Source organism: Rutidosis leptorrhynchoides, chromosome 7 (genome assembly GCF_046630445.1).
Source record: "Rutidosis leptorrhynchoides isolate AG116_Rl617_1_P2 chromosome 7, CSIRO_AGI_Rlap_v1, whole genome shotgun sequence".
In the NCBI taxonomy this organism is placed as follows: Eukaryota; Viridiplantae; Streptophyta; class Magnoliopsida; order Asterales; family Asteraceae; genus Rutidosis; species Rutidosis leptorrhynchoides.
Window position 1 is genome coordinate 87,324,570 of NC_092339.1, and position 72,089 is coordinate 87,396,658.

Sequence of the window (72,089 nt, forward strand, 5' to 3'; positions counted from 1 at the left end):
TAGAAAAATCGAAGAAAGTTTTTGACAAACACCAAGTTACTATTTAACCCATTCCTATCTAGTTACTATACCTGTAACATATACATTTATTTGTTATATTTATTACTTATTACGTTGCCTAAAAAGTAAATATTTTTTTTCAAAGAATAATATTGTTATCAAAGAATATTGTTAATTTTAAACTGGAAAGTAAATATTCTTTTATTATCAATGAATACTACTAATTTTTGTCAAGAAAGTTAATATTATTTTCAAAGAAAAATATTCTTCGAAAAGAATACTTTAAATTTACACATATGAAAGCAATACATATCTTACATGTAACAAAAGTGTAAGATGCACATATAAATAAGAGAGATATATACCAATCATATATCAGTGCAAACACAATACATACATCTAATATACATATAACAAATACATTCATATGTCATATTTTGCTAAAAATATTATATGTTAAATATTGTTTTGAAAGAATACTATTTTTCAAAAGAATATTAAACATTTTCGATTAATGATGCTATTTTTGCCAAGATAAATTAGCATTTCCAATTAATGTTAACCAATTTTACCCTGGTTGTTAACCAATTTTTGTCTAAAAATTAATATTCATTCCAAGAATACTATTGTTATTGAAGAATATTATTAATATTTATCCAAAAAGGTTGATATTCTTTTGAAGATAATATTGTTTCTGAACAATAATATTTTTACTGATAAATATTAACAAACTCGAACTCCAAATCATTCATATTCATACATCAAACTATCACTAACTCGGAACACAACTCTTACGATAACATTGACATGATGAGTGTTAACCATAATATTCAACCTAAAATAATTTATCGTAAAATAAAATAAAAAAACTCAAACTAAAATATATGTTTTCTAAAAAAATTCTAACTAAAACCAAATTTCTTCTTTTGTTTTATTGCCACTTCTCCAATAGTAACAAGCACAACCATCTCAGGTATATCTTCACCATCATTAACATTATTTTCATTCAATATAAGATACAATAGAAGTAGTAGATTTACTAGTTGTATTTCATTTAGATATTTCATCAAACACATAGTGTGCAAGAACCAAACATAAAAGGAAACTAACATTTGGTAAAAATATGCATTTCATATTTGCAAATGAATCATTCATAGAGACGTTGGTATTAACAAATCAATAAAATTTCAAAAAAATCATGCTAACTTTGCAAATCATTAACTAACGAATTAAATTAAATGATATTAACAATCACTTACCATTTTGTTTTGAGCCTCTTCATTTTGTTTTGAACCTCTTCACAAATAAATTCGTAAGTCATTATCGAGGTTAAATCATAATCGTAACCGTAATCGGAGGTTGGACGGAGGTGGAATCATATCGTAAACGTAATCGAAAGTTAAACGAAGGCTGAATGAGTTTCAACAAAGGTTGAATTGTATAAGTAATTTGAGGTTTGAAGATGTTATGGAGGTTGAATTATAATTAGAGATTTGAAAGATTTTGTAGCTGTAAATAAATTGGAGATCAAATGAGATGAAAAACTGGATGATAGTATGAGATAAGTTTGTAGTATTGGAAAAATATAAATGGAAAAATGATGATACTACCCCTCCGCCCAGATTTGGCTAAGATCTTGAAGTAATTTTGATTTGTGGCTGAGATTGCTTCCCCCCACTTCCCCCCAAAGTGTTACTTCCCCATGGATCCTGCCCCTATATATATATATGTATATATATATATATAGGGGCAGGATCAATGGGGAAGTAACCAATCGGGGGGAAGCGGGGGGAAGCAAAAAAAAAAAATTTCATTTTTTTTGGAAATTTTTTTTTCCGGCATCAAGATCACACGAAAATATGAACATTTAGAAGAGACACTTCGTGATGAATGTCATTATTTAGGCGGGAAAACGATCGACAAAAATAACATTCAAGATAATATTGTTCGTGAAGAATATGAACGTTTTTTCCATGTTTTGTGAAGTAAAATTTAGCCCGATTTGGTGTAACAGACTGAAACCGGGGTTAGAAGTAAGATTACTTAATTACCCTTAGGCATAATTGTGTGGTTAATTATGCTTTTATTTTAATTTAATGTTCAGTGATATTTTATTATTTAGTTAAGACCAGTTTGTGACAAGGGTCACAGAACAGGTTCATTAATTTAATTTGGACTTTGTTAGGGTTGTCAAACTAAGTACGAAAGATATCAAATAACTGATAAATACCCGTGTGTTATGGGGTTTGGGTTTATAACCCACTTAAGTAACTAATATCTGGATACTTCCATTCATTTCCCAATTTGTGCAAGAACAAGACCCGTACCTAACTTTCATCATCTCAAAACCCTAATTGAATCTAAGCTAGAAATTGAATCAAGAGGCTTTAGGAACTGAATCCTATCATTCTTACAAGCATTTATCCAGGTTAGCATGCTTGAATTCGTGCTTTAATTCCTAGAATTGGGTTTTGGGTGTAAAATGGGTTTTTGATAAATATGAGCTTGAATCTTCATGATTTATGTTTGTTATGTTTAATTGATATTAAAAATAGTTGCAAAATAGTTTATATGATCTAATTATACTGTGAATTGAGCAAGAACTTGTTAAAAATGATGAATTATGTGTTAGAACTTGAGTTTATGATAAAGTGAGTATTTTGGGATGAATTAATCCCAAATCTTGATTGTAAATGCTAGATTTTGATGTTTATAGTTGGGAAAAGTGTTTATGTATGATTGGTATGTTTCTTTATGCTTGAATTTGGACTATAAACCTCGAAATCGAGCCTTTTTGGCTTAAAATCACCAAATCAGCGAAGCTGATGGGGAAGAAGAAGGTGCTCGAAAAACTCGCTCGAAAACAGTGCTCGAAACTCGCTCGAAAACAGTGCTCGAGAACCTTCTGCTCGAAAACATGTTATTGCTCAAAAAACTCGAATTGCTCGAAAACATGTTAATGCTCGAAAACTCAAAAAGCTCGAATTGCTCGAAAAACTTTTATTCGCTCGAAAACTCGAACTGCTCGAGAATTTTTTTGTTCGAAAACCTTAGGTGCTCGAGAACCTTATGTTGCTCGAAAACCTTGTCTGTTATGTGAATATTTCCATAGAATGTAAAGTCGTGTATTAATACTTGAATATAATACTAACTTGAGATATTATGTGGTAATTCACAGGTAATAAACAAAAAGGTGAAGGCTCAGAAAGATTAGACCTCTGAGAACCTTCAGTTGCTGGTAATCGGTGAATGGGTCTATCTACAGATAGAGTTTAAGTAGCAGGCTATGCTACTTGTGTTTACTCTGTTATCTTGTAGTGTAATGATTACCATGCTATTGTTATTTGAATTTCCATGCTAGTTCGTTGTATGCATGATGTTATGTGATTTATGTGCACACTGTGTTTGACACCAACCGAGGCTAGGTCAGGTTGGGAACCCGCCGAGGCTAGGTCAGGTAAGGGTTCATATGAGGTCAACTGAGGCTAGGTCAGGTTGGATCCAAGTCCTGTGGTTTGTTCAGTATAACGTGCAAGGATGCATGTGTTGCGTCTGGATGGTTATACAGTTGACTCGATAGGAAGGATTATCGGTAGACTCAAGCCCGATCAGCTAGGAGTCGTGTGCTCGTACAAGCCGCCGATCCTCATACTGTCATTATTGATGTTGTGGCTATTTTTATGCTAGTTGGACGTTAGCAGATTATCATAAGTTATGCATGATGGTACTTATGCTTATTCTGTTAGATAGATTCCATTCACTTAGCGGTGCGCTAATCCCCCACATTCCTCCCCAAAAGGTTTAGGTACGGCTAGTTAGATGGGAGCTGCTGATGAAGACGTGTTTGACTCTGCAAACTCTGATGTGTCTTTTTGTACTAATACACCAGAAGTTTTTAAGTGACGTCGTTTGTAAATAAGTATTATATAGTGTGGATTTTTGTAATACTTTAACTAAGGTTATGTTTTAATATAATATGTCTTCCGCTGTGGTTTTAAAAAAAAATTGCTGGCGTCACAAGTTGGTATCAGAGCATAGGTTTGACAGTAAATACATGCGTGTATCTTGTTCTCAAACCCGGAGTAAAGTCAAACATGTCTGTGGAAGGGATTAAGTGAATGTAGGATACTTGGTTTGTTAAATGTATTAAGCTAACCAATTATCCATTAAGCTTTTGTGTGAGCTGTTTTGTAGCCCAGGTATGGCAGACAGAGATGCAAACGCTACCGGACCGACAAACCTCGGAACGTACAGGGCACCTGACGAGGGTGTTGAGTCCGATGATGATCAGACGAGTTATATTCAGGAATTAGAAAGTTAGCTGAAAGAAGCTCAAGATAGGGTTGCTGAGCTTGAAATAGTAAGAAATTCTGGGAATGATGATACACCACCGGGATTTCCAACCGCCCAATCTCAAACCATACCCAATATGAATCAGACTCAATTTCAATATCTGATGCAAAACCAGATACCCCACCAATATAACATGCCACCGCAAAATGCTTTCCCTTATCAAAACCCTATATTAATAAATCCGTATCAGATACCTATGATCCAACAACCTTATGTTCAACCCCATAAGAAATGTACGTATAAGCAATTCTTGGATTGCAAACCCCCAGAGTATTCAGGAAGTTCAGACCCAACAGAAACCTTGAATTGGTTAATGGAAGTTGAAAGGGCGTTGGAGGCGTGTCAATGTGAGCCGAAGTTAAGAGTTATATATGCCTGTAGACTGCTGAAGGGTAGGGCGATGGTTTGGTGGAATGCATTGGTGTCAAGTATTCTGAAAGAATATGTGAATCAGATTACTTGGGAACAGTTCCAAGGAAAAGTTTGTGAGCAGTATTGTACTTTTTTTTATCTCAACCGATTGAAAACTGAATTTTTAGAAATGAAAATGACGCGCCAGATAACAATTGATGAAGTGATTGGTCAATTTATGGATAAGTTGAGGTTTGTAGCTCAGTGGGTTCCAGATGAAACATCAAAGATCCAACACTTTGTAAATGTGATTCTGCCAGAATATCGAACATCAGTGAGAATGGCAACGAGTTTGTCTCAGGCCTTTGTTATGGCCAAAATGGTGGAAAGTGATTTGAAAGCGGCAAGAGGTGTAATTCAGGAAGTATGATGACTCCAAGTGGTCAAGCGACTAGTCAGTCTAGTAGTAAGTCAAAGAAATCGTTTGGGTTTAGACATAAAGGTAAGACTCAACAGAGTGGTACTGGGTCTGGTTCAGGTAATGGGGACTTGTGTAAGGTATGTAGGTCGTCACATAGGGGTCAGTGTTCAGAAGCCACGAGGAGATGCATGAAGTGTGGTGTTACTGGCCATGAGTCTCAGGCGTGTTCGTTTCCAAGCAATGTTTATTGGAACTGTCATCAGTCAGGGCATCGAGCAGTAAATTGTCCGTCTACAAAGAGTGTGAGTTCCGGGGCAGGGTCAAGGTCAGGTATGCGTTCTGCATCGATCGGAGGCTCTACTGCCTCGAGTGGGCAAAAGAGAAAGAATCCTCCAACAGCTGAAGCTAGGGCTTTCCAGATGACAGTTGAGGCAGCCACTACTACTGATGAAGTGATTACCTGTATGTTTTTAATCAACTCAATACCTGCGCGTGTATTGTTTGATTGTGGTGCAAATAAGTCTTTTATGTCGTTAGACTTTTGTGCTAAGTTGAATTTACCTGCTACTGTGTTGCCTGAACCGATTAGAGTAGAGGTAGGTGATGGAAAGATCACAACCGTCACAACGTTTGTGACTGGGGCTAGTATTGATATTGAAGGAAAGTCATTTCCTATGACTTGTTTAGTGTTACCCATTCCTAGTTTTGACATAGTGTTAGGGATGGATTGGCTGAGCCCACTTAGAGCTAGTATTAAGTGTGATAGGAAAATGATTTCCTTTCGTTTAGCTGATGAAACCCGTGTTATAGCCTGAGGGGAACGGGGTGGGTATAGTTTTCCGTTGATATCAATGATGAAAGCCAGGAAATCTTTATCCAAAGGATGTGAATTGTTCCTAGCTTATGTAGTAGATGGTAAGAAAGAAAAGAAAGTAATAGACGATATTCCAATAGTTTCAGAGTTTCCGGAAGTGTTTCCAGACGAGTTACCAGGGTTACCGTCGATAAGGGAAGTAGAGTATAAGATTGAATTGGTGCCTGGAGCCACTCCAGTTGCCAAAGCCCCGTATCGTTTAGCGCCGTTAGAAATTCGTGAGATGATGTCACAAATTCAGGAGCTATTAGATCGTGGGTTTATTAGACCGAGTTCTTCTCCTTGGGGTGCACCAGTATTATTTGTTAAAAAGAAGGACGGTACCATGCGTATGTGTATAGATTATCTGGAATTGAATAAGAAAACAGTAAAGAATAAGTACCCACAGCCTAGAATAGATGATTTATTTGATCAGTTGCAGGGTGCTTCATACTTCTCCAAGATAGATTTATGATCTGGGTATCATCAGGTTAGAGTTGCAGAATCTGACATCCCGAAGACAGCCTTTAGAACTAGGTATGGTCATTATGAGTTCTTGGTCATGCCGTTTGGGTTAACAAACGTGCCAGCAGTCTTCATGGATCTGATGAATAGAGTGTGTCGTCCATTTCTAGATAAATTTGTGATTGTGTTTATAGATGACATATTAGTGTATTCAAAGACAGAGGCCGAACACGCTGAACATTTAAGACAGGTGTTGAATTTGTTGAAACAAGAACAGTTATTTGCAAAATTTTCTAAGTGTGAATTCTGGTTGAGAGAAATACAATTTTTAGGTCATGTAATTTGTGCCGAGGGTATAAAAGTTGATCAATCAAAGATTCATGCGGTTATGAATTGGAAATCGCCAAGAAATCCGACAGAAATTAAGAGTTTTCTGGGATTAGCTGGTTACTACCGAAGGTTCATAAAAGATTTCTCGAAAATAGCGGGTCCGTTAACCAAGTTGACTCGAAAAGACATAGCCTTTCGATGGGGTGATGATCAAGAAAAAGCTTTCCAGACTTTGAAACAGTTATTGTGTCAGGCTCCAGTGTTAGCATTACCAGAAGGTTTAGATGACTTTGTGGTCTATTGTGATGCGTCCTTCGCCGGGTTAGGCTGTGTTTTGATGCAGAGAGACAAGGTGATTGCTTACGCCTCGCGACAGTTGAAAGTTCATGAAAGAAATTATCCTGTACATGATTTAAAAATGGCTGCCGTAGTGTTTGCCCTGAAACTATGGAGACATTATTTGTATGGGACACATTGTGTAATATGTACATATCACAAGAGCTTACAGTATATTTTCTCTCAGAAAGAATTGAATATGCGTCAAAAAAGGTGGCAAGAGCTGATTAAAGACTACGATTGTGAAATTAAGTACCATCCGGGTAAAGCAAATGTCATAGCAGATGCACTAAGTCGTAAAAAGTCTGATGAGAATGTGAAATTTCTGCGTTTGAGTATAACTTCAGATTTGATCAATCAATTACGAAATGTTCAAGCCTGTGCTTTGGAGGATGAACATATTAAATTTGAACTTATGACTAAAAAAAAATTTGACTTAATTGATGATTCCCGTGGAGTTAAGACCTTAAATAACCGTGTTTGGGTGCCTATGCTTGGAGACTTGAGGGATTTGATCATGACTGAAGCTCACAAATCCAGATTGACAGTACATCCAGGCAGTAATAAGATGTATCATGATTTGAAATCAGTTTATTGGTGGCCGACTATTAAAACAGACATCGCTCGTTTTATTGAAAAGTGTCATATTTGCGCACAAGTGAAGGCAGAACACCAAAAACCGTATGGTTCGTTACGTCAGTTACAGATTCCAGAATGGAAATGGGAGCATATTGTGGTGACCCGAACTTTTCCATGTTTATATATATTAATTGAGATTGATATTTACATGATTAAATGTTTCCAACATGTAAAGCAATCAAACTTGTTAAGACTTGATTAATTGAAATATGTTTCATATAGACAATTGACCACCCAAGTTGACCGGTGATTCACGAACGTTAAAACTTGTAAAAACTATATGATGACATATATATGGATATATATATATATATATAGTTAACATGATACTATGATAAGTAAACATATCATTAAGTATATTAACAATGAACTACATATGTAAAAACAAGACTACTAACTTAATGATTTTTAAACGAGACATATATGTAACGATTATCGTTGTAAAGACATTTAATGTATATATATCATATTAAGAGATATTCATACATGATAATATCATGATAATATAATAATTTAAAATCTCATTTGATATTATAAACATTGGGTTAACAACATTTAACAAGATCGTTAACCTAAAGGTTTCAAAACAACACTTACATGTAACGACTAACGATGACTTAACGACTCAGTTAAAATGTATATCCATGTAGTGTTTTAATATGTATTTATACACTTTTGAAAGACTTCAATACACTTATCAAAATACTTCTACTTAACAAAAATGCTTACAATTACATCCTCGTTCAGTTTCATCAACAATTCTACTCGTATGCACCCGTATTCGTACTCGTACAATACACAGCTTTTAGATGTATGTACTATTGGTATATACACTCCAATGATCAGCTCTTAGCAGCCCATGTGAGTCACCTAACACATGTGGGAACCATTGTAACGACCCGGAAATTTCCGACCAAATTTAAACCCTAATCTCTATATGTTTCCGACACGATAAGCAAAATCTGTAATGTTGAGTCTAGAAAGTTTGAAAACTATATTCGGATATCCGTTACCCTTTGACCTTTGACAATTTCCAACAATTCACAAACCATTGTTTGTATATATATATATATATATATATATATATATATATATATATATATAGGAGTAAAACAAATACAATATAAAAGTAGGTATGAGAATACTAATATATGGTTATACAAATATACATACTACAGTTAATTACATATATAATTCGTATAACAAACATAGAAACACAATTCCATATCATTTATGTCATCGAATCGTACCCCCTAGGGAATAAAACAGATACACAATTCCAAATTTAGTTAAAACTCACTATCAACTTTTTACATTTTCAACCATTCTTCTGTTTATAATTGGTACTTTCTGACCCACTTCTTCTTTAAATTAAAGATTGATGATTCATAATACAAGTAAATCAATTCCCATATTGTTATTAATCGACCACTAGTTCCATGCTTGTTTAATACTCTCACCGTTGAAACAACCATTTTTGTTTATGTGATAACCATCGAGCACTACAACAACTGGACTTTACATGGCCACCATGATGGTCACCTTCTTCGACCATCACTAAAGCTCTCTCATTCTACTTCTATTCGTTTTCGTTTATAACTGAAAGTCATCTCAAACCACCCAAGAATAACCTACAATTGTTCTTGTTTCTCTAGTTTATCAAACCACTTACCAGATAATGATATTATCTGATCACCACACCACCACGATACCCATCAACACTTTGGTTTAAACCACCATACACCATCCCATGAACCACCCTCGCCTCACCGCTTTACATTTTCTACTGTTTCTGTTACTCGCACAAACAACAATCGCTACCACCTTAAAAACCTTGAAAACCTCCACGAACCACCAATTACACCATCCTAGAAACTGTGTTACTCGTAAACATTCCATTTTTCTGTCCAAATTCAGCCGAGAACCATCACTTCAACCAACTTCTACTTCCTATCACCACCTACGGGTTCCACCACCCTGCACCACCTTTCTCCATCCTCTCTATTCTTTTTGTGAATCGTGTCACCACCATTAAATATCATAACCTTGCAACCACCACCAACTGCAGCTCGTATTTCTGTTTCTAATTTCAGTTAACTCCACAACCCAAGTCAACCTCTCTTGCAAACCCATGGCTACCACCATGACCACCGATGGTCACCGTAGCTGTTTATGCTCGCTGCTATTCCTTCTTCTTTTTCTATTTAAAAATGACCCAACGAACCCACTTTGCAGTTGCCATGTTGATTGTTACAGCTGCTATTCGACTTTCAATTAAACAATTTAAAAGTCACATTCAAATTAAATATACTTTAGGATGAGAAGGTGGCAGACAAGATTGGTTTTGAAGATGTGATACTTGATAGTGATTAAAACTAGGAGACAAATTTTTATATTTTTGATTAAAATGAACCAAATGATCCATGGATTGGAACTTCAAAACATTTTGGGCCTGAGTAATCTGTTTGAACTATAAAAATCGGGTTTTAATAGATGGGTTTCAGTTATTTGGCCTGTTGGGCCGAATTAATCTTGGGCCGAAATGAAAGAAATAGGTTTAAGAGAAATGATTTAGGAAACAAATCACTAAAGTAGAAGGTAGAGGAGTGGCAGGGTGTTGGCATGGGGAAGTAAGAGGTCCTAGGTTCGAGTCTCATTCACGGTGTTTCTTTTTAGAAAAAGCTTTTAAGGGTTCGTGAATCGAAGGCCAACCATGCACATGTTAAATGATGTTATATGTATTTTTACTACAAAATACAGTATGGTGAGTATATAGTCCCCTTTTAAACTTTAAATATTTTTGGGCTGAGAATACATGCGCTATTTTTATAAATGATTTACGTTATGGACACAAGTGACTAAAATTACGTTCTACATGGGTTTGAATCAAAAATCCCCTAGCTTGGTAACTTTAACTATTGGTTTATGAACTGGTAGGCGCGAATCCTAAAGATAGATCTATCGGGTTTTACACCCCCACCCAGATGTTGTTCTAGTAAACTAGAAGAACGGGTGTTTAGTACTTCGAGGTTAACGGAACGCACTTGATTCAGTGCACATATTATTATAACTTAGGGGTACACACTCTTGTTAAGGCTAGTTACCGGGTGCCCATTGCTTGGAATGCTTTTCATATACTTGCGAGTGTATTATGTTTATAAATATGAAATCTTGTGGTCCATAGTTATTACGCTGCTAGCATCAAACCTATATATCTCACCAACTTTATGTTGACATTTTAAAGCATGTTATTCTCAGGTACGACTTAAGTCTTCCGCTGTGCATTTGCTCATATTAAGGACCTTACTTGGAGTCGATCATCGCAATGGAACCAACTGTTGAAGACTCCGTCCGGGAGGATTAGTTCGGGTTTTTACAGTTGGTATCAGAGCGTTGGTCTTAGTGAACCAGGTCTTGCATTAGTGTGCCTGACTAGTAGTTGTTAGGATACATTAGTGAGTCTGGACTTTGACCGTATCTGCCTGTCAAAAGTTTTGCTTATCATTTCTAGTCGGAAACCATCTGCTTATCATCCTTAGGGAGCTGCCTGCTTATCATTCTTTAGTCTAGACACGTCTTACTGCATTTAGTGCATCGATAGTGTGTAGACGAAATTCATATCTTAGCGTATTTGATAATTCGTATCTTAGCTCATCTGTAAATTGCCTGACATATGCCGTAGGTTCCTTTGTAGTCTACGAAATCTTTAGTATTACATATGGATATTCTATATAGTTAGAATATCATCCGACATCCGAAAATCATTCCACATTAAAAATCCTTTCCATCTATCCAATTACCTTTTGGCGATGAACCTGAAGCACTTACCGGCGAATCGGTTCGAGAAACCATTTTCTCTCTCATTTCTAGAGTATCTCGTCACGATTATATACTATCCCATATTTCAGATCTTGTTCATTCGCTCACTCCAACCACCAATCATCCCGGTGTACTAGCAGAGGTTAACGAACTTCGCGCTCGCGTGACGGCTTTGGAAAATATGGTGCGAAGGTTACAAACACCAGCAGCAGCACCAGCGGCATAATTCGTACTACCATCGTCAACGTCGACATTACTTTTATCACCCCAATCGCAACCGCGCCTTAAATCTCAACATCACAATCTGTACCTCGAATATCAACATCACACGCCTCAATATTACCACCTGTATTTCGAGTATGATCTTCGTTCTACATAACATTCTACATCGATTAATTTCGTTCTACGTATTATTCCACCTCATTTACTTTCGTTCGACATGGCAATTATGTAATCTCTAATATTTTAGAGATCATGCAATCAAGTGCCAACAATAAATCAAATGAGTATAATATCCTATTGACTCATTAAATTCATAATTATATCCGATGAAAATATATATACAAGTATATTTTCATAAAGATTGTAATTAAAAATTCTTTCCTACCAACTGTTAATGATGAAAATATTTTAACGGGTGGGTAGCACCCGAGGAATATTTAGAATTCACATTAATAAGTTACATTGTACATTCTTCGAATCTGATTCAACGATTATCTATTATCCTACTTACAACCACCGATATTCGTATCCGCTCACCTCAAAATAACCATTTCCATTCAAAATTTCATATTGGGTTTTGACATATCAGAATCCAACAAGTGGCATAATGAAGAAAACATTGTACAGAATAAAATTTGTTAGAAACAAACGAATTAATTAATTGAAATTGGGATAGGATTACACGTTAACTGTTCCTAGTTAACTGTTCCCAGCTAACTGTTAATTCCGTATTACATTTTATCGCAATTTAGTTTATTGTCATTTAAGTTCTGTTATTTATTTTACGTACTTTAAATAACGGGACACATATACAAGGTTTCGACCTATCATATCGGCCCATCTATATATATATTTCGGAACAACCATAGACACTCTATATGTGAATGTTGGAGTTGGCTATACAGGGTTGAGGTTGATTTCAGAATATATATATGGTTTGAGTTGTGATCAATACTGAGACCGGTACACGGGTCACGATACGTATTAATTAATTCGAATATTATATATTAAATTATATATGAATATATTGGACTAGTGGACAACTGGACTATTGGACTGCTAACTTTGGACAATTAAAATGAATTAAAATATTGATTATAACATATGAAACTAAACAATTCTTCAAGTTTGCCACTTGATTTCATCCTAAACCTCATTTGTATCTCGACGTTTACAATCCGCGTACAAACCTATCAGGATTCTTGAAAATACCTCAATCGAGAAGTTGAACCGACCGCACTTCATCTACAGAAGAAAAGATCTATACACATGAAAAACTCTTGAACCCAAAGTCATAGTTTAACACGTACCGCGACGAATTCTTTAGCATTTATTAGCAAAAACAACCTTACGATTCCTTTTCAAAGTAGCCAATTTTGTCACAGCTTCAGCAGAACAACTTCGACCTTTCATTTGAAAAAGTCTTATTATAACTTTGATATATACGATTGGTTTTCCTCATCATTACCTGGGAACCTTTCATACTCCGCCATTTTATCATCAGCATTTAATCATCTAAAAACACAATTCGCCCAAAAACATCTCGGATTGATAATCGACGATTCAGATATGACTGCATTAAATGCAGAGGAAACAGTAAAATTTTAGATGGCCTAAATGGCCAAAAGTTTGATGATAAAGAAGGGAATGTTAGGAACGCTCGATAGAAAATTTAGTGCTGAAAAAAAAAAAAATGGATTGAGCTAACCGTGAAGGAAACAAAGAACAAATACAAGGAATGAACCTGCCTTCAAATAATGCAAATGATTCAGTGTCTGTTGAAACCGTCAGTATGAACCCTACTCTTTATTCTAAACTTTTTCAGATGATATTATTCATCATCATCTTATCTTAGATATTATAAGATATCTTCATATTTTCCGCTATACATATTCTCCATATTTCTAAAGATATTTTCACAACTATTCCTATCTGCAATCATCTATCTCCCCGTAATATCTGCGTTACAACATAAAAGAAACTGTGGTAGTTTCTAAATTCTGAAATCTTCAAGTTTAAAATATGAATGTTTTGAAGCAGTGTTGGGAACTGATGCGTGAATTAGTATAATATAATGAAACTTGATCAACTTCATTATATTACAGTAAGTCATGTTGCGTTTCTAATGGAATGTGATGATTCACAGTACCATCATCATGTGCCATGTTACACGGCTCTTACAATCTATCCAATCTCTAAACATATCAAGAAAATATTCTCTTGATGATTCGGTCTTTTCCAGGATATTCTGGTAATTTGACAAATCAAAAATCGTGCCATTACCAATTCTCTCTTAGGACATTAACTATATTCATTTCGAATTTCATACCTACGAATTCCGGACCATTACAAAAGATGCTTAGTTGAAAAGGAGGAAAAGAAAAAGAATGAAGCTCCGAAATAGAAATTGGAGTATAAATCGCAGTAAATGGAAGAGAGTATTAACTGTGGATGATAACGATTATAGAAAACAAAAGCAAGGACATCGAAGTATAAGGGAAGATATAAAACCCAATAATCACCCAGAAACTACAAACCGTGTATATCAATACGTATTGCGACGTAAAGACACGGGAGAATAAGAAACATTATAATTCCAAGAAAATCATAACAGTAAATAGATTCTTCTGGCGGCAAATGAAAAAAAAAAAAAAAAGAATGAAAGATATGAAGGTTAGAAGTATAATAAGAATCAGGATTGGATGGAACATATTAAGAATGAGTAGAGGAAGAAAGAATAAAAGGTGTGGAGAATAAGGAAAACGAAGGGGGTGGATTTATAGCAATATATCCGACAGAGAAATCAGGAACAGATTATTGCATTAATTAAAGAAGATTTTGATTTTCTAAATCGCCGAAGAACCAAATCTTATTACGTAAGATTTTCTTTAAATCCCTTAAATCCCGGAAATCAACAGTAACTACGTCATCGGTTAAAACTAGTATATTTTACCCATCTCACTCTTTTGCGATAGTTCCATTTATATTCTTCGCGTAATCGAATCGTTTTATCTACATTACTCAATGATGATAAAACTCTATTCATCAACTCATATTCGTCATGAAAACATTCCTATTGTTATTTATGACAACCTCTACCAAATTTCGGGGACGAAATTTCTTTAACGGGTGGGTACTGTAACGACCCGGAAATTTCCGACCAAATTTAAACCCTAATCTCTATATGTTTCCGACACGATAAGCAAAATCTGTAATGTTGAGTCTAGAAAGTTTGAAAACTATATTCGGATATCCGTTACCCTTTGACCTTTGACAATTTCCAACAATTCACGAACCATTGTTTGTATATATATATATATATATATATATATATATATATATATATATATATATATATATATATATATATATATATATATATAGGAGTAAAACAAATACAATATAAAAGTAGGTATGAGAATACTAATATATGGTTATACAAATATACATACTACAGTTAATTACATATATAATTCGTATAACAAACATAGAAACACAATTCCATATCATTTATGTCATCGAATCGTACCCCCTAGGGAATAAAACAGATACACAATTCCAAATTTAGTTAAAACTCACTATCAACTTTTTACATTTTCAACCATTCTTCTGTTTATAATTGGTACTTTCTGACCCACTTCTTCTTTAAATTAAAGATTGATGATTCATAATACAAGTAAATCAATTCCCATATTGTTATTAATCGACCACTAGTTCCATGCTTGTTTAATACTCTCACCGTTGAAACAACCATTTTTGTTTATGTGATAACCATCGAGCACTACAACAACTGGACTTTACATGGCCACCATGATGGTCACCTTCTTCGACCATCACTAAAGCTCTCTCATTCTACTTCTATTCGTTTTCGTTTATAACTGAAAGTCATCTCAAACCACCCAAGAATAACCTACAATTGTTCTTGTTTCTCTAGTTTATCAAACCACTTACCAGATAATGATATTATCTGATCACCACACCACCACGATACCCATCAACACTTTGGTTTAAACCACCATACACCATCCCATGAACCACCCTCGCCTCACCGCTTTACATTTTCTACTGTTTCTGTTACTCGCACAAACAACAATCGCTACCACCTTAAAAACCTTGAAAACCTCCACGAACCACCAATTACACCATCCTAGAAACTGTGTTACTCGTAAACATTCCATTTTTCTGTCCAAATTCAGCCGAGAACCATCACTTCAACCAACTTCTACTTCCTATCACCACCTACGGGTTCCACCACCCTGCACCACCTTTCTCCATCCTCTCTATTCTTTTTGTGAATCGTGTCACCACCATTAAATATCATAACCTTGCAACCACCACCAACTACAGCTCGTATTTCTGTTTCTAATTTCAGTTAACTCCACAACCCAAGTCAACCTCTCTTGCAAACCCATGGCTACCACCATGACCACCGATGGTCACCGTAGCTGTTTATGCTCGCTGCTATTCCTTCTTCTTTTTCTATTTAAAAATGACCCAACGAACCCACTTTGCAGTTGCCATGTTGATTGTTACAGCTGCTATTCGACTTTCAATTAAACAATTTAAAAGTCACATTCAAATTAAATATACTTTAGGATGAGAAGGTGGCAGACAAGATTGGTTTTGAAGATGTGATACTTGATAGTGATTAAAACTAGGAGACAAATTTTTATATTTTTGATTAAAATGAACCAAATGATCCATGGATTGGAACTTCAAAACATTTTGGGCCTGAGTAATCTGTTTGAACTATAAAAATCGGGTTTTAATAGATGGGTTTCAGTTATTTGGCCTGTTGGGCCGAATTAATCTTGGGCCGAAATGAAAGAAATAGGTTTAAGAGAAATGATTTAGGAAACAAATCACTAAAGTAGAAGGTAGAGGAGTGGCAGGGTGTTGGCATGGGGAAGTAAGAGGTCCTAGGTTCGAGTCTCATTCACGGTGTTTCTTTTTAGAAAAAGCTTTTAAGGGTTCGTGAATCGAAGGCCAACCATGCACATGTTAAATGATGTTATATGTATTTTTACTACAAAATACAGTATGGTGAGTATATAGTCCCCTTTTAAACTTTAAATATTTTTGGGCTGAGAATACATGCGCTATTTTTATAAATGATTTACGTTATGGACACAAGTGACTAAAATTACGTTCTACATGGGTTTGAATCAAAAATCCCCTAGCTTGGTAACTTTAACTATTGGTTTATGAACTGGTAGGCGCGAATCCTAAAGATAGATCTATCGGGTTTTACACCCCCACCCAGATGTTGTTCTAGTAAACTAGAAGAACGGGTGTTTAGTACTTCGAGGTTAACGGAACGCACTTGATTCGGTGCACATATTATTATAACTTAGGGGTACACACTCTTGTTAAGGCTAGTTACCGGGTGCCCATTGCTTGGAATGCTTTTCATATACTTGCGAGTGTATTATGTTTATAAATATGAAATCTTGTGGTCCATAGTTATTACGCTGCTAGCATCAAACCTATATATCTCACCAACTTTATGTTGACATTTTAAAGCATGTTATTCTCAGGTACGACTTAAGTCTTCCGCTGTGCATTTGCTCATATTAAGGACCTTACTTGGAGTCGATCATCGCAATGGAACCAACTGTTGAAGACTCCGTCCGGGAGGATTAGTTCGGGTTTTTACAGTTGGTATCAGAGCGTTGGTCTTAGTGAACCAGGTCTTGCATTAGTGTGTCTGACTAGTAGTTGTTAGGATACATTAGTGAGTCTGGACTTTGACCGTGTCTGCCTGTCAAAAGTTTTGCTTATCATTTCTAGTCGGAAACCATCTGCTTATCATCCTTAGGGAGCTGCCTGCTTATCATTCTTTAGTCTAGACACGTCTTACTGCATTTAGTGCATCGATAGTGTGTAGACGAAATTCATATCTTAGCGTATTTGATAATTCGTATCTTAGCTCATCTGTAAATTGCCTGACATATGCCGTAGGTTCCTTTGTAGTCTACGAAATCTTTAGTATTACATATGGATATTCTATATAGTTAGAATATCATCCGACATCCGAAAATCATTCCACATTAAAAATCCTTTCCATCTATCCAATTACCTTTTGGCGATGAACCTGAAGCACTTACCGGCGAATCAGTTCGAGAAACCATTTTCTCTCTCATTTCTAGAGTATCTCGTCACGATTATATACTATCCCATATTTCAGATCTTGTTCATTCGCTCACTCCAACCACCAATCATCCCGGTGTACTAGCAGAGGTTAACGAACTTCGCGCTCGCGTGACGGCTTTGGAAAATATGGTGCGAAGGTTACAAACACCAGCAGCAGCACCAGCGGCATAATTCGTACTACCATCGTCAACGTCGACATTACTTTTATCACCCCAATCGCAACCGCGCCTTAAATCTCAACATCACAATCTGTACCTCGAATATCAACATCACACGCCTCAATATTACCACCTGTATTTCGAGTATGATCTTCGTTCTACATAACATTCTACATCGATTAATTTCGTTCTACGTATTATTCCACCTCATTTTCTTTCGTTCGACATGGCAATTATGTAATCTCTAATATTTTAGAGATCATGCAATCAAGTGCCAACAATAAATCAAATGAGTATAATATCCTATTGACTCATTAAATTCATAATTATATCCGATGAAAATATATATACAAGTATATTTTCATAAAGATTGTAATTAAAAATTCTTTCCTACCAACTGTTAATGATGAAAATATTTTAACGGGTGGGTAGCACCCGAGGAATATTTAGAATTCACATTAATAAGTTACATTGTACATTCTTCGAATCTGATTCAACGATTATCTATTATCCTACTTACAACCACCGATATTCGTATCCGCTCACCTCAAAATAACCATTTCCATTCAAAATTTCATATTGGGTTTTGACATATCAGAATCCAACAAGTGGCATAATGAAGAAAACATTGTACAGAATAAAATTTGTTAGAAACAAACGAATTAATTAATTGAAATTGGGATAGGATTACACGTTAACTGTTCCTAGTTAACTGTTCCCAGCTAACTGTTAATTCCGTATTACATTTTATCGCAATTTAGTTTATTGTCATTTAAGTTCTGTTATTTATTTTACGTACTTTAAATAACGGGACACATATACAAGGTTTCGACCTATCATATCGGCCCATCTATATATATATTTCGGAACAACCATAGACACTCTATATGTGAATGTTGGAGTTGGCTATACAGGGTTGAGGTTGATTTCAGAATATATATATGGTTTGAGTTGTGATCAATACTGAGACCGGTACACGGGTCACGATACGTATTAATTAATTCGAATATTATATATTAAATTATATATGAATATATTGGACTAGTGGACAACTGGACTATTGGACTGCTAACTTTGGACAATTAAAATGAATTAAAATATTGATTATAACATATGAAACTAAACAATTCTTTAAGTTTGCCACTTGATTTCATCCTAAACCTCATTTGTATCTCGACGTTTACAATCCGCGTACAAACCTATCAGGATTCTTGAAAATACCTCAATCGAGAAGTTGAACCGACCGCACTTCATCTACAGAAGAAAAGATCTATACACATGAAAAACTCTGGAACCCAAAGTCATAGTTTAACACGTACCGCGACGAATTCTTTAGCATTTATTAGCAAAAACAACCTTACGATTCCTTTTCAAAGTAGCCAATTTTGTCACAGCTTCAGCAGAACAACTTCGACCTTTCATTTGAAAAAGTCTTATTATAACTTTGATATATACGATTGGTTTTCCTCATCGTTACCTGGGAACCTTTCATACTCCGCCATTTTATCATCAGCATTTAATCATCTAAAAACACAATTCGCCCAAAAACACCTCGGATTGATAATCGACGATTCAGATATGACTGCATTAAATGCAGAGGAAACAGTAAAATTTTAGATGGCCTAAATGGCCAAAAGTTTGATGATAAAGAAGGGAATGTTAGGAACGCTCGATAGAAAATTTAGTGCTGAAAAAAAAAAAAATGGATTGAGCTAACCGTGAAGGAAACAAAGAACAAATACAAGGAATGAACCTGCCTTCAAATAATGCAAATGATTCAGTGTCTGTTGAAACCGTCAGTATGAACCCTACTCTTTATTCTAAACTTTTTCAGATGATATTATTCATCATCATCTTATCTTAGATATTATAAGATATCTTCATATTTTCCGCTATACATATTCTCCATATTTCTAAAGATATTTTCACAACTATTCCTATCTGCAATCATCTATCTCCCCGTAATATCTGCGTTACAACATAAAAGAAACTGTGGTAGTTTCTAAATTCTGAAATCTTCAAGTTTAAAATATGAATGTTTTGAAGCAGTGTTGGGAACTGATGCGTGAATTAGTATAATATAATGAAACTTGATCAACTTCATTATATTACAGTAAGTCATGTTGCGTTTCTAATGGAATGTGATGATTCACAGTACCATCATCATGTGCCATGTTACACGGCTCTTACAATCTATCCAATCTCTAAACATATCAAGAAAATATTCTCTTGATGATTCGGTCTTTTCCAGGATATTCTGGTAATTTGACAAATCAAAAATCGTGCCATTACCAATTCTCTCTTAGGACATTAACTATATTCATTTCGAATTTCATACCTACGAATTCCGGACCATTACAAAAGATGCTTAGTTGAAAAGGAGGAAAAGAAAAAGAATGAAGCTCCGAAATAGAAATTGGAGTATAAATCGCAGTAAATGGAAGAGAGTATTAACTGTGGATGATAACGATTATAGAAAACAAAAGCAAGGACATCGAAGTATAAGGGAAGATATAAAACCCAATAATCACCCAGAAACTACAAACCGTGTATATCAATACGTATTGCGACGTAAAGACACGGGAGAATAAGAAACATTATAATTCCAAGAAAATCATAACAGTAAATAGATTCTTCTGGCGGCAAATGAAAAAAAAAAAAAAAAAGAATGAAAGATATGAAGGTTAGAAGTATAATAAGAATCAGGATTGGATGGAACATATTAAGAATGAGTAGAGGAAGAAAGAATAAAAGGTGTGGAGAATAAGGAAAACGAAGGGGGTGGATTTATAGCAATATATCCGACAGAGAAATCAGGAACAGATTATTGCATTAATTAAAGAAGATTTTGATTTTCTAAATCGCCGAAGAACCAAATCTTATTACGTAAGATTTTCTTTAAATCCCTTAAATCCCGGAAATCAACAGTAACTACGTCATCGGTTAAAACTAGTATATTTTACCCATCTCACTCTTTTGCGATAGTTCCATTTATATTCTTCGCGTAATCGAATCGTTTTATCTACATTACTCAATGATGATAAAACTCTATTCATCAACTCATATTCGTCATGAAAACATTCCTATTGTTATTTATGACAACCTCTACCAAATTTCGGGGACGAAATTTCTTTAACGGGTGGGTACTGTAACGACCCGGAAATTTCCGACCAAATTTAAACCCTAATCTCTATATGTTTCCGACACGATAAGCAAAATCTGTAATGTTGAGTCTAGAAAGTTTGAAAACTATATTCGGATATCCGTTACCCTTTGACCTTTGACAATTTCCAACAATTCACGAACCATTGTTTGTATATATATATATATATATATATATATATATATATATATATATATATATATATATATATATATATATATATATATAGGAGTAAAACAAATACAATATAAAAGTAGGTATGAGAATACTAATATATGGTTATACAAATATACATACTACAGTTAATTACATATATAATTCGTATAACAAACATAGAAACACAATTCCATATCATTTATGTCATCGAATCGTACCCCCTAGGGAATAAAACAGATACACAATTCCAAATTTAGTTAAAACTCACTATCAACTTTTTACATTTTCAACCATTCTTCTGTTTATAATTGGTACTTTCTGACCCACTTCTTCTTTAAATTAAAGATTGATGATTCATAATACAAGTAAATCAATTCCCATATTGTTATTAATCGACCACTAGTTCCATGCTTGTTTAATACTCTCACCGTTGAAACAACCATTTTTGTTTATGTGATAACCATCGAGCACTACAACAACTGGACTTTACATGGCCACCATGATGGTCACCTTCTTCGACCATCACTAAAGCTCTCTCATTCTACTTCTATTCGTTTTCGTTTATAACTGAAAGTCATCTCAAACCACCCAAGAATAACCTACAATTGTTCTTGTTTCTCTAGTTTATCAAACCACTTACCAGATAATGATATTATCTGATCACCACACCACCACGATACCCATCAACACTTTGGTTTAAACCACCATACACCATCCCATGAACCACCCTCGCCTCACCGCTTTACATTTTCTACTGTTTCTGTTACTCGCACAAACAACAATCGCTACCACCTTAAAAACCTTGAAAACCTCCACGAACCACCAATTACACCATCCTAGAAACTGTGTTACTCGTAAACATTCCATTTTTCTGTCCAAATTCAGCCGAGAACCATCACTTCAACCAACTTCTACTTCCTATCACCACCTACGGGTTCCACCACCCTGCACCACCTTTCTCCATCCTCTCTATTCTTTTTGTGAATCGTGTCACCACCATTAAATATCATAACCTTGCAACCACCACCAACTACAGCTCGTATTTCTGTTTCTAATTTCAGTTAACTCCACAACCCAAGTCAACCTCTCTTGCAAACCCATGGCTACCACCATGACCACCGATGGTCACCGTAGCTGTTTATGCTCGCTGCTATTCCTTCTTCTTTTTCTATTTAAAAATGACCCAACGAACCCACTTTGCAGTTGCCATGTTGATTGTTACAGCTGCTATTCGACTTTCAATTAAACAATTTAAAAGTCACATTCAAATTAAATATACTTTAGGATGAGAAGGTGGCAGACAAGATTGGTTTTGAAGATGTGATACTTGATAGTGATTAAAACTAGGAGACAAATTTTTATATTTTTGATTAAAATGAACCAAATGATCCATGGATTGGAACTTCAAAACATTTTGGGCCTGAGTAATCTGTTTGAACTATAAAAATCGGGTTTTAATAGATGGGTTTCAGTTATTTGGCCTGTTGGGCCGAATTAATCTTGGGCCGAAATGAAAGAAATAGGTTTAAGAGAAATGATTTAGGAAACAAATCACTAAAGTAGAAGGTAGAGGAGTGGCAGGGTGTTGGCATGGGGAAGTAAGAGGTCCTAGGTTCGAGTCTCATTCACGGTGTTTCTTTTTAGAAAAAGCTTTTAAGGGTTCGTGAATCGAAGGCCAACCATGCACATGTTAAATGATGTTATATGTATTTTTACTACAAAATACAGTATGGTGAGTATATAGTCCCCTTTTAAACTTTAAATATTTTTGGGCTGAGAATACATGCGCTATTTTTATAAATGATTTACGTTATGGACACAAGTGACTAAAATTACGTTCTACATGGGTTTGAATCAAAAATCCCCTAGCTTGGTAACTTTAACTATTGGTTTATGAACTGGTAGGCGCGAATCCTAAAGATAGATCTATCGGGTTTTACACCCCCACCCAGATGTTGTTCTAGTAAACTAGAAGAACGGGTGTTTAGTACTTCGAGGTTAACGGAACGCACTTGATTCGGTGCACATATTATTATAACTTAGGGGTACACACTCTTGTTAAGGCTAGTTACCGGGTGCCCATTGCTTGGAATGCTTTTCATATACTTGCGAGTGTATTATGTTTATAAATATGAAATCTTGTGGTCCATAGTTATTACGCTGCTAGCATCAAACCTATATATCTCACCAACTTTATGTTGACATTTTAAAGCATGTTATTCTCAGGTACGACTTAAGTCTTCCGCTGTGCATTTGCTCATATTAAGGACCTTACTTGGAGTCGATCATCGCAATGGAACCAACTGTTGAAGACTCCGTCCGGGAGGATTAGTTCGGGTTTTTACAACCATCATTTGGCAACTAGCATGAAATATCTCATAAAATTACAAAAATATGAGTAATCATTCATGACTTATTTACATGAAAACAAAATTACATATCCTTTATATCTAATCCATACACCAACGACCAAAAACACCTACAAACACTTTCATTCTTCAATTTTCTTCATCTAATTGATCACTCTCAAGTTCTAAGTGTTCTTCATATATTCTACAAGTTCTAGTTACATATAATCAAGAATACTTTCAAGTTTGCTAGCTCACTTCCAATCTTGTAAGGTGATCATCCAACCTCAAGAAATCTTTATTTCTTACAGTAGGTTATCATTCTAATACAAGGTAATAATCATATTCAAACTTTGGTTCAATTTCTATAACTATAACAATCTTATTTCAAGTGATGATCTTACTTGAACTTGTTTTCGTGTCATGATTCTGCTTCAAGAACTTCGAGCCATCCAAGGATCCGTTGAAGCTAGATCCATTTTTCTCTTTACTAGTAGGTTTATCCAAAGAACTTAAGGTTCGTGAATAAACCAGTGGCCAAGTCTTACTTCCCGACGAAGTAAAAATCTGTGAAAGTGAGTTATAGTCCCACTTTTAAAATCTAATATTTTTGGGATGAGAATACATGCAGGTTTTATAAATGATTTACAAAATAGACACAAGTATGTGAAACTACATTCTATGGTTGAATTATCGAAATCGAATATGCCCCTTTTTATTAAGTCTGGTAATCTAAGAATTAGGGAACAGACACCCTAATTGACGCGAATCCTAAAGATAGATCTATTGGGCCTAATAAATCCCATCCAAAGTACCGGATGCTTTAGTACTTCGAAATTTATATCATATCCGAAGGGTGTCCCGGAATGATGGGGATATTCTTATATATGCATCTTGTTAATGTCGGTTACCAGGTGTTCACCATATGAATGATTTTTATCTCTATGTATGGGATGTGTATTGAAATATGAAATCTTGTGGTCTATTATTATGATTTGATATATATAGGTTAAACCTATAACTCACCAACATTTTTGTTGACGTTTTAAGCATGTTTATTCTCAGGTGATTATTAAGAGCTTCCGCTGTCGCATACTTAAATAAGGACGATATTTGGAGTCCATGCTTGTATGATATTGTGTAAAAACTGCATTCAAGAAACTTATTTTGTTGTAACATATTTGTATTGTAAACCATTATGTAATGGTCGTGTGTAAACAGGATATTTTAGATTATCATTATTTGATAATCTACGTAAAGCTTTTTAAACCTTTATTGATGAAATAAAGGTTATGGTTTGTTTTAAAATGAATGCAGTCTTTGAAAAACGTCTCATATAGAGGTCAAAACCTCGCAACGAAATCAATTAATATGGAACGTTTTTAATCAATAAGAACGGGACATTTCACATATCACGATGGATTTTGTGACAAAATTACCTAGAACTCAGAGAAAACACGATATGATTTGGGTAATAGTTGATCATTTGACCAAGAGTGCTCATTTTCTTGCTACCCGTGAGACAGCGTCATTAAGTGAACTTGCCGAATTATACATGAAAGAGATAGTTAGTCGTCATGGAGTGCCATTATCGATTGTGTCAGACAGAGATTCTAGATTTGTATCGAACTTCTGGAACAGTCTACAACATAATCTTGGTACACGTGTGAATTTGAGTACAGCTTATCATCCTCAGACAGATGGCCAGAGTGAACGAATGATACAGACGTTAGAGGATATGTTAAGAGCATGTGTATTAGAATATAGTGGTTCGTGGGATACACATTTTCCGTTGGTTGAATTTGCGTATAATAATTCTTATCATTCGAGCATAGGAATGCCGCCTTACGAAATGTTGTATGGCCGTCGTTGCAGAACTCCGACTTGTTGGTTAGAAGCTGGAGAGAAACAATTTGCTGGTCCCGAAATTGTTCAAATGACAACCGAAAAAGTTGCTATTGCGCGAGAAAAGTTGAAAGCCGCCAGAGATAGACAAAAGATGTATGCAGATCCGCGTAGACGTCCGGTAACCTTTAGTGTGGGTGATCGCGTGTATTTGAAAGTTTCACCATGGAAAGGGGTTATCAGATTCGGTAAACGTGGTAAGCTTGCACCAAGGTACATTGGGCCGTTTCCAATTAGTGAGATTCTGAATGATCAAACAGTGGTATTGGATCTTCCTCCAGAGTTAGCTGGTATTCATAATACCTTCAACGTGTGTTATTTGCGTAAGTGTAAGGTCGATGACGAGACACAGATCGTACCGCTAGTAGATTTGAAAATTGATTTGAGTAACAAGCTGGTTGAGGAACCGATTCGAGTAGTGGACAGAAAGGTTACTAAGTTAAGAAAGAAAGAGATCCCAATGGTTTTAATAGAATGGAAACACAGCTTAGGGTCTAACTTGACGTGGGAGACAGAAGAGTTGATGAAGACCCGATACCCTCATCTGTTTTACCAAGACCAGATTCCGAGGACGGAATCTCTTTAAGGGGGGTGAATTTGTAATAGACTGAAACCGGGGTTAGAAGTAAGATTACTTAATTACCCTTAGGCATAATTGTGTGGTTAATTATGCTTTTATTTTAATTTAATGTTCAGTGATATTTTATTATTTGGTTAAGACCAGTTTGTGACAAGGGTCACAGAACAGGTTCGTTTATTTAATTTGGACTTTGTAAGGGTTGTCAAACTAAGTACAAAAGATATCAGATAACTGATAAATACCCGTGTGTTATGGGGTGTGGGTTTATAACCCACTTAAGTAACTAATATCTGGATACTTCCATTCATTTCCCAATTTGTGCAAGAACAAGACCCGTACCTAACTTTCATCATCTCAAAACCCTAATTGAATCTAAGCTAGAAATTGAATCAAGAGGCTTTAGGAACTGAATCCTATCATTCTTACAAGCATTTATCCAGGTTAGCATGCTTGAATTCGTGCTTTATTCCTAGAATTGGATTTTGGGTGTAAAATGGGTTTTTGATAAATATGAGCTTGAATCTTCATGATTTGTGTTTGTTATGTTTAATTGATGTTAGAAATAGTTGCTATATAGTTTATATGATCTAATTATGCTGTGAATTGAGCAAGAACTTGTTAAAAATGATGAATTGTGTGTTAGAACTTGAGTTTATGATAAAGTGAGTATTTTGGGATGAATTAATCCCAAATCTTGATTGTAAATGCTAGATTTTGATGTTTATAGTTGGGAAAAGTGTTTATGTATGATTGGTATGTTTCTTTATGCTTGAATTTGGACTATAAACCTCAAAATCGAGCCTTTTTGGCTTAAAATCACCAAATCAGCGAAGCTGATGGGGAAGAAGAAGGTGCTCGAAAAACTCGCTCGAAAACAGTGCTCGAAACTCGCTCGAAAAGAGTGCTTGAGAACCTTCTACTCGAAAACATGTTATTGCTTGAAAAACTCGAATTGCTCGAAAACATGTTAATGCTCGAAAACTCGAAAAGCTCGAATTGCTCGAAAAACTCGAATTCGCTCGAAAACTCGAACTGCTCGAGAATTTTTTTGCTCGAAAACCTTAGGTGCTCGAGAACCTTATGTTGCTCGAAAACCTTGTCTGTTATGTGAATATTTCCATAGAATGTAAAGTCATGTATTAATACTTGAATATAATACTAACTTGAGATATTATGTGGTGATTCACAGGTAATAAACAAAAAGGTGAAGGCTCAGAAAGATTAGACCTCTGAGAACCTTCAGTTGCTGGTAATCGGTGAGTGGGTCTATCTACGGATAGAGTTTAAGTAGCAGGCTATGCTACTTGTGTTTACTCTGTTATCTTGTAGTGTAATGATTACCATGCTATTGTTATTAGAATTGCCATGCTAGTTCGTTGTATGCATGATGTTATGTGATTTATGTGCACACTGTGTTTGACACCAACCGAGGCTAGGTCAGGTTGGGAACCCGCCGAGGCTAGGTCAGGTAAGGGTTCATATGAGGTCAACCGAGGCTAGGTCAGGTTAGATCCAAGTCCTGTGGTTTGTTCAGTATAACGTGCAAGGACGCATGTGTTGCGTCTGGATGGTTATACAGTTGACTCGATAGGAAGGATTATCGGTAGACTCAAGCCCGATCAGCTAGGAGTCGTGTGCTCGTACAAGCCGCCGACCCTCATACTGTCATTATTGATGTTGTGGCTATTTTTATGCTAGTTGGACGTTAGCAGATTATCATAAGTTATGCATGATGGTACTTATGCTTATTCTGTTAGATAGATTCCATTCACTTAGCGGTGCGCTAATCCCCCACATTCCTCCCCCGCAGGTTTAGGTACTGCTAGTTATATGGGAGCTGCTGATGAAGACGTGTTTGACTCTGCAAACTCTGATGTGTCTTTTTGTACTAATACACCAGAAGTTTTTAAGTGACGTCGTTTGTAAATAAGTATTATATAGTATGGATTTTTGTAATACTTTAACTAAGGTTATGTTTTAATATAATATGTCTTTCGCTGTGGTTTTAAAAAAAAAAATTGCTGGCGTCACATTTAGAGTTTAGGGTTTAGGGTTTAGGGTTTGGTGTTTTGGGTTTATTCCATAAACCCAAAACACCAAACCCTAACACCAAACCCTAAACCCTAAACCCTAAACTCTAAACCGTTCGTGTTAAAAACTCAATCTAAATCCTAAATCTAAACCCTAAATTTCTAAACCCTAATATCTAAACCCTATAAACCCTAATATCTAAACCCCAATAGTTAAAACCTCAATATACGCTCGAAAAACACGATAATTGTTATATATTACTTCTTCGAGCGTTTTTCCGCCAAAATAAAAACATTTATCACAAAGTGTCTCTACTAAATGTTCATATTTTCATCTCATCTATAATGTTCGTGAACAAAGTTTTTTCAAAAAATGAAAAAAAAAAAAAAAAAAATTTGCTTCCCCCTGCTTCCCCCCGATTGGTTACTTCCCTCTTGATCCTACCCTATATATATATATATATATATATATATATATATATATATATATATATATATATATATATATATATATATATATATATATATATATATATATATATATATATATATATTGGTAGGATCAAGAGGGAAGTAACCATTCGGGGGGAAGCAAAAACTTTTTTTTTTTCGTTTTTTGAAAAAACTTTGTTCACGAACATTATAGATGAGATGAAAATATGAACATTTAGTAGAGACACTTTGTGATAAATTTTTTTATTTTAGCGGGAAAACGCTCGAAGAAGTAATATATAACAATTATCGTGTTTTTCGAGCGTAATTTGAGGTTTTAGCTATTAGGGTTTAGATATTAGGGTTTATAGGGTTTAGATATCAGGGTTTAGAAATTTAGGGTTTAGGGTTTAGATTTAGGGTTTAGATTTAGGATTTAGATTGAGTTTTTAACACGAACGGTTTAGAGTTTAGGGTTTAGGGTTTAGGGTTTAGGGTTTGGTGTTTTGGGTTTATGGAATAAACCCAAAACACCAAACCCTAAACCCTAAACCCTAAACTCTAAATCGAGCTAAATTTTACTTCAAAAAACATGAAGAAAAAAACGTTCATATTCTTCACGAACAATATTATCTTGAATGTTATTTTTGTCGATCGTTTTCCCGCCTAAATAATAACATTCATCACGAAGTGTCTCTTCTAAATGTTCATATTTTCGTGTGATCTTGATGCCGGAAAAAAAAAATCAAAAAAAACGAGAAAAAAAAAAATTTGCTTCCTCCCGCTTCCCCCGATTGGTTACTTCCCCATTGATCCTGCACACATATATATATATATATATATATATATATATATATATATATATATATATATATATATATATATATATATATATATATATATATATATATATCCGGTGAACGAAGGCCAATACGCTGCTCTAACACCTTGATCGGATACCAAATCATGAGATTTTGACCCGAGTACTATAGTAATTAAAAGAAAGTTCAAGATTGTTAAGACAAAAAGGAATGTGATTCTTTGAGTAGCCATAGTTAATCTCTTGTTTTTGTGACGAATGAGAATGTTACTTATCTATTTATAGACTTAGTGAAAATGTTTTTCTTGATCTTAGTTACGATCAACGTTCGATGACAACATTTTAAAAAGGGACAAATTAAGAGAATCCACTAAAGAAAAGACACTGGGTTTATGTTACAATTGGGTTCAATAAGTAGTGGCATTGTCTAACGTGCAATACTGTTATTAGATTACTTACTTTTCGTTGAATTAAATATAAGAGTCATTTAGTTTCAAATTGGAACTTATGGCTTGCTATGCCTTTGTAATCATCCCTTAGCGTCTTGCTAGGGAGCGTTTGTTTTGAGTTTTATATATTCTTGGCCGTTTAAAAAAAAAACGTGCAATACTGTAATCTATTGCAAACATATACTCCGTATAACTTACAATAACAACACTAAAATTAAAGGTTTATTCTGCTATGATACAAATTAGAAGCATATCGTATTTATTAATGACAAATGGAAAACATGCTGCTTGCTTGGATGGTTTTGTTTCGATTCTTCGTTCTTAATTTAATTTGATGTTTCAGCCGTTCGAAAAAGAAGAAAAAATTAATGACAAATGGAAACGGTTGATAGTAGGGTATTTGAAATACAAATGCTCTATTTTTTTTATTTTTTAGTTTTTGTGTATTTCTATAGCATTGATTCAGTTGCTTTACCACCTCTAAACATTCGCAAAGTTATTAGTAATAAGGTTGATGGTTTAGTTCAATTTGGTTCCAGCTTTTGTTGCTTTAGAAGCATTTGTTGCTTTAGAAGCATTTGTTGCTTTAGAAGTTAGTGACACTCCAATTGTTGAGCCTACTGTTGATATACATGTTGAGATTGGGGCTCAGAAAGGTTTTAATAAAAATCGTTGCAAGAAACACAAGCACAAGGACATAAGGTGAAGGACGTGGAAGGTCATTTTATGTTACGGGACGATAATGAGGTCGGGTGATCAAGACCAAGCAGATATCGGAAGTACATAATGGGGTTTCCGGTCTACGGGATGAAGACGAAACCGGTACCTCGAACGTTAGCAATAAGGGATTTTTTCATGATTTAGTGGATCGCGGTTTAATTCCTCCATCTTCCGGTGTTCTACTCGGAAGCAAGTCCTTCAACATGCTCACTTACTCCTTTGTCTCGGAAAGGTAAGGGCGTCCATATTGATAAAGTTAATGGGATTACGAACCGTTCGGATGAAACGAATCATAAAGGTCCCTCCAAGGCGTTTAAATCGGCTTGTTTGCTTTGTTTACGTTTGCTCGATTAGTTTTAGTATTGTGTAATTGTTTAGGCGATTGTTATTGGTATTGTTCGCATTGTATGGCGTTTTTGGTTTAGTTTAGGCTCGTTTTGAGTTAGCTTCAGTTTGTGAAGTTTACTCTTATCAAGCCTTTCGGTGGTTGTATGTTCTGTATCGGTTAAAGGTCCTTTGTTTTTCGATGAAATGCTGCTTTTTAATACTCTTCGTTATTTTAGCAGAACGTATCAAAGTAATGCAACTGCGACCATGCTCAACTTCAACCAGCTTAAGAATTATGTTTCTTAAACGTAGAGCTACTATCATCGATGATCAACATGCACAAATGGTCACAACACGTATATTAACATACAAATTCTACCAGGATAAAACTTAGATAAAATCCCCAAACACTTAAAATTAACATACAAATGACATCAAATGCAGAAACTGTCTACATGAACATGGCAAAAGGTTTTAAACTTAAGTCAAACAGTTTTTTGAGTTTATACATGAAAGTGCCCCAATTATAAAACCCTAAAAAGTTTGATGTCATCGGCTAACTTACTGCTCCAAGGCCTTCCCTCACGTGAAAACAGACGGTACCTAATTAAGTTAGTTAACATCCAACTTGGACCAACTTGGTTCTATCCAAGCATGAGTTTTGGCTCCCAACAAACCCCCAAAACCATTGTTGACAAGTTTACCATCAAATGTGTGATACGTTTGTGTTTTGAGTGAATACCACACTAGGTTCGGGAAAACGATCTTATTCTCCATTTCACGTGTTTTGGCATCAACACAAACAGATGTGGGATCACCAATATAAATTGTGTGCCTCCCTATACCATCTGTTTTCTTCCATTCATTTACAGCTTCATGTCGCCTGAATACCTCGACTTCACCAAACTCACTAACAATAACTACTAAAAGATACTCGTCACAATTCATCACGAAATATTGTATCCTAGAGCTACAACTACTTTCCGGTACATTCACTAAAATAACTGAGTCAATCGGGTCAAATGTACCCATGTAAGTTACAGTAGACCGAAACTCTATATACCGGTTCACGTAAGGTTGCCAGATGGTCTCATTTACCGTTTCTTCATACGGCGCATAAAGATCTCTGCCAATAAATATTGAAGAAAATAGAGGTTTCTCATCTACAAAGTTACGAGGATTATTGCCTTCGAACAAACACCAAGATGGCTTCCCACTTACAAAGTAGATCAAAGTAATCCTATCATTCATGATTGCATATCCACCAACTATCCATTCAGATGAAGTAGGTGGCGCTGAGAAACATAAGCTTTTTACATCACCATTAACAAATACTGGAAGCTTGCGAACATCATTTGTGAAGGGGTTAAAAAACACTGGGCATTCATATTCACTGCTCTCGCACAACAACCAACCATACCTCGAACAATATATTGTGGAGTCCACCAACGATAACGATAGCTTTGAATTCTTCATAAAATACTTATCACCCGAAAACGGATCTATAAAAGTGAGAATCCCTTCATCTACAACCATTAGCCATGGTGAATTTAATGAATAATTATGCCATCTTCTTCTTCTTAACGATGACTCGTTTCTCCAACCTATTAAAGGTGCAGCAAGATGACAGAGTTTGCATGTAGCACGAAAGTTCAAGTACTCCACACCAACACAATATTCCAAAATAATCTTATAAAACCCAAATGGAATATTGTACATGTGTGATTCGTTATGTTCAACATCGTCACCTGTTACCACTCTCTCATCCTTTTCTAGCCTACATGAAAAAGAAAAAAAAGTAATTATGTCATAGCAATACAAGTATACAATAATAACATGAAACATAAATATAAATGATAAATCAACTAAGATGATCATTATTACCTTCCTTCCAACATCAACACATGGGTCGTTGAGCCCGCTCGAGAAGGCATAGAAGATGTGATGATGGTTTTATCTTTGATATGGTACAAGTATAATATTCCACCCATTTTGTCACGAATGTGTATAAAACCCCCATACTCGGAGTCAACTGCAGGATTATAAAATATGGACCAATGACGACCAAGATCCACATAGAAGATACCACCATTCAAGTCATTCATTTCTTCCCACTTAACTTGAGTAATTCGCAAGTCTTTGACATCATCATCATCATCATCATCATCACCCATTTCTTCCACATTTTTAACACCAGTCAAATCCCATTTCTTAAGGCACTCTAATTCTTCACACTTTATACTAGCCGTGTCTAATTGAGACAAAGACACATCACCACATTTCTTAGTTTCCTCATCAACACCAACGCTAATGCAGAACAATTTTGTACCATATCCTTTCAAAAAATTATTCCAAACCCAACAACCTATAGAACCAAAAGAAGGAAAAGGGCAACTCCCAAACATGAGTAGTTGAATCGTATTTTGATAGTCCTTCTCTACAATCTCAACCTGTATGACTACAGGAGAGATAAAACTATCACAATTTAAAGCATATATTTTACCATTACAACATGTTAGGCTAACTAGGAATTCACCATCATATGTTAATCCCTTGAGTTGTTCAGCGTATGATGTTTCTTTCCATTTCATAAACCTTCTAGAATTCATCCGGCAAATGAAAATTGAAGATTCATCACATCTTGTTACCAGGAGGATTGAATTGGGATCATCAGGAGGAGCCGTCAAACAACATTCATCTAAAGTTACACCATATGCAGAATGCAAATGGGGAAGATCAATAATCTTCAAAGTCAAAGGGTCCCAAAGACACCAACTAGTATTATATGGATGGTTTGATAGAATTAACCAGCCATAGAAACAACCTCGAATACGTTTTCCATTCAACTCGGGGATTTGACATTGATATTTAATCAACGGGTCGTGTAGTGTAGAGTAAACTTCTGTATCAACGGCCGCCTGTTTGTGTATAAAGTTCTGAACAATAAACCAAGGATATTTTGATGATAAAAGAGGAAATTCGTCACATGTTGAACCAATAGAAACCTTCTGATCATGCTCCATCTAACAAAGTGATAATAACAATCATCTAAAAATCAGTGTTACGCAATAGAACAAATGATCAATATCAAGCCACTATGGCTCAAACTTCATCATTACCCAAACTCGAGTTACAAACTTAAAAAAAGCTTGATTTAACGAAAATTTCAGTTTATCCCTTTGAATAAGTGCAATAAAAAGACTTGATTTTGACCACCAACAACAAAAATAGTGAATAAATAAAAAAACAAAAAATACTTATTTGATCAATAAAGAGTATCGAAATCTTAGTAAACAGTAGCATCAGTAAGATTGCACCCGAACCACATACAAGTAACTGTTTTAAATTCATAGTTTATTGATCGAATTCATACATCAAATTTCACCGACAGCTGATGATATCAAACCGTTTACAATATTTTCCAGCTTCGATCTAACAATCAAAAAACTCTCTCCATCGTTTTAGGGAGGAATCTGATATGATGCGGGCAAAAACAACTGCAACATAACCAAAAATTTATTTAAAAAACGGCTTCATTGTTAAGATTTAGAAAACAGCTTCATTATTAAAATTTATGTACATAAAACAGAAGAAAATAAACAGCACTAAAACTGCTAAAAAAAACGAACTAGAAACAGTATAACAGCCAAAAACAGCAGTAGTAGAGCTTAAAAAACAGCATTACAGCTAAAAAAAAAAAAAAAACAACAGTGGCAGCATTACAGCAGCATTAGAGCTCAAAAAAAATAAAGCAGTAACAACATTACAGCTCAAATAACGGTAGCATCAGCTTAAAAGACCGCAGAAGAAACTGCATTACAGCTAAAAAAAACAACATGACATGATTATAACATTATATCTCAATTTTTAACATAAATTGTGTAAACCCTAAATTAATTAATTAAATAAATTACCTGATCTAATACCATGAAAAGTAGTTGATACTCGAGAAAATCGAATAATGTGAAGGTGATAATTGAAGTTATAAACAATCCACAGCTTCCTTCGCTTCTTCGATTTGAAATTGAAAAGCTGAAGTTGAGATTTGTGAAGAGCGAAAGAAATAAACCTTGTGATTTGGGCGGTTGGGCCGGACTTATTACATTCAAAATTCCTTTAAAAGGAATGGTTTTTGTATTTTTTTTATATTATATCCAAACTCTTTTTCTGAATTTTATATTTATTAGTGATGAAAAGTAAACCGTCCTGTTTGAACGCACAATAAAAATGCCCGTTTGAAGCCCATTTGACCAGTTAACTATGCCATTATGCACCTCTAGTTTAACTAGGGATGACATGTGCGAGCTACGGGCACGAATCCTTTGGATCCGTGACCCGCCCACCCATTCTATTTTATACTCATTGAGCTCTGTGCCCGTCAACGGGTTAATTGTTTCGCCATACCCCTAACCCGCGGATACTCACAACCCGCGGACAAACCCATGGATAATAAAATATACAAAATTAACACTACTATTAAATACAGATGGTCGAGTTATATGACCTAAGAATCGTGTCAGAAAATTGAGAAAGTCAACATGGTCTGGTCAAATTAGAGTAACAAGGTCAGATCATCATATGTCATAATCTAATGTTTTTCCCTAATAAAGTAGGTTGCATAGAATACAGAATAGTTAAAATTAACATAAATAAACTAAAGGCAAATACTTCAAAATAACATACAAATGACATCAAATGCAGAGACTATTTACATGAACATAGCAAAAGGTTTACCAGTGCTCTAATTAAAAAACCCTAAAAGTTTGATGTCATCGGCTAACTTACTGCTCCAAGGCCTTTCCTCACGTGAATACAATAATGTTCAGGCGACATCATATGGCAACTTGAACCTCGTCCGATAAAGACCAACTTGGTTCTATCCAAGCATGAGTTTTGGCTCCCAGCAAACTCCCAACACCCTTTTCAACAAGTTTCCCATCAAATGTGTGATATGTGCGTGTTTTGAGTGAGTACCACACTAAGTGCGGGAAGTAGATCTTATTCTCCATTTCACGCGTTTTGGCATCAACACAAACAGATGTGGTACTACCAATATAAATCGTGTGCCTCCCTATACCATCTGTTTTCTTCCATTCAAATTGAGACTCATTTTGCCTAAATACCTCAACTTCTCCAAACTCATTTACAACTACTACTAAAAGATATTCATCACAATTCATCATGTAATATTGTTTCGTAGAGCTGCAATTACTTTCCGGTACTTTTGCAAAAACAACTGTTTCAATCGGGTAAAATGAACCGGAATGTAAGCTAGATGCTATAGATCGTCCCTCTACATACGGATAGTCCCGGTCGGTGGGGGCCCGCCAGAGGGTCGGTTCTACCCTTTTTTTATACAATGCACAAAGATCATTGCCAACAAATGTTGAAGAAAATAAAGGATACTTACGAAGAACATCATAGTCGTCGATCAAACACCAAGATGGTTTCCCGCTTACAAAGTAGATCAAGGTGATCATATCATTGATAATTGCATATCCAGCAACTATCCAATCAGATGAAGTAGGTGGTGCTGAGAAACATAAGCTTTTTACATCACCATTATTAAATACTGGAAGCTTCCGTACATCATTTGTGAAGGGGTTAAAAAACACCGGGCATTCAAACTCGCTGCTCTCACACAACAACCAACCATACCTCGAACAATATATTGTGGCGTCCCCCAATGACAACGATAGCTGTGAATTCCTCATATAATAGTTATCACCCGACAAAGGATCTATAAGAGTGACAATCCCTTCATCTACAACCATTAGCCATGCTGAATTTAATGAATAATTATGCCATCTTCTTTTTCTTAACGATGACTCGTTTCTCCACCCTATTAGAGGTGCAGCAAGATGACAGAGTTTGCATGTAGCACGAAAGTTCAAGTACTCCACACAAACACAATATTCCATAATCATCTCCAAAACTCCAAATGGAATATTGTACAGGCCTGATTCACTATGCTCAACCTGGTCAACTGTTACCACTCTCTAATCCATTTCTTTGCATTTGTATTCTACATGATCCCTTTTTAGCCTATATGAAAAAAGTATTAATTATTTCCATAGCAATACAAGACTACAATAATAATATATATGATATGATATATGACCAAGGTTGCAAAATTCGCTATTCCGGGATTAATCGGTCGGGACTTTAAAAGGATTAATCGGTAATTCGGGGATTAATCGGGGATTAATCGGATTGTACTATATACATATAAATACTAAATTATAAAAATTATATTTGTAAATATAGAAAAAAACCATAAATATAAAAATAAACTCTAACGTAATTGTCTAAAATTATCTATTTTGCTAAAAAACTATAAAATTTTAGTATAAATTCATGTTAAAATGTTAACGATTTTTAACTTTGACCAACTTTGATTACCAAATTCGATTTTGACCCATCAATTGACGTTGACCGTTTAATTAAACGGATTTTTGGAAATCGGAACGGATTGCTCTTAAAAATGATTAATCGGAGATTAATCGGCGAGTAATCGGGTTTTTTGCAACACTGTATATGACTAGGGGTGTCCGTGGTACAGAACCGGACCAAACTCGTTCGGTTAGGTTCTGCCCCGACTCCTAATTTATAGTAAAACGTCGGACCTAGGACCATATATACCATATACTTTCAGTTCGGTCCGGTTATTTTTAGAGTTATTTTCGCCTTTTCGGGTTCGGTCTGGTCTGGTCCGAAAACCGAAAATATGGCAAAATGTGGATCGTGGACCGGACCAAAATAGCTGGGTTTGTTCGAGATCCGATTGGTTCCTCATTTTTCGTTCAGTTCCTCGGTTTTTCCCGAAACGTACACAACTAATATGACAAATAAATATAAATCAACTAACAAGATCATTATTACCTTCCTTCCAACATGAACACACGGGTTGTTGAGACCACTTGAGAAGGCATAGAAGATGTGATGATGGTTCTATCTTTGACATGGTACAGGTATAATATTCCACCCATTTCGTCACGAATGTGTATGTAACCCCCCTAACTCGGAGTCAACTGTAGGGTTATAAAATATGGACCAATCACGACCGAGATCCACATAAAAGATACCATCATTCAAGTCATTCATTTCTTCCCACATAACTTGAGTAATTCCCAAGTGTTGGAGATCATCATCACCCATTTGTTCCACATTTTTAACACCAGTCAAATCCCATTTCTTAAGGCACTCTAATTCTTCACACTTTATACTAGCCGTGTCTAATTTAAACAAAAACACATCACCACATTTCTTAGTTTCCTCATCAACAACAACGCTAATGCAGAACAATTTCGTACCTTATCCTTTCAAAAAATTAGCCCAATCCCAACAATGTAAATGAAAAGAAGAAGACAAAGGGCAATTCCCAAACATCAGTAGTTGAATCGTATATGGATAGTCCTTCACTACAGTCTCAACTTGTATGAATACAGGAGAGATAGAACTATCACAATTTAAGGCATATATCTTACCATTACAACAAGTTAGGTTAACTAGTAATTCACCATCATATGTTAATCCCTTGAGCTGTTCAGCGTATGACATTTCAGTCCATCTCATCCACCTTCTTTTTTTTATCCGGCAAATGAAAAATGTAGATTTATCACATCTTGTTACCAGGAGGATTGAATTGGGATCATCAGGAGGAGCAGTCAAACAAAATTCATCTAAATATATACCATATGCAGCTTCCAATTTTAAATGGGGAAGATCTATAATCTTCAAAGTCAAAGGGTTCCAAAGAGACCAATCATAATTATATGGATAGTTTGATAGTATTAACCAGCCATGAAAACAACCTCGGATACGTTTTCCATTCAACTCGGGGATTTGACATTGATATTTAATCAACGGGTTGTGTAGCGTAGAGTTAAATTCAGTATCAATGGCCTTTTCATATATAAAGTTCTGAACAATAAACCACGGATATTTTGAGGATAAAAGAGGCATTTCGTCACATGTTAAATTTGTAGAAACCTTCTGATCATGCTCCATCTATCAAGTTGATAATAACATTCAGTGGGTTAAAATTACATTCCTTATTCAGATGAACATATATCAAATCTTTAACTATAACACATAACTCACCACCCAAAACCGACTGTATTTTTTAGGAAAATTAAAAGAACAATTGATCTATATCAAGCCACTATGGCTCAGCTCAAACTTCATCACTACCAGAACTCAAATTACAAACTCAAAAACGCTTGATTTAATGAAAATTTTAGTAAATCCCTTTGAATAAGTGCAATAGAAAGACTTGATTTTTACAACAACAACAACAACAACAAAAATAGTGAATAAAAAAATAAAACATACTCGTTTGTATTAAAATAAGTGCAGTAATAAAAAGACCTTATTTGATAAAATAATAATGACCTAATGCTTGATCTTGCTTTACATACATATACAGGATGTTGTGATGTGGTTCAGCGGTTGGTGGCATGCCTCCTTTAGGAGAGGTCAGGAGTTCGACCCTCGTTGGCTACATATTAAATCACAATTTCATCTCTGCCATGAAGTTCCACTCATGGCACCTTTCCCACATCGCGTTGAGGGTAAATGGGAGGGGGTTTTACCGTCCATGCTCCGTATAGGATTGGTACGGGTTTCCTCCACATCGCGTTGAGAGTAAATGGGAGGGGGTTTTACCGTCCATGCTCCGTATAGGATTGGTACGGGTTTCCTCCACATCGCGTTGAGAGTAAATGGGAGGGGGTTTTACCGTCCATGCTCCGTATAGGATTGGTACAGGTTTTCTACTGATTACACAGTTGAGGGCGGGTATAACTGTGTAGGAAATGAAAGCGTGTTAGTTGTCCAAAATAAAAACAAACATATACAGTAACAAAACACACAAAAGCCACATAGCCAGATAAGTAATATGTGTACGCCATTATTGCTTAACAAGATGTCAATGGTTCGAGTTTGTATATAAGAGATCGAAAAGTTTAAGAACTAATTGACCTCACTAATGTTGTCAACTCCAGGTGTCGCCGCTTCTGATGCCGATTTCATATCCTGATTCTTAACCCAATTTATGGTTAGTAGTTGGGTTACACAACAGCTATTTGATGTTATTCTTGGTGTATTTTGTGAGAATAAGCATGGTAATAAATAGCTTGGTTTATTTTTGTGTAGAAGCTATGGGGAAGAAAGAGGGAGGTGGTGATTCGTAACGCTCTTAACCACCATCACAATGCATCAATTTTTTTTTTTTTTACTTGAATGGAGTATGGAGATGGAGATTTCAGGTTTTGTTAATTTAGGTTTTTATTTTTATTTTTCAATTAAACCTTCTTCTTTAATCTTAAGAAGGTCTTGACCTTATTCCGCCCTGCTTAAGATCCTCTAAAAAGCTAGAGAGCCTTTTCAAAGAAAACTGACTCCTCCTACTCCTTCTTCTCCTTTAGGATAGGATCGTCGTTGGTCCTTCTTTCAAGGGTCACTTCTCTTAAGACAGGCCTTGGATCGCGAAGACCCGAACCTTACCTGCTCCTTCTTCCACTGACGAAGGTTACCTACTTTCGGTGGACGTGGAGCCAACGAGTTCAGTCGAACAGCGTAACGAGTCCAGCATTTGATAGATTATCCAACCCCGAGCAATCTTAGTTATTGGTGGGGGTTCGGTCCGTTAGCTGGGTTCCAAACCTTCGCACCCTGATGAAAAAGCCCTTTCTTTTCTATCATCTGTAGCAAAATTATGAACGGGAGCTCGGAACCCGGGACAGCGTGCCGTATCGGCGTGTTCTAAGAACGATCAATCGCGCAACCAGTCAATCATGCTATACATGAAGAAGTCGTGTCCGTCCCGGACATCTGCAACGCCCTTCCCCGCCTTTTTTTTGAATAGAACCATGGGAAGATTAGAATGACTCCACTAGGAACCTCATTAAAGATAGATAGCTACCTTAGAGATAGTAAAGTTGCTCGAGGCCGGAAAATGAGAATACAATCTAGAAGATCTGGTCGAATGGTAGAAGTACAGTAAGAAGGAATGGAACCGCTTGAGAGTCGTCTGAAGTTCACACTTGGGTACCACGTGAATCGGAATCCGCTTAACTTATTAGAGCTCGCAATCGTTTCGTCTTAGTCCTCCAGGACTAAACGCCACATCAGTGTCACATCAGCACTTACTTCTCGGGACTAAATACTCCCAACAGTTACATTTTTCTTTCATATTTTTTATTACTTTTTATTTTTTTCTAAAAATCAAATAATTAAAATTAAACATAAAACTTATTAAATTAAAAATACTTTATTATTAATAATATTAAAAGAATTATTAATTATTAAATTACATATACATCTTCCTCATCTCATATACATATACATACAGATACAAGATACGATACACACAGACATCACCATTTTCCATTTTCATAGCCATTTTCATGGCTTTCAAGTTAAAAAAAAAAAAAAAAAAAAAAAAAAAAAAAAACTGTATTCTCCGTCCAGAAATATGTCAAAAAAGCACGGAGCAACGGACGATAGCCTGGACGATGGGCTGGGCGGCGGCCTGGGCAGTCCGCTGCCATCGGCGCCCAGGTGGGCGGATGGCTGTGCGGCCCCCATGACCCAACCGTTGGGAGCTCTTTTATACTTTAACGAAACAAATTAAAAGAGAATACGCATTTATTACAAAGTGCTAATTTTTCATATAATAACATACTTTCCATATTGAAATTCAGGGGGTCGGTTCATTTATAGAAATACGTAGTTTTATATTGGAAATATTAACATGTTATTAATATTTAAACGGAGCTCTTAGGGCTACGTTTAGCATTTTTCTTACAAAAATTAAGGACGAAACTTTATGTTTTCAAGAAACTGCAAGAATTATTTTTGAAGTTTTGTCTTTAATTCGGCAAAACATTATTTTTTCGGAAATTACATGAATTATTCTTGAAGTTTTGTTTTTAACGAGCATTGTAGGTGCCCCGCTCTTCTAGAGCTTTGGTGATACCTTTTTTGTAGCGACTCGACAAAATCGTCATTGACGGCGTCGTCTACTTAGGTCCCGTCACGTGGTCATAAGTCTTTAAAACAACGTTTGACCAAAATATGTCGCATTCATTTCAATTATAAAGATGTTTTAAGGTTTACAAAGTAGGTTCGACGACCAAACATGTTACAATGTTATAAGTATAATTGAAACCTATGCGACACAAATTAAGTTAAGTCAAAAGACGCTCTACGTATGCATGTATACTCGACATCCAAGCAAGTATCAAAAGTAATGAGCGGAAGCATGTATCACAAAACGTTCAAGGACCTGAGAAAAACATAGAAATCTGTCAACGAAAACATTGGTGAAATCATAGGTTTAAGTAAGTAAGTACAAATGAACCACAAGATTTATATCATTGAAATAATAGTAAACCATTCTAAAATTGTTATCACGAGCACCCAATTATCAAGGCTTAACTTTCCATCCATAGAACCCCGTCACAATAGTGTTAGAACATACACTGTTTCTCGAAAATATATTTCATCCGAATAACGGTAGCGAACCGTCCGAATGAGGGTTTGTCAAACCCATATGGCCATACAACATAAGTTCTCGCTTACACCCGGCAAGTGTAACTAATAATAATCGAATTGAGGATTTTTGTTCTAACTCGTATGTAAAATGTTTGTTTTCGTACTTGTGTTCACTTTGTAAAATGAAACATTTATGTTTTCTCATCCCAAATGTAAGTTTAAAAGAGTAAAAGTGGGACTATGATCTCACCTTGAGTGCACGAGTAATAAAGTAATTCACAAGTAAACGTGTGCAAGGACAATTGCTAGTCTTGACCTAAACAAATAGGTTGTGTCAATAACGGTAAACAAGGTCGGCCAAAGTGTTCAATTAGTCCTATGGCTCGATACGACTCGATTAATTAGCATGCGAAATCAAATTTGTCAAGTTTCATGCAAGATACAAGTATATAAGAGCAAGTTAGAATGATTGCATAAGTAGTCGGTTAAGTTTGATTGAAAGTCAACTTTGGTCGGGTCAAAGTCAACGAAAAAGTCAACACGTTCGGGTCGGGTTCCGGACTATTTTTCTGAGGTTTTTAATCATATATAAGCATGTTAGAACAAGTTACATGTGAATCGGAGGTGCGTAGCATACTTAGAATTAAACGAAAAATGACCAACCAAATCAGAACCTGACAGTTCATCTGGACGGAGTCCAGATTTGCTGGACGGCGTCCAGATATGAAGGCCTGGACGGCGTCCAGGAATCTGGACGGCGTCCAGATCAGTGCTCAGGTCTGATTGGTGATTTTTCACAAGTGCACGAATCAAAACCCAAACAAACACAATTTATGATCCGCAAACAATCAAAACATGTATCTTATACCGTTGGGAAGGTAATTTGACGAGGAAAACAACAAAACACATTGCATCAATCAATCTACCAATTACAACAACCAAAACCGCATTTAATGCTCATCATTAATTACCTCCAAGTTCATAACTCTCATCTCATGATTCGGTGATCCATTTTACATAAATGATATGCCGTTTCGAAGGTAATTAAACATACATTGCAACTACACACTTACAAGTAACATTATTAAGCATTTAAGGCATCAAAATTCACATTGAAGACCACCAAACCCTAACCAAAAATCTTAAACTCATAAATCATGTTATTGAAGTTTTCTTAATCAACCTACACATCAAAATGAAGCTAGTGATGCTAGTAACACAATTAGTACTTGCACTTTAGCATATCAACAACATTTAATCATCCAAAACTCAAGATCAAACACACACTTTTCAAGTTCATGCTAGTTACACTAAAATAACGAGATCGAGCATACAAATCACATAATCATGTTAGACTTGAGCCATAGACACTAATTAACACTTCTATAAGTTAAAATTATCAAGAACACAAAATCTAGTGTTTTTAGAAAGTTACCCAAACTTGATGAAATCGGTATGGAATCGAAGAGGAAGAAGCAAGGATTCCAAATATGTAATTTGTTTCGTGAAACACTTGCTAGGTCGGAAATAGATGATGATTCTTTGTTTAAATGTTTGAGAGAATAAAAGTGGAAGTATGATAAAGAAGAAGATGAAATGAATGGGTGAGAGGAGGTTTGACCACTTTGACCTAGTGACCTCTTTGGCATCTTGGCAAGTTTAGTCCCTCAAGTTTGAATCGGGTACGTGAATTACCTAAACGAGATAATTTAAAACGCGTATTAACGGAAGATGTTATAATCATATAACGGACTTTAAATAATTAAACGAAAAGTAAACGGAAAAAGGCGGGATGTTACATTTTTGTTTATTTATATTAGAGCACTACGATCCATATGCCAAAGCACAAGCTAATGGCATGTAAGTGCATTGGCATCAATGGCATCAACAAGCCAATGGCAGGCCAATGATCACACGCCATCCATTTCGTGAATGGAGTGTGCTTCTTTGTTTTTAAACTTGTATCCACAACAATATTAATTGTACATTGATTTAACTAAATAATTAATGTCGGTCTATGTGTTGCTAAATTAGTGTGTCATGGATGAAAATCGCTTCTATTAACTTTAACGAGTATCTCTCTTATCCGGCTCGATATGAACAACGTAGACTGGTAGGTCTTTGATTCTCTGACTAAGCATGTTCTTCGAGTACTGCTTCCAGTAAGCCCACAATCCAAAGCGACAAAAAACAGATAGAATTTTCTGCGCGCCTTTCCGAAATCCAGTCAGATCAATGTCGTCTTGTCTTTCGTGTGATCAATAAGTGACTGGAATGAAGTATTGAAGTGACGTTGATGTACATTAAGTGATGGGAAGGAAGCAATCCATGGTTAGAGTAGTCTTGGAGAATAAATATATAAGCATTCATGTGTTTATATGTCTTATTATATAAATTCACATGTTTAAAGGCCGTTACAAAGTGTAGTTGCCAAAGCCGTTATGAGATCAAATTGAGTTGTGCACATACATAAGATACAACTATTACATTTGGTGGCAGTTTACATTTACGAAGATTGGGTTATGATATTCAATAATCTTTCCACATCCAACACACCTCAATATATACTTGGAATTACCTAAATTCTATACTACTACATGATCGGGTACACTGCCCGTGAGTGTGTAATAGCCATCTTAACCGGTATTTTTCCAGATATAATTTATATACTAGATTTTACACATCACATCCAAAACATAGCATGGAGAAACGGTAGGAATTTCGCCTTCATAAAGTTTGATAAGCATGAGCAGGCCACTGATACAATTGCAAACATGAACGGGAAACGCCTTTTGGGTTCCAGATTAAGATTGGGCTATGCCAAGTATGATAAGCAGATTCCAAGTTTGCGCAAACGTAACACTTGATGCGAAACAAATCATTATGGGAATACAGGCAGAATGGAGACTCATTTCAGGCCAAATACAGAGGTTAATCAGAAGTGCATTCAATTACAATTAAACGACGAACTTAGTGAAGGGATGGATCGTACTGTTGTGACCATTGATAAAGTGGAATTTTCCAAAGTCAAACTTGATGGGTGGTTAATTCAACGCAAGGTTTCGATTGACAAATGCTCATTTTGGGATGCAGTAAAGGGGACTTTTTAAAATGATTCCAATGAGTGATAGACGAAACAAATATTCAAGAGCTACATGGCTAGAAGTTAGAGGCATTCCATTCAATCATGGTTGTATGGATTATGTCAATGTTGTTGTTCGGGATTTGGGAGAGGTGCTTTATATCTCTAAAAAGTCTTATGATCTCACCCAAGCAGATTCTTTTTTTATTTTCATGGAAGTTTTTGAGGCTAATCATATCGACAAGGTGGTGTTTTCTGAGTTGAACAATAAACAGAAGATGAAGATTTGGGTCCATGAAGTTGATAACGGGTTTGATCCAAGTGATCACTGTGAATCGGATGATAATGATGAGGTTATTAATGGTAGAAATGTTGCTGTAAAAGATAAAGAAGAACACGTCATTGAAGATGAGAGTGCAAAGGGATTGAAGTCACATGATATTGTTCCTCCACCGGAAAAAGAGCCCGTTACTCCGGTCAGGGTAATTGAAGATGACCACATCACTACCAAGTCAAAATTTGAATTATCTAAGTTACAGACAGGCTGCATCCTATATCCATTGGTTAATAGCGTGGTTTCCAACTTTAATCTGAATTTGGATGTGTATGAAAAATATAAGGGCACTGTTTTGGGGAAAAATTCGATGGCTGAGCTGTTAAAGGAGAAGAAACAGAATGCTTTTGGAGACATGATACCTATACCTAAAAGTCTTATTATTAACCTTGAAAGTAGAGATGACATCGGGTCGGATTTGGATCGGGTTTAGTTAATCCCGGACCCGAACCTGATTAAAAAACCCCGCCCCAAACCCGTCGGGTGAAATGTCCCGTTCTTATTGATTAAAAACGTTCCATATTAATTGATTTCGTTGCGAAGTTTTGACCTCTATATGAGACGTTTTTCAAAGACTGCATTCATTTTTAAAACAAACCATAACCTTTATTTCATAAATAAAGGTTTAAAAAGCTTTACGTAGATTATCAAATAATGATAATCTAAAATATCCTGTTTACACACGACCATTACATAATGGTTTACAATACAAATATGTTACATCGAAATCAGTTTCTTGAATGCAGTTTTTACACAATATCATACAAACATGGACTCCAAATCTTGTCCTTATTTTAGTATGCAACAGCGGAAGCTCTTAATATTCACCTGAGAATAAACATGCTTTAAACGTCAACAAAAATGTTGGTGAGTTATAGGTTTAACCTATATATATCAAATCGTAACAATAGACCACAAGATTTCATATTTCAATACACATCCCATACATAGAGATAAAAATCATTCATATGGTGAACACCTGGTAACCGACATTAACAAGATGCATATATAAGAATATCCCCATCATTCCGGGACACCCTTCGGATATGATATAAATTTCGAAGTACTAAAGCATCCGGTACTTTGGATGGGGTTTGTTAGGCCCAATAGATCTATCTTTAGGATTCGCGTCAATTAGGGTGTCTGTTCCCTAATTCTTAGATTACCAGACTTAATAAAAAGGGGCATATTCGATTTCGATAATTCAACCATAGAATGTAGTTTCACGTACTTGTGTCTATTTTGTAAATCATTTACAAACCTGCATGTATTCTCATCCCAAAAATATTAGATTTTAAAAGTGGGACTATAACTCACTTTCACAGATTTTTACTTCGTCGGGAAGTAAGACTTGGCCACTGGTTGATTCACGAACCTATAACAATATATACATATATATCAAAGTATGTCAAAATATATTTACAACACTTTTAATATATTTTGATGTTTTAAGTTTATTAAGTCAGCTGTCCTCGTTAGTAACCTACAACTAGTTGTCCACAGTTAGATGTACAGAAATAAATCGATAAATATTATCTTGAATCAATCCACGACCCAGTGTATACGTATCTCAGTATTGATCACAACTCAAACTATATATATTTTGGAATCAACCTCAACCCTGTATAGCTAACTCCAACATTCACATATAGAGTGTCTATGGTTGTTCCGAAATATATATAGATGTGTCGACATGATAGGTCGAAACATTGTATACGTGTCTATGGTATCTCAAGATTACATAATATACAATACAAGTTGATTAAGTTATGGTTGGAATAGATTTGTTACCAATTTTCACGTAGCTAAAATGAGAAAAATTATCCAATCTTGTTTTACCCATAACTTCTTCATTTTAAATCCGTTTTGAGTGAATCAAATTGCTATGGTTTCATATTGAACTCTATTTTATGAATCTAAACAGAAAAAGTATAGGTTTATAGTCGGAAAGATAAGTTACAAGTTGTTTTTGTAAAAGTAGTCATTTCAGTCGAAAGAACGACGTCTAGATGACCATTTTAGAAAACATACTTCCACTTTGAGTTTAACCATAATTTTTGGATATAGTTTCATGTTCATAATAAAAATCATTTTCTCAGAATAACAACTTTTAAATCAAAGTTTATCATAGTTTTTAATTAACTAACCCAAAACAGCCCGCGGTGTTACTACGACGGCGTAAATCCGGTTTTACGGTGTTTTTCGTGTTTCCAGGTTTTAAATCATTAAGTTAGCATATCATATAGATATAGAACATGTGTTTAGTTGATTTTAAAATTCAAGTTAGAAGGATTAACTTTTGTTTGCGAACAAGTTTAGAATTAACTAAACTATGTTCTAGTGATTACAAGTTTAAACCTTCGAATAAGATAGCTTTATATGTATGAATCGAATGATGTTATGAACATCATTACTACCTTAAGTTCCTTGGATAAACCTACTGGAAAAGAGAAAAATGGATCTAGCTTCAATGGATTCTTGGATGGCTCGAAGTTCTTGAAGCAGAATCATGACACGAAAACAAGTTCAAGTAAGATCATCACTTGAAATAAAATTGTTATAGTTATAGAAATTGAACCAAAGTTTGAATATGATTATTACCTTGTATTAGAATGATAACCTACTGTAAGAAACAAAGATTTCTTGAGGTTGGATGATCACCTTACAAGATTGGAAGTGAGCTAGCAAACTTGAAAGTATTCTTGATTTTATGAAACTAGAACTTTTGGAATTTATGAAGAACACTTAGAACTTGAAGATAGAACTTGAGAGAGATCAATTAGATGAAGAAAATTGAAGAATGAAAGTGTTTGTAGGTGTTTTTGGTCGTTGGTGTATGGATTAGATATAAAGGATATGTAATTTTGTTTTCATGTAAATAAGTCATGAATGATTACTCATATTTTTGTAATTTTATGAGATATTTCATGCTAGTTGCCAAATGATGGTTCCCACATATGTTAGGTAACTCACATGGGCTGCTAAGAGCTGATCATTGGAGTGTATATACCAATAGTACATACATCTAAAAGCTGTGTATTGTACGAGTACGAATACGGGTGCATACGAGTAGAATTGTTGATGAAACTGAACGAGGATGTAATTGTAAGCATTTTTGTTAAGTAGAAGTATTTTGATAAGTGTATTGAAGTCTTTCAAAAGTGTATAAATACATATTAAAACACTACATGTATATACATTTTAACTGAGTCGTTAAGTCATCGTTAGTCGTTACATGTAAGTGTTGTTTTGAAACCTTTAGGTTAACGATCTTGTTAAATGTTGTTAACCCAATGTTTATAATATCAAATGAGATTTTAAATTATTATATTATCATGATATTATCATGTATGAATATCTCTTAATATGATATATATACATTAAATGTCTTTACAACGATAATCGTTACATATATGTCTCGTTTAAAAATCATTAAGTTAGTAGTCTTGTTTTTACATATGTAGTTCATTGTTAATATACTTAATGATATGTTTACTTATCATAGTATCATGTTAACTATATATATATCCATATATATGTCATCATATAGTTTTTACAAGTTTTAACGTTCGTGAATCACCGGTCAACTTGGGTGGTCAATTGTCTATATGAAACATATTTCAATTAATCAAGTCTTAACAAGTTTGATTGCTTAACATGTTGAAAACATTTAATCATGTAAATATCAATCTCAATTAATATATATAAACATGGAAAAGTTCGGGTCACTACAGTACCTACCCGTTAAATAAATTTCGTCCCGAAATTTTAAGCTGTTGAAGGTGTTGACGAATCTTCTAGAAATAGATGCGGGTATTTCTTCTTCATCTGATCTTCACGCTCCCAGGTGAACTCGGGTCCTCTACGAGCATTCCATCGAACCTTAACAATTGGTATCTTGTTTTGCTTAAGTCTTTTAACCTCACGATCCATTATTTCGACGGGTTCTTCGATGAATTGAAGTTTTTCGTTGATTTGGATTTCATCTAACGGAATAGTGAGATCTTCTTTAGCAAAACATTTCTTCAAATTCGAGACGTGGAAAGTGTTATGTACAGCCGCGAGTTGTTGAGGTAACTCAAGTCGGTAAGCTACTGGTCCGACACGATCAATAATCTTGAATGGTCCAATATACCTTGGATTTAATTTCCCTCGTTTACCAAATCGAACAACGCCTTTCCAAGGTGCAACTTTAAGCATGACCATCTCTCCAATTTCAAATTCTATATCTTTTCTTTTAATGTCAGCGTAGCTCTTTTGTCGACTTTGGGCGGTTTTCAACCGTTGTTGAATTTGGATGATCTTCTCGGTAGTTTCTTGTATAATCTCCGGACCCGTAATCTGTCTATCCCCCACTTCACTCCAACAAATTGGAGACCTGCACTTTCTACCATAAAGTGCTTCAAACGGCGCCATCTCAATGCATGAATGGTAGCTGTTGTTGTAGGAAAATTCTGCTAACGGTAGATGTCGATCCCAACTGTTTCCGAAATCAATAACACATGCTCGTAGCATGTCTTCAAGCGTTTGTATCGTCCTTTCGCTCTGCCCATCAGTTTGTGGATGATAGGCAGTACTCATGTCTAGACGAGTTCCTAATGCTTGCTGTAATGTCTGCCAGAATCTTGAAATAAATCTGCCATCCCTATCAGAGATAATAGAGATTAGTATTCCATGTCTGGAGATGACTTCCTTCAAATACAGTCGTGCTAACTTCTCCATCTTGTCATCTTCTCTTATTGGCAGGAAGTGTGCTGATTTGGTGAGACGATCAACTATTACCCAAATAGTATCAAAACCACTTGCAGTCCTTGGCAATTTAGTGATGAAATCCATGGTAATGTTTTCCCATTTCCATTCTGGGATTTCGGGTTGTTGAAGTAGACCTGATGGTTTCTGATGCTCAGCTTTGACCTTAGAACACGTCAAACATTCTCCTACGTATTTAGCAACATCGGCTTTCATACCCGGCCACCAAAAATGTTTCTTGAGATCCTTGTACATCTTCCCCGTTCCAGGATGTATTGAGTATCTGGTTTTATGAGCTTCTCTAAGTACCATTTCTCTCATATCTCCAAATTTTGGTACCCAAATCCTTTCAGCCCTATACCGGGTTCCGTCTTCCCAAATATTAAGATGCTTCTCCGATCCTTTGGGTATTTCATCCTTTAAATTTCCCTCTTTTAAAACTCCTTGTTGCGCCTCCTTTATTTGAGTAGTAAGGTTATTATGAATCATTATATTCATAGATTTTACTCGAATGGGTTCTCTGTCCTTCCTGCTTAAGGCATCGGCTACCACATTTGCCTTCCCCGGGTGGTAACGAATCTCAAAGTCGTAATCATTCAATAATTCAATCCACCTACGCTGCCTCATATTCAGTTGTTTCTGATTAAATATGTGTTGAAGACTTTTGTGGTCGGTATATATAATACTTTTGACCCCATATAAGTAGTGCCTCCAAGTCTTTAATGCAAAAACAACCGCGCCTAATTCCAAATCATGCGTCGTATAATTTTGTTCGTGAATCTTCAATTGTCTAGACGCATAAGCAATCACCTTCGTTCGTTGCATTAATACACAACCGGGACCTTGCTTTGATGCGTCACAATAAATCACAAAATCATCATTCCCTTCAGGCAATGACAATATAGGTGCCGTAGTTAGCTTTTTCTTCAATAACTGAAACGCTTTCTCTTGTTCATCATTCCATTCAAATTTCTTCCCTTTATGCGTTAATGCAGTCAAGGGTTTTGCTATTCTGGAAAAGTCTTGGATGAACCTTCTGTAGTAACCAGCTACTCCTAAAAACTGGCGTATGTGTTTCGGAGTTTTCGGGGTTTCCCACTTTTCAACAGTTTCTATCTTTGCCGGATCCACCTTAATACCTTCTTTGTTCACTATGTGACCGAGGAATTGAACTTCTTCCAACCAAAATGCACACTTTGAAAACTTAGCGTACAATTCTTCCTTCCTCAATACTTCTAACACCTTTCTCAAATGTTCACCGTGTTCTTGGTCATTCTTTGAGTAAATAAGTATGTCATCAATGAAAACGATGACAAACTTGTCAAGGTATGGTCCACACACTCGGTTCATAAGGTCCATGAACACAACTGGTGCATTAGTTAAACCAAACGGCATGACCATAAACTCGTAATGACCGTAACGTGTTCTGAAAGCAGTCTTTGGAATATCATCTTCTTTCACCCGCATTTGATGATACCCGGAACGTAAGTCAATCTTTGAATAAACAGACGAGCCTTGTAGTTGATCAAATAAGTCATCGATTCTCGGTAGTGGGTAGCGGTTCTTGATGGTAAGTTTGTTCAACTCTCGGTAGTCGATACACAACCTGAATGTACCATCTTTCTTCTTGACAAACAAAACAGGAGCTCCCCACGGTGATGTGCTTGGTCGAATGAAACCACGCTCTAAAAGTTCTTGTAATTGGCTTTGTAGTTCTTTCATCTCGCTGGGTGCGAGTCTGTAAGGAGCACGAGCTATTGGTGCAGCTCCTGGTACAAGATCTATTTGAAATTCAACGGATCGATGTGGGGGTAATCCCGGTAATTCTTTCGGAAATACATCAGGAAATTCTTTTGCGACGGGAACATCATTGATGCTCTTTTCTTCAGTTTGTACTTTCTCGACGTGTGCTAGAACAGCATAGCAACCTTTTCTTATTAGTTTTTGTGCCTTCAAATTACTAATAAGATGTAGCTTCGTGTTGCCCTTTTCTCCGTACACCATTAAGGGTTTTCCTTTTTCTCGTATAATGCGAATTGCATTTTTGTAATAAACGATCTCCGCTTTCACTTCTTTCAACCAGTCCATACCGATTATCACATCAAAACTCCCTAACTTTACTGGTATCAAATCAATCTTAAATGTTTCGCTAACCAGTTTAATTTCTCGATTCCGACATATATTATCTGCTGAAATTAATTTACCATTTGCTAATTCGAGTAAAAATTTACTATCCAAAGGCGTCAATGGACAACTTAATTTAGCACAAAAATCTCTACTCATATAGCTTCTATCCGCACCCGAATCAAATAAAACGTAAGCAGATTTATTGTCAATAAGAAACGTACCCGTAACAAGCTCCGGGTCTTCCTGTGCCTCTGCCGCATTAATATTGAAAACTCTTCCACGGCCTTGTCCATTCGTGTTCTCCTGGTTCGGGCAATTTCTAATAATGTGGCCCGGTTTTCCACATTTATAACAAACTACATTGGCATAACTTGCTCCGACACTACTTGCTCCGCCATTACTCGTTCCGACACCATTTGTTCCTTTCGTTCTATTAACCCCTGGTCCGTAGACCTCACACTTCGCCGCGCTATGACCATTTCTTTTACACTTGTTGCAAAATTTGGTGCAGAACCCCGAGTGATTCTTTTCACACCTTTGGCATAGCTGCTTCTGATTGTTGTTGTTGTTGCGGTTATTATTATTGTTGGGATGATTGTTGTAGTTGTTGTTGTTGTTGTTGGGCCGTTTGTTGTAGTTGCGATTGATGTTGCGATTGTTGGGATAATTGTTGCGATTATTGTTGTAATTGCTGTTGTTGTTGTATTGGTGATTCTTATCACCGTTTTCCTCCCACTTTCTTTTGACTTGCTTTACATTGGCCTCTTCAGCAGTCTGTTCTTTAATTCTTTCTTCAATCTGGTTCACGAGTTTGTGAGCCATTCTACATGCCTGTTGTATGGAGGCGGGCTCGTGTGAACTTATATCTTCTTGGATTCTTTCCGGTAATCCTTTCACAAACGCGTCGATCTTCTCTTCCTCATCTTCGAATGCTCCCGGACACAATAGGCACAATTCTGTGAATCGTCTTTCGTACGTGGTAATATCAAATCCTTGGGTTCGTAACCCTCTAAGTTCTGTCTTGAGCTTATTGACCTCGGTTCTGGGACGGTACTTCTCGTTCATCAAGTGCTTGAATGCTGACCACGGTAGTGCGTACGCATCGTCTTGTCCCACTTGCTCTAGATAGGTATTCCACCATGTTAACGCAGAACCTGTGAAGGTATGCGTAGCGTACTTCACTTTGTCCTCTTCAGTACACTTACTTATGGCAAACACCGATTCGACCTTCTCGGTCCACCGTTTCAATCCGATCGGTCCTTCGGTTCCATCAAATTCCAAAGGTTTGCAGGCAGTGAATTCTTTGTAGGTGCATCCTACACGATTTCCTGTACTGCTAGATCCAAGGTTATTGTTGGTATGTAGCGCAGCCTGTACTGCGGCTATGTTTGAAGCTAGAAAAGTACGGAATTCCTCTTCATTCATATTCACGGTGTGTCGAGTAGTCGGTGCCATTTCCTTCAAAATAGTCAAATGGAACGAGTTAATCATACAGAATATTAAGAGTAGTTAATAGTATTTCGTAGCATAATATGAACTCATTTATAAAAGCTTTTTCTTCATATTAGCGTTTTATAAGTTTAAATTCGGGTAGTACCTACCCGTTAAGTTCATACTTAGTAGCTAATATACAATTCAACTACTACAATTCTATATGAAAAACTGATTATAATAATATTTCGCGTTCAAACTTTTACACAATATTTTACAAACTTACAATACCGCTTATTTTACATATAGCATGAAATATAGCACACAATAAATTTGATACAAGATGGTTGTGAAGATAATTCTAGCTAGTACACAAGTCGTTCAGCAAAGGCAATAAAGACACGTAATTCATACGTCCAGAAACAAGTCATGCATTCTGGTTTTACTAGGACTACTTCCCATCCTTGGTCTTGTGGAACATAACCGTTATGGCCGTTGATAAGACAGCGTGTTGTAACGTCGTCAAAGGGACGAGGGTTACGTAATGTCCAACAGTCCCGTAACAATCTAAAAACCTCATTTCTTACCCCAATTACCGACTCCGTCACTTGTGGGAACGTTTTGTTTAATAGTTGTAGCCCGATGTTCTTGTTCTCACTTTGGTGAGAAGCGAACATTACTAATCCGTAAGCATAACATGCTTCTTTATGTTGCATGTTAGCCGGTTTTTCTAAATCACGAAGTCCAATATTCGGATATATTGAGTCAAAATAATTTCTTAACCCATTGCGTAAAATAGCATTTGGGTTCCCCGCAATATATGCATCAAAGTAAACACATCGTAACTTATGGATTTCCCAATGTGATATCCCCCATCTTCCGAACGAAAGCCTTTTATAAACCAAGGCATTCTTGGAACGTTCTTCAAATGTCTTACAAACTGATCTCGCCTTAAATAGTTGTGCCGAAGAATTCTGACCGACTCTAGACAAGATTTCATCAATCATGTCTCCGGGTAGGTCTCTTAAAATATTAGGTTGTCTATCCATTTTGTGTTTTTATACTGTAAAATAGACAAGAGTTAGATTCATAAAAAAAAATACTTATTAATACAAGCAATTTTTACATATATCATAAAGCATAAACACACTATATTACATATATTACACCACACGAATACAACTATCTTATTCCGACTCGCTTGTTTCTTCTTCTTCGGTTTTGGTTCGTTTTGCCAAGTTTCTAGGGATATATGATGTTCCCCTAATACGAGCCGTCGTGATCCACATTGGTTTAGAAAAACCTGGTGGTTTAGAGGTTCCCGGGTCATTGTTACAACTTAAGGACTTCGGGGGTTGACGATACATATAAAGTTCATCGGGGTTGGAATTAGATTTCTCTATTTTTATGCCCTTTCCCTTATTATTTTCTTTTGCCTTTTTAAATTCAGTTGGGGTAATTTCTATAACATCATCGGAATTCTCGTCGGAATCCGATTCATCGGAGAATTGGTAATCCTCCCAATATTTTGCTTCCTTGGCGGAAACACCATTGACCATAATTAACCTTGGTCGGTTGGTTGAGGATTTTCTTTTACTTAACCGTTTTATTATTTCCCCCACCGGTTCTATTTCTTCATCCGGTTCCGATTCTTCTTCCGGTTCCGATTCTTCTTCCGGTTCCTCTTTGGGAACTTGTGAATCAGTCCATGAATCATTCCAATTTACATTTGACTCTTCATTATTATTAGGTGAGTCAATGGGACTTGTTCTAGAGGTAGACATCTATCACATAATATCAAACGCGTTAAGAGATTAATATATCACATAATATTCACATGTAAAAAATATATAGTTTCCAACAAAATTTGTTAAGCAATCATTTTTCAAGTAAACACGGTCGAAGTCCAGACTTACTAATGCATCCTAACAAACTCGATAAGACACACTAATGTAAAATTCTGGTTCTCTAAGACCAACGCTCGGATACCAACTGAAATGTCCCGTTCTTATTGATTAAAAACGTTCCATATTAATTGATTTCGTTGCGAGGTTTTGACCTCTATATGAGAAGTTTTTCAAAGACTGCATCATTTTTAAAACAAACCATAACCTTTATTTCATAAATAAAGGTTTAAAAAGCTTTACGTAGATTATCAAATAATGATAATCTAAAATATCCTGTTTACACACGACCATTACATAATGGTTTACAATACAAATATGTTACATCGAAATCAGTTTCTTGAATGCAGTTTTTACACAATATCATACAAACATGGACTCCAAATCTTGTCCTTATTTTAGTATGCAACAGCGGAAGCTCTTAATATTCACCTGAGAATAAACATGCTTTAAACGTCAACAAAAATGTTGGTGAGTTATAGGTTTAACCTATATATATCAAATCGTAACAATAGACCACAAGATTTCATATTTTAATACACATCCCATACATAGAGATAAAAATCATTCATATGGTGAACACCTGGTAACCGACATTAACAAGATGCATATATAAGAATATCCCCATCATTCCGGGACACCCTTCGGATATGATATAAATTTCGAAGTACTAAAGCATCCGGTACTTTGGATGGGGTTTGTTAGGCCCAATAGATCTATCTTTAGGATTCGCGTCAATTAGGGTGTCTGTTCCCTAATTCTTAGATTACCAGACTTAATAAAAAGGGGCATATTCGATTTCGATAATTCAACCATAGAATGTAGTTTCACGTACTTGTGTCTATTTTGTAAATCATTTATAAAACCTGCATGTATTCTCATCCCAAAAATATTAGATTTTAAAAGTGGGACTATAACTCACTTTCACAGATTTTTACTTCGTCGGGAAGTAAGACTTGGCCACTGGTTGATTCACGAACCTATAACAATATATACATATATATCAAAGTATGTTCAAAATATATTTACAACACTTTTAATATATTTTGATGTTTTAAGTTTATTAAGTCAGCTGTCCTCGTTAGTAACCTACAACTAGTTGTCCACAGTTAGATGTACAGAAATAAATCGATAAATATTATCTTGAATCAATCCACGACCCAGTGTATACGTATCTCAGTATTGATCACAACTCAAACTATATATATTTTGGAATCAACCTCAACCCTGTATAGCTAACTCCAACATTCACATATAGAGTGTCTATGGTTGTTCCGAAATATATATAGATGTGTCGACATGATAGGTCGAAACATTGTATACGTGTCTATGGTATCTCAAGATTACATAATATACAATACAAGTTGATTAAGTTATGGTTGGAATAGATTTGTTACCAATTTTCACGTAGCTAAAATGAGAAAAATTATCCAATCTTGTTTTACCCATAACTTCTTCATTTTAAATCCGTTTTGAGTGAATCAAATTGCTATGGTTTCATATTGAACTCTATTTTATGAATCTAAACAGAAAAAGTATAGGTTTATAGTCGGAAAAATAAGTTACAAGTCGTTTTTGTAAAGGTAGTCATTTCAGTCGAAAGAACGACGTCTAGATGACCATTTTAGAAAACATACTTCCACTTTGAGTTTAACCATAATTTTTGGATATAGTTTCATGTTCATAATAAAAATCATTTTCTCAGAATAACAACTTTTAAATCAAAGTTTATCATAGTTTTTAATTAACTAACCCAAAACAGCCCGCGGTGTTACTACGACGGCGTAAATCCGGTTTTACGGTGTTTTTCGTGTTTCCAGGTTTTAAATCATTAAGTTAGCATATCATATAGATATAGAACATGTGTTTAGTTGATTTTAAAATTCAAGTTAGAAGGATTAACTTTTGTTTGCGAACAAGTTTAGAATTAACTAAACTATGTTCTAGTGATTACAAGTTTAAACCTTCGAATAAGATAGCTTTATATATATGAATCGAATGATGTTATGAACATCATTACTACCTTAAGTTCCTTGGATAAACCTACTGGAAAAGAGAAAAATGGATCTAGCTTCAATGGATCCTTGGATGGCTCGAAGTTCTTGAAGCAGAATCATGACACGAAAACAAGTTCAAGTAAGATCATCACTTGAAATAAGATTGTTATAGTTATAGAAATTGAACCAAAGTTTGAATATGATTATTACCTTGTATTAGAATGATAACCTACTGTAAGAAACAAAGATTTCTTGAGGTTGGATGATCACCTTACAAGATTGGAAGTGAGCTAGCAAACTTGAAAGTATTCTTGATTTTATGAAACTAGAACTTTTGGAATTTATGAAGAACACTTAGAACTTGAAGATAGAACTTGAGAGAGATCAATTAGATGAAGAAAATTGAAGAATGAAAGTGTTTTTAGGTGTTTTTGGTCGTTGGTATATGGATTAGATATAAAGGATATGTAATTTTGTTTTCATGTAAATAAGTCATGAATGATTACTCATATTTTTGTAATTTTATGAGATATTTCATGCTAGTTGCCAAATGATGGTTCCCACATGTGTTAGGTGACTCATATGGGCTGCTAAGAGCTGATCATTGGAGTGTATATACCAATAGTACATACATCTAAAAGCTGTGTATTGTACGAGTACGAATACGGGTGCATACGAGTAGAATTGTTGATGAAACTGAACGAGGATGTAATTGTAAGCATTTTTGTTAAGTAGAAGTATTTTGATAAGTGTATTGAAGTTTTTCAAAAGTGTATAAATACATATTAAAACACTACATGTATATACATTTTAACTGAGTCGTTAAGTCATCGTTAGTCGTTACATGTAAGTGTTGTTTTGAAACCTTTAGGTTAACGATCTTGTTAAATGTTGTTAACCCAATGTTTATAATATCAAATGAGATTTTAAATTATTATATTATCATGATACTATCATGTATGAATATCTCTTAATATGATATATATACATTAAATGTCTTTACAACGATAATCGTTACATATATGTCTCGTTTAAAAATCATTAAGTTAGTAGTCTTGTTTTTACATATGTAGTTCATTGTTAATATACTTAATGATATGTTTACTTATCATAGTATCATGTTAACTATATATATATCCATATATATGTCATCATATAGTTTTTACAAGTTTTAACGTTCGTGAATCCCCGGTCAACTTGGGTGGTCAATTGTCTATATGAAACATATTTCAATTAATCAAGTCTTAACAAGTTTGATTGCTTAACATGTTGGAAACATTTAATCATGTAAATATCAATCTCAATTAATATATATAAACATGGAAAAGTTCGGGTCACTACATCGGGTCCCCATTTACTTACATACTATCGGGTTTCGGGCTTCCCCACGGGTAAACGGGTATACCCGAAAAGTCATTCCGTATCTATTTTTCAATAAGTTACCAAATTAAAATATCGAAAAATAACTTAACTACTTCGTGTTTAAAGTATTATAAACTATCACATACAAAAAGTTGATTGAAAAGTTTCTAAAATACTCAAATACACAAAGTATATAAAATATCACATCTCGAAAACTTGTTGTATATGATTATATTGAATAAAATTATACTCGTTTTCAAAAGAAATAAGCGAAATCTTTCATACATTAACAGTATAATACTAATACTAAAATTTTTACATAAAAATTATTATTAAAATTCCTTGGGTCGGGTATTTCGGTCGGGTATACGGGTCGGGTAAACGGGTTTGTATCCAAAACCATACCCGAACCCGAACCCGAACCCGGAATTTTTTTTGTAACCATCCCCATACCCGGATCATGACCCGATGGACTCGGGTCAGACCTGGCCCAATTATAACGGGTTTCAGGTTGCCCCATCAGGTACGGGTTATTTTACCATCCCTACTTGAGAGTACTTTTAGGGTGGCTAAAAGTACAAATCCTACACCTGTCCGTTCTATTCTAGTTTTTTTCACCAATGTGTACCATCGTTCACCTAGTGTGGTTAGGCCCAAATAGAAAGTCATTAATGGCCTGGTAATATTTCAGATGAGCCCAACAATACTATAGGTCACGAACAACCTATTGTTGTTGATTTCCCTGTCGCTCCTTCGATTTTCCATGCTGCTATATTTTCACATGATAAACTAGATGCACATCAATGCCCTACTTTGGATTGTCGATCCTCATGTGTAATTTACAAGAATAATTCAAAGAAAACAAAGGCGTTAGCACATAAGGATTTTATTGGGACCCACCATAAAAATCCATCGAAAGGTAACAAAAGAATGAAGCAAAAGAACAGAGAACTTAACGACGAGATAGAAGCTGAATCCATCGATCAATCTGAGGATGAAGTTGGGGAACATGATCACGGAGAGCAATCGGTTGATTTTGCTCGCAAACTCGTCAAGGTTAGTGGCAAGGTTCTAAATCACAAGAAAAGTCAAAAAAACAAGAACCATATGGAGGAATTCGAAAATTTCTTAGAGAGAATGTTTGATAGTAGCGAACGGCACTGGCGGATAGTAGTGAACGGCAGTGGCGGAGCCACGTTGATGGTTGTGGGTGCATGTGACCCCAACGAAATTTTAAGAGTATATACTATATATGTGTAAACGTATATCAGAAGTTATAATAGCTCAATGGTTTTCTCTTAATGTTAATGTAAGGAGTGTCCCGAGCTCGATTCTTGACTCCTACACTTTTTTCACCATATAAGTTTTACCAATTTCTACTTTCTACCAACATAAATTTTCTTTTACTAAGTTATACGTACGTATAACTAGTTTCTACTTTGTACCAACCTAATTTTTTATTTATCAAATTCTACTTTGGTATAAACTTTTAATTTATCTTTTCATTAAAATTTAGGTTGTGATATAATGTTATTGAAACACTTCATTCAAATCTAGATGAGCTTATTAAATACCTTTAATCAATACATTCATGTGTAGATTCCCTGTTTATCAAAAAAGATATTATATGAGACAATTGTGTTATAAAAAAAACTTGATTTTTTATGTTTGTACTTGATCATATTTTATCATTAATTTTTTGTGACACTATATGTATAAATAAGTATCATTTTTGACACCATCCACCGAAGTTTCTGGCTCCGCCTCTGGCGAACGGCCTAACAAAGTTAAGCCATGAAGATAGCTACGTGAAAGACTAGGGTCTTGGGATCGTCCCTTTAACGTTAAATAATTTAACATTGCTAGCCAAATGGTGGATAAAGGTTATTGCGCATGATGTTCCTGTTAAAATACAATGCAAATTTAGAATAATATGGAATTAGTAAATGTATATGGGTAAAATATCTAGATATTAATATGTATAAGAAAATATCTAGATATTAGAATATGAAAGAAAAATCTAGAAATTGAAATGTAAAAGAAAAATCTAGATATTTGTAGGTTGTAGAAATATCTAGATATTTATATATCCATGGAAATATCTAGGTTCTAGAATGTTCCATGGAGTAGTATAAATATGGGAGGAGATTTCATTTGTGTTGTGTGAAGTTGTGAGAGTGAAATAAGAAGTGAGTTGTGAAGAAGAGAAGAAGAGTGTGAGTTAGCGAAAGTAGAGAAGAGAAAGCTTGTAAGTAATATTGTAATTGTAATTTAATATAAGTGTTTTTGTTAAGTTTCCCGATCAAGCCTTAGTTTGTGTTTAAGTTCTTAGTGCACTTTTGTTGTTCTTATTATATGGCCGGCTCTGCCGCCTAAGTAATATATGGTCGGTTATACCGCCTAAAGATATATGGTCGACACTGTCGCCTAAGTACATTGTGCACTAAGGATTTATAAAATTAAAGGCTAACCAACGTCAAAGTGTTGGTGTAGTGAGTCTAGTATAGTCTAGATCCTCTATAGTGGTGTGTTGGGCTCGTCGAAGCTTCCAACAAGTGGTATCAGAGCGAGTCGTTCGGGACCATTTCTAGTGGAGGAAATCGGTAAACGTTGGACGTTTACATCGGCTTGTTTTCACCAAGGATCTAAGGAAGTTTCTGTCGGAGCACAGTTAGGAACTGTGAAAGCTCATCGGTCAGGCAGAATGGAGACTCATTTCAGGCCAAATACAGAGGTTAATCAGAAGTGCATTCAATTACAATTAAACGACGAACTTAGTGAAGGGATGGATCGTACTGTTGTGACCATTGATAAAGTGGAATTTTCCAAAGTCAAACTTGATGGGTGGTTAATTCAACGCAAGGTTTCGATTGACAAATGCTCATTTTGGGATGCAGTAAAGGGGACTTTTTAAAATGATTCCAATGAGTGATAGACGAAACAAATATTTAAGAGCTACATGGCTAGAAGTTAGAGGCATTCCATTCAATCATGGTTGTATGGATTATGTCAATGTTGTTGTTCGGGATTTGGGAGAGGTGCTTTATATCTCTAAAAAGTCTTATGATCTCACCCAAGCAGATTCTTTTTTTATTTTCATGGAAGTTTTTGAGGCTAATCATATCGACAAGGTGGTGTTTTCTGAGTTGAACAATAAACAGAAGATGAAGATTTGGGTCCATGAAGTTGATAACGGGTTTGATCCAAGTGATCACTGTGAATCGGATGATAATGATGAGGTTATTAATGGTAGAAATGTTGCTGTAAAAGATAAAGAAGAACACGTCATTGAAGATGAGAGTGCAAAGGGATTGAAGTCACATGATATTGTTCCTCCACCGGAAAAAGAGCCCGTTACTCCGGTCAGGGTAATTGAAGATGACCACATCACTACCAAGTCAAAATTTGAATTATCTAAGTTACAGACAGGCTGCATCCTATATCCATTGGTTAATAGCGTGGTTTCCAACTTTAATCTGAATTTGGATGTGTATGAAAAATATAAGGGCACTGTTTTGGGGAAAAATTCGATGGCTGAGCTGTTAAAGGAGAAGAAACAGAATGCTTTTGGAGACATGATACCTATACCTAAAAGTCTTATTATTAACCTTGAAAGTAGAGATGACATCGGGTCGGATTTGGATCGGGTTTAGTTAATCCCGGACCCGAACCTGATTAAAAAACCCCGCCCCAAACCCGTCGGGTGAAATGTCCCGTTCTTATTGATTAAAAACGTTCCATATTAATTGATTTCGTTGCGAAGTTTTGACCTCTATATGAGACGTTTTTCAAAGACTGCATTCATTTTTAAAACAAACCATAACCTTTATTTCATAAATAAAGGTTTAAAAAGCTTTACGTAGATTATCAAATAATGATAATCTAAAATATCCTGTTTACACACGACCATTACATAATGGTTTACAATACAAATATGTTACATCGAAATCAGTTTCTTGAATGCAGTTTTTACACAATATCATACAAACATGGACTCCAAATCTTGTCCTTATTTTAGTATGCAACAGCGGAAGCTCTTAATATTCACCTGAGAATAAACATGCTTTAAACGTCAACAAAAATGTTGGTGAGTTATAGGTTTAACCTATATATATCAAATCGTAACAATAGACCACAAGATTTCATATTTCAATACACATCCCATACATAGAGATAAAAATCATTCATATGGTGAACACCTGGTAACCGACATTAACAAGATGCATATATAAGAATATCCCCATCATTCCGGGACACCCTTCGGATATGATATAAATTTCGAAGTACTAAAGCATCCGGTACTTTGGATGGGGTTTGTTAGGCCCAATAGATCTATCTTTAGGATTCGCGTCAATTAGGGTGTCTGTTCCCTAATTCTTAGATTACCAGACTTAATAAAAAGGGGCATATTCGATTTCGATAATTCAACCATAGAATGTAGTTTCACGTACTTGTGTCTATTTTGTAAATCATTTACAAACCTGCATGTATTCTCATCCCAAAAATATTAGATTTTAAAAGTGGGACTATAACTCACTTTCACAGATTTTTACTTCGTCGGGAAGTAAGACTTGGCCACTGGTTGATTCACGAACCTATAACAATATATACATATATATCAAAGTATGTCAAAATATATTTACAACACTTTTAATATATTTTGATGTTTTAAGTTTATTAAGTCAGCTGTCCTCGTTAGTAACCTACAACTAGTTGTCCACAGTTAGATGTACAGAAATAAATCGATAAATATTATCTTGAATCAATCCACGACCCAGTGTATACGTATCTCAGTATTGATCACAACTCAAACTATATATATTTTGGAATCAACCTCAACCCTGTATAGCTAACTCCAACATTCACATATAGAGTGTCTATGGTTGTTCCGAAATATATATAGATGTGTCGACATGATAGGTCGAAACATTGTATACGTGTCTATGGTATCTCAAGATTACATAATATACAATACAAGTTGATTAAGTTATGGTTGGAATAGATTTGTTACCAATTTTCACGTAGCTAAAATGAGAAAAATTATCCAATCTTGTTTTACCCATAACTTCTTCATTTTAAATCCGTTTTGAGTGAATCAAATTGCTATGGTTTCATATTGAACTCTATTTTATGAATCTAAACAGAAAAAGTATAGGTTTATAGTCGGAAAGATAAGTTACAAGTTGTTTTTGTAAAAGTAGTCATTTCAGTCGAAAGAACGACGTCTAGATGACCATTTTAGAAAACATACTTCCACTTTGAGTTTAACCATAATTTTTGGATATAGTTTCATGTTCATAATAAAAATCATTTTCTCAGAATAACAACTTTTAAATCAAAGTTTATCATAGTTTTTAATTAACTAACCCAAAACAGCCCGCGGTGTTACTACGACGGCGTAAATCCGGTTTTACGGTGTTTTTCGTGTTTCCAGGTTTTAAATCATTAAGTTAGCATATCATATAGATATAGAACATGTGTTTAGTTGATTTTAAAATTCAAGTTAGAAGGATTAACTTTTGTTTGCGAACAAGTTTAGAATTAACTAAACTATGTTCTAGTGATTACAAGTTTAAACCTTCGAATAAGATAGCTTTATATGTATGAATCGAATGATGTTATGAACATCATTACTACCTTAAGTTCCTTGGATAAACCTACTGGAAAAGAGAAAAATGGATCTAGCTTCAATGGATCCTTGGATGGCTCGAAGTTCTTGAAGCAGAATCATGACACGAAAACAAGTTCAAGTAAGATCATCACTTGAAATAAAATTGTTATAGTTATAGAAATTGAACCAAAGTTTGAATATGATTATTACCTTGTATTAGAATGATAACCTACTGTAAGAAACAAAGATTTCTTGAGGTTGGATGATCACCTTACAAGATTGGAAGTGAGCTAGCAAACTTGAAAGTATTCTTGATTTTATGAAACTAGAACTTTTGGAATTTATGAAGAACACTTAGAACTTGAAGATAGAACTTGAGAGAGATCAATTAGATGAAGAAAATTGAAGAATGAAAGTGTTTGTAGGTGTTTTTGGTCGTTGGTGTATGGATTAGATATAAAGGATATGTAATTTTGTTTTCATGTAAATAAGTCATGAATGATTACTCATATTTTTGTAATTTTATGAGATATTTCATGCTAGTTGCCAAATGATGGTTCCCACATATGTTAGGTAACTCACATGGGCTGCTAAGAGCTGATCATTGGAGTGTATATACCAATAGTACATACATCTAAAAGCTGTGTATTGTACGAGTACGAATACGGGTGCATACGAGTAGAATTGTTGATGAAACTGAACGAGGATGTAATTGTAAGCATTTTTGTTAAGTAGAAGTATTTTGATAAGTGTATTGAAGTCTTTCAAAAGTGTATAAATACATATTAAAACACTACATGTATATACATTTTAACTGAGTCGTTAAGTCATCGTTAGTCGTTACATGTAAGTGTTGTTTTGAAACCTTTAGGTTAACGATCTTGTTAAATGTTGTTAACCCAATGTTTATAATATCAAATGAGATTTTAAATTATTATATTATCATGATATTATCATGTATGAATATCTCTTAATATGATATATATACATTAAATGTCTTTACAACGATAATCGTTACATATATGTCTCGTTTAAAAATCATTAAGTTAGTAGTCTTGTTTTTACATATGTAGTTCATTGTTAATATACTTAATGATATGTTTACTTATCATAGTATCATGTTAACTATATATATATCCATATATATGTCATCATATAGTTTTTACAAGTTTTAACGTTCGTGAATCACCGGTCAACTTGGGTGGTCAATTGTCTATATGAAACATATTTCAATTAATCAAGTCTTAACAAGTTTGATTGCTTAACATGTTGAAAACATTTAATCATGTAAATATCAATCTCAATTAATATATATAAACATGGAAAAGTTCGGGTCACTACAGTACCTACCCGTTAAATAAATTTCGTCCCGAAATTTTAAGCTGTTGAAGGTGTTGACGAATCTTCTAGAAATAGATGCGGGTATTTCTTCTTCATCTGATCTTCATGCTCCCAGGTGAACTCGGGTCCTCTACGAGCATTCCATCGAACCTTAACAATTGGTATCTTGTTTTGCTTAAGTCTTTTAACCTCACGATCCATTATTTCGACGGGTTCTTCGATGAATTGAAGTTTTTCGTTGATTTGGATTTCATCTAACGGAATAGTGAGATCTTCTTTAGCAAAACATTTCTTCAAATTCGAGACGTGGAAAGTGTTATGTACAGCCGCGAGTTGTTGAGGTAACTCAAGTCGGTAAGCTACTGGTCCGACACGATCAATAATCTTGAATGGTCCAATATACCTTGGATTTAATTTCCCTCGTTTACCAAATCGAACAACGCCTTTCCAAGGTGCAACTTTAAGCATGACCATCTCTCCAATTTCAAATTCTATATCTTTTCTTTTAATGTCAGCGTAGCTCTTTTGTCGACTTTGGGCGGTTTTCAACCGTTGTTGAATTTGGATGATCTTCTCGGTAGTTTCTTGTATAATCTCCGGACCCGTAATCTGTCTATCCCCCACTTCACTCCAACAAATTGGAGACCTGCACTTTCTACCATAAAGTGCTTCAAACGGCGCCATCTCAATGCATGAATGGTAGCTGTTGTTGTAGGAAAATTCTGCTAACGGTAGATGTCGATCCCAACTGTTTCCGAAATCAATAACACATGCTCGTAGCATGTCTTCAAGCGTTTGTATCGTCCTTTCGCTCTGCCCATCAGTTTGTGGATGATAGGCAGTACTCATGTCTAGACGAGTTCCTAATGCTTGCTGTAATGTCTGCCAGAATCTTGAAATAAATCTGCCATCCCTATCAGAGATAATAGAGATTAGTATTCCATGTCTGGAGATGACTTCCTTCAAATACAGTCGTGCTAACTTCTCCATCTTGTCATCTTCTCTTATTGGCAGGAAGTGTGCTGATTTGGTGAGACGATCAACTATTACCCAAATAGTATCAAAACCACTTGCAGTCCTTGGCAATTTAGTGATGAAATCCATGGTAATGTTTTCCCATTTCCATTCTGGGATTTCGGGTTGTTGAAGTAGACCTGATGGTTTCTGATGCTCAGCTTTGACCTTAGAACACGTCAAACATTCTCCTACGTATTTAGCAACATCGGCTTTCATACCCGGCCACCAAAAATGTTTCTTGAGATCCTTGTACATCTTCCCCGTTCCAGGATGTATTGAGTATCTGGTTTTATGAGCTTCTCTAAGTACCATTTCTCTCATATCTCCAAATTTTGGTACCCAAATCCTTTCAGCCCTATACCGGGTTCCGTCTTCCCAAATATTAAGATGCTTCTCCGATCCTTTGGGTATTTCATCCTTTAAATTTCCCTCTTTTAAAACTCCTTGTTGCGCCTCCTTTATTTGAGTAGTAAGGTTATTATGAATCATTATATTCATAGATTTTACTCGAATGGGTTCTCTGTCCTTCCTGCTTAAGGCATCGGCTACCACATTTGCCTTCCCCGAGTGGTAACGAATCTCAAAGTCGTAATCATTCAATAATTCAATCCACCTACGCTGCCTCATATTCAGTTGTTTCTGATTAAATATGTGTTGAAGACTTTTGTGGTCGGTATATATAATACTTTTGACCCCATATAAGTAGTGCCTCCAAGTCTTTAATGCAAAAACAACCGCGCCTAATTCCAAATCATGCGTCGTATAATTTTGTTCGTGAATCTTCAATTGTCTAGACGCATAAGCAATCACCTTCGTTCGTTGCATTAATACACAACCGAGACCTTGCTTTGATGCGTCACAATAAATCACAAAATCATCATTCCCTTCAGGCAATGACAATATAGGTGCCGTAGTTAGCTTTTTCTTCAATAACTGAAACGCTTTCTCTTGTTCATCATTCCATTCAAATTTCTTCCCTTTATGCGTTAATGCAGTCAAGGGTTTTGCTATTCTGGAAAAGTCTTGGATGAACCTTCTGTAGTAACCAGCTACTCCTAAAAACTGGCGTATGTGTTTCGGAGTTTTTGGGGTTTCCCACTTTTCAACAGTTTCTATCTTTGCCGGATCCACCTTAATACCTTCTTTGTTCACTATGTGACCGAGGAATTGAACTTCTTCCAACCAAAATGCACACTTTGAAAACTTAGCGTACAATTCTTCCTTCCTCAATACTTCTAACACCTTTCTCAAATGTTCACCGTGTTCTTGGTCATTCTTTGAGTAAATAAGTATGTCATCAATGAAAACGATGACAAACTTTTCAAGGTATGGTCCACACACTCGGTTCATAAGGTCCATGAACACAACTGGTGCATTAGTTAAACCAAACGGCATGACCATAAACTCGTAATGACCGTAACGTGTTCTGAAAGCAGTCTTTGGAATATCATCTTCTTTCACCCGCATTTGATGATACCCGGAACGTAAGTCAATCTTTGAATAAACAGACGAGCCTTGTAGTTGATCAAATAAGTCATCGATTCTCGGTAGTGGGTAGCGGTTCTTGATGGTAAGTTTGTTCAACTCTCGGTAGTCGATACACAACCTGAATGTACCATCTTTCTTCTTGACAAACAAAACAGGAGCTCCCCACGGTGATGTGCTTGGTCGAATGAAACCACGCTCTAAAAGTTCTTGTAATTGGCTTTGTAGTTCTTTCATCTCGCTGGGTGCGAGTCTGTAAGGAGCACGAGCTATTGGTGCAGCTCCTGGTACAAGATCTATTTGAAATTCAACGGATCGATGTGGGGGTAATCCCGGTAATTCTTTCGGAAATACATCAGGAAATTCTTTTGCGACGGGAACATCATTGATGCTCTTTTCTTCAGTTTGTACTTTCTCGACGTGTGCTAGAACAGCATAGCAACCTTTTCTTATTAGTTTTTGTGCCTTCAAATTACTAATAAGATGTAGCTTCGTGTTGCCCTTTTCTCCGTACACCATTAAGGGTTTTCCTTTTTCTCGTATAATGCGAATTGCATTTTTGTAATAAACGATCTCCGCTTTCACTTCTTTCAACCAGTCCATACCGATTATCACATCAAAACTCCCTAACTTTACTGGTATCAAATCAATCTTAAATGTTTCGCTAACCAGTTTAATTTCTCGATTCCGACATATATTATCTGCTGAAATTAATTTACCATTTGCTAATTCGAGTAAAAATTTACTATCCAAAGGCGTCAATGGACAACTTAATTTAGCACAAAAATCTCTACTCATATAGCTTCTATCCGCACCCGAATCAAATAAAACGTAAGCAGATTTATTGTCAATAAGAAACGTACCCGTAACAAGCTCCGGGTCTTCCTGTGCCTCTGCCGCATTAATATTGAAAACTCTTCCACGGCCTTGTCCATTCGTGTTCTCCTGGTTCGGGCAATTTCTAATAATGTGGCCCGGTTTTCCACATTTATAACAAACTACATTGGCATAACTTGCTCCGACACTACTTGCTCCGCCATTACTCGTTCCGACACCATTTGTTCCTTTCGTTCTATTAACCCCTGGTCCGTAGACCTCACACTTCGCCGCGCTATGACCATTTCTTTTACACTTGTTGCAAAATTTGGTGCAGAACCCCGAGTGATTCTTTTCACACCTTTGGCATAGCTGCTTCTGATTGTTGTTGTTGTTGCGGTTATTATTATTATTGGGATGATTGTTGTAGTTGTTGTTGTTGTTGTTGGGCCGTTTGTTGTAGTTGCGATTGATGTTGCGATTGTTGGGATAATTGTTGCGATTATTGTTGTAATTGCTGTTGTTGTTGTATTAGTGATTCTTATCACCGTTTTCCTCCCACTTTCTTTTGACTTGCTTTACATTGGCCTCTTCAGCAGTCTGTTCTTTAATTCTTTCTTCAATCTGGTTCACGAGTTTGTGAGCCATTCTACATGCCTGTTGTATGGAGGCGGGCTCGTGTGAACTTATATCTTCTTGGATTCTTTCCGGTAATCCTTTCACAAACGCGTCGATCTTCTCTTCCTCATCTTCGAATGCTCCCGGACACAATAGGCACAATTCTGTGAATCGTCTTTCGTACGTGGTAATATCAAATCCTTGGGTTCGTAACCCTCTAAGTTCTGTCTTGAGCTTATTGACCTCGGTTCTGGGACGGTACTTCTCGTTCATCAAGTGCTTGAATGCTGACCACGGTAGTGCGTACGCATCGTCTTGTCCCACTTGCTCTAGATAGGTATTCCACCATGTTAACGCAGAACCTGTGAAGGTATGCGTAGCGTACTTCACTTTGTCCTCTTCAGTACACTTACTTATGGCAAACACCGATTCGACCTTCTCGGTCCACCGTTTCAATCCGATCGGTCCTTCGGTTCCATCAAATTCCAAAGGTTTGCAGGCAGTGAATTCTTTGTAGGTGCATCCTACACGATTTCCTGTACTGCTAGATCCAAGGTTATTGTTGGTATGTAGCGCAGCCTGTACTGCGGCTATGTTTGAAGCTAGAAAAGTACGGAATTCCTCTTCATTCATATTCACGGTGTGTCGAGTAGTCGGTGCCATTTCCTTCAAAATAGTCAAATGGAACAAGTTAATCATACAGAATATTAAGAGTAGTTAATAGTATTTCGTAGCATAATATGAACTCATTTATAAAAGCTTTTTCTTCATATTAGCGTTTTATAAGTTTAAATTCGGGTAGTACCTACCCGTTAAGTTCATACTTAGTAGCTAATATACAATTCAACTACTACAATTCTATATGAAAAACTGATTATAATAATATTTCGCGTTCAAACTTTTACACAATATTTTACAAACTTACAATACCGCTTATTTTACATATAGCATGAAATATAGCACACAATAAATTTGATACAAGATGGTTGTGAAGATAATTCTAGCTAGTACACAAGTCGTTCAGCAAAGGCAATAAAGACACGTAATTCATACGTCCAGAAACAAGTCATGCATTCTGGTTTTACTAGGACTACTTCCCATCCTTGGTCTTGTGGAACATAACCGTTATGGCCGTTGATAAGACAGCGTGTTGTAACGTCGTCAAAGGGACGAGGGTTACGTAATGTCCAACAGTCCCGTAACAATCTAAAAACCTCATTTCTTACCCCAATTACCGACTCCGTCACTTGTGGGAACGTTTTGTTTAATAGTTGTAGCCCGATGTTCTTGTTCTCACTTTGGTGAGAAGCGAACATTACTAATCCGTAAGCATAACATGCTTCTTTATGTTGCATGTTAGCCGGTTTTTCTAAATCACGAAGTCCAATATTCGGATATATTGAGTCAAAATAATTTCTTAACCCATTGCGTAAAATAGCATTTGGGTTCCCCGCAATATATGCATCAAAGTAAACACATCGTAACTTATGGATTGCCCAATGTGATATCCCCCATCTTCCGAACGAAAGCCTTTTATAAACCAAGGCATTCTTGGAACGTTCTTCAAATGTCTTACAAACTGATCTCGCCTTAAATAGTTGTGCCGAAGAATTCTGACCGACTCTAGACAAGATTTCATCAATCATGTCTCCGGGTAGGTCTCTTAAAATATTAGGTTGTCTATCC

The 72,089-nt window shown here is 35.6% G+C and overlaps 2 protein-coding genes across 2 annotated transcripts; both read right to left on the reverse strand.

Moving 5' to 3' along the window:
* Positions 1-31,437: 31,437 nt before the first annotated feature.
* Positions 31,438-33,453, reverse strand: LOC139858802 (uncharacterized). Its single transcript, XM_071847640.1, has 2 exons — positions 32,915-33,453; positions 31,438-32,807 (listed from the first exon to the last, which is right to left on the reverse strand). The coding sequence occupies exons 1-2, from the start codon at positions 33,433-33,435 to the stop codon at positions 31,643-31,645; spliced, it is 1,686 nt and encodes a 561-aa protein (XP_071703741.1). The 5' UTR covers positions 33,436-33,453; the 3' UTR covers positions 31,438-31,642.
* Positions 33,454-35,635: 2,182 nt separating this feature from the next.
* Positions 35,636-38,183, reverse strand: LOC139858343 (F-box/kelch-repeat protein At1g57790-like). The gene is made up of 2 exons (XM_071847199.1): positions 37,913-38,183; positions 35,636-37,075 (listed from the first exon to the last, which is right to left on the reverse strand). Exon 2 carries the CDS (start codon positions 36,955-36,957, stop codon positions 35,863-35,865), a length of 1,095 nt encoding a protein of 364 aa, XP_071703300.1. The 5' UTR covers positions 36,958-37,075; positions 37,913-38,183; the 3' UTR covers positions 35,636-35,862.
* Between the last annotated feature and the right edge of the window lie 33,906 nt (positions 38,184-72,089).

Coding starts and splice junctions, on each gene's coding strand:
- LOC139858802 (XM_071847640.1), bottom strand. CDS start 33,435: ATGTTTGGGAGTTGCCCTTTTCCTTCTTTTGGTTCTATAGGTTGTTGG. Junction 32,808..32,914: donor GTGTTGATGTTGGAAGGAAG/GTAATAATGATC, acceptor TTTTTCATGTAG/GCTAGAAAAGGATGAGAGAG.
- LOC139858343 (XM_071847199.1), bottom strand. CDS start 36,957: ATGATTATGGAATATTGTGTTTGTGTGGAGTACTTGAACTTTCGTGCT.